The sequence below is a fragment of the Equus caballus genome, chromosome 22 (assembly GCF_041296265.1).
Source record: "Equus caballus isolate H_3958 breed thoroughbred chromosome 22, TB-T2T, whole genome shotgun sequence".
Lineage (NCBI taxonomy): Eukaryota > Metazoa > Chordata > Mammalia > Perissodactyla > Equidae > Equus > Equus caballus.
In genome coordinates this window covers 24,687,979-24,757,963 of record NC_091705.1, presented here as the reverse complement: position 1 = coordinate 24,757,963, position 69,985 = coordinate 24,687,979, and the positions used below count along the sequence as shown (strand labels likewise).

The window sequence follows — 69,985 nt, the reverse complement described above, 5'->3', positions numbered from 1 at the left end:
GAGTCTCACATGCCCCCTAGGCACTGGTCTTAGCGGTGCCCCCCTTATGGACGGGAGGGCGACTTGCAAGCCGTAATGGGGGGTGCCTATTAAAGGGACTTTGTGGCCACCAGGATGGGTCTTTCTGTCCCTATTCACTCAACCTCAGTGTGACTCTCCCAGGGCCTCTCCTGGGCTGAGAGGAATGTCAGAGGAGAGGAGGCCATGACCCAGAGAGGCAAAGGGGCTCAGCAAGGTCACACAGCAAGTCAGTGCTGAATGAGAAGGAACCTGGGTCCCCTGTCCCCCAGGGGCCTCCCTCATCCCTGCCAGGCACCCAGGTTGTACCCAGTGCCCTCAGAGTGCCACTGGAGTGGGAACTGGAGTCAGTCACAAGGTGGCTGGACCAAGGGACGCGTGGGCTGGGCGAGCTGCCTGGGGAGGGCTGGCTGGTCTCCTGCCCGACCTGCAGGCTCTTTACGGATTTCACGCCTTGCTCAGGGGAAGGAAAACAAACAGCCCCACCAGGATGGGGTGATGTCAGGCCTGAGGGACAGGACAGCGTGATCAGGCCAAGTCAGGGGTGACAGTGCTCAGAGCCAAAGAGTGACCCCTGGGTAAGTCCCTTCCACTCTCAAGCCTCACTTTGTGCCATCTGCAAAAAAGGCACATCAGGGCCTGGAGACCTCCACCTGGGAGGGCTGGCGCGGGTTCCTCTGCTGGGCGCGGGGCGAACCGGCCTGGCCAGCTCTCAGCGCCCACGGCAGCCAGCTCTTCCCCAGAATCTGGACTTGGAAACTACTGGGCCTCCCTTCCCCTGACTGTTCATGGCCTTGGGGAGTCATGTGGGGCATCCGAGCAACCTCTCCTCAGTGGACTCTGTTTGTACAGAGTTATAGAATTTCTCTAAAAACCAGGTACCTCTCACCCTTCTTTGTTGAAGCAGAACATGCATACATAAAGTGCAAAAGCCATAAGCATAGAGCTGGAGGAATCATGTGTTACGGGCTGAATTGTGTCCATCCCCCGAGTTGGCATATTGAAGTCCTAACACCCAGTGCCTCAGAACGTGACTGTCTTTGGACATAGGGTCTTTAGAGAGTTGATTAAGTTATAATGAGGTCACGACAGTCGGCCCTAATCCAATATGACTGGTGCCCTTGTAGGAAGTGGAGATTAGTGCTAAGGGGGAAAAACAGCAGGCAGAGAGTGTGAAGGGCTGACAGCAAGAGGGAGAAATTTTAGGGACAGAGGTCAGAGAAGACCTCACTGAGAAGCTGACAGAGAGGCAGCCATGATATATCTAGAGTATGAGCAATCCAGGCAGACAGGACAGCATGTGCAAAGGCCCTGGGGTGGGAAAGGTGCTGGTGTGCTAGAGGAATAGGTAGGAGGCCAGCAAAGCTGTCATGAAGCTAACAAGTGGGAAGAGAACGGGATGAGGTTGAACAGGCAAGAAGAGAGATGCACTTCTCTGCATCAAAAATATGGACCTTGATTAAAATTTTTTAAAATTTCTCTTGACTGTCAGGCGCTAAGTATTTAAAATAATCTTTTAGATTATTATCATTTTAATTAACAGTCATGTACAGCCTATTAAAATTTTTAATAATAATCAAACACAAAGTAACATTGATTTGGAAATGGATGTTTTAAGGAAATGGACAGGGCTTTCTTTCCAATTAGTTCTTTTATTTGTGAATTAATTTACTCTGGTACTTAGTTATTTAATCTGTGAATTAATTGCTAGAAGGGGGCAGAGACCTAATTTTCATTTTTAGAGACCTAAGTGCTATAAAAAAAATTTCTGCTTATTTGCTCAGCAAAGAGGCAGATGGGCACGGGAAGAGTTTTGTTAAAAGAGGGTTGCTCAATTCTTCAAACTGATTTTGCTATAGATGCCAAAAAGCACAAGGCGATATGTTATCAAAAACTGTTTCTCAATAACTCCAGGTGAATTAATACCAGCCGCAGTAGTAACAGTCCTCTTTTGTTAAAAACGAATTGAAAATCACCTGGCCTGCTTCCTGGGTGCGGGAGGACCGCTCACAGCCCCTTTGTTCTGAGCCCTGGGGGCGATGCCCTGGAGTAGGGACTGGAGACGAAGAGAAATGCCTTTCCTTCAGAAAGAGGGAGAAGGGACATTTGTAGAAGGGAAGGTGGGAAGGTTTCTGCAAGAAGCCTCTTGACAGGAGGCTTCTTGGGAAAGAGAACAAGAAATGCTGAGAATCAGGGAATGGATTCCCATAAACAATCATACGTATATATATGTATGAACCCAGGAAAGCTTTCTTGTGTCCCTGCTCCCACCCACTGGCTCACAACATGGTGAGAAGATGCATCTGTGGGCTCTGGGTTTAAAGCCTGAATCTTCTTTTTATCATCAGTGTGTGCTCAGCCTGCTTAACTAACTCGACTAAGCCTCGATTTCCTCATCTGTCAAATGGGGACAAGAGTAAGAAAATAAGGGGCTTGGCCCTGTGGCAGCCAGCACAAGGCAAGTGCTCAGAGAGTCTTAGCGGCCCTTGTGATGATACTGTACCTCTTGCTTTAACAGAGCTTTATCACCATTACTGCCACTATTTTCCTCACTAAGGAGGCTATCTCGGGTGGCAGAGGGCCTGAGGGGTAGGGCTTCTGAACCCCAACCTCCTGCAAGGCCAGCAGCTCCCTCTCATCGGTTTTTCTATCAGGCGGCCCAGAAACCCCCATTGATCTTTCTGTCTTGACCGCTAGATGTAATACGGCTCATCTCACCCCAGCAGAAAGCAGCCGATGAGAGGGTTCAGTGTGAACACCCCTGGTGCGACGTGAACACCCCCACCTCCTCTGGTCCCTTTGCAGGATCCTGTGTCTGGCTGGGTTTAAATGTCACCCTGTGATCTCCATGGCTTAGGTTAGAAGCACGTGCTCTGAAGTCAGGATGACCTGCGTTCGAATCTCAGCTCTGCTCGTCACGCACTGTGACCTCACGCTGCTTCTCTGAGTCTCAGGTTCCTCAACCAGCATGAGCTGATGGTGGGACCTGCTGCAAGGACTGTCGTGACGGCTGAAGCAATCGCACACCAAGAGCCGATCACCACGCCAGGCACCAAGTAACCTCGACCCACCGTTGCTGCTGTGGAGAGCCCCACAGGCGAGATCGGGAGGTCTGGGTTGACATCCCAGTGCTGCCCTGTCCTCACCAGGTAGCCTTGGCAAGTCATACCCTTCCCATGCCTCAGTTCCCCCATCTGTGAAATGGGGACCCCAATCCCTTCGCCTCCCAGTTCCCAGAGGAGAGTCAGATGAGACCACAGCTACAGCATGCTTTGTAACCCTCCAGCGGGGGAGGGGTTGCCCAAGTCCAGGAAGGAGCACTGGACAGTACCCACTCTCTGGCCGTGCCCTGGAGAGATGATAGGACCCCGGAGGTTAGAGGCTGTGTGGGGGCCAAGGTCCCGGGACTCACAGCCTTGGCAAAGATTTGCACCCCCAAACAGCAGAGCTGCCTATATGCAAAGGATAGTAGGGAGAGGAGGCTGTCTAACTCATCTTGTGTCCGGGAACATAGCAGTTGCTCAATAAATGATCTTTGGATGAAGGATCAGAAGTATGGCCTGTGAAAGGGTAGATCTGGGCAGGGCCAGAAGCTGGGAGATGTTCTGGTCCAGGAAACAGGGAATGAGCTCCTGAACCAGGACAGGGACAACAGAAGGGTTTGAATGGTCCCAGCAGTTTGGAGGGGGTGGCTGGGGCAAGTCTGACATGAGGGGTGGAGGCAGGGGAAGGGAGGACAGAGAGCTGTGAGGGTGCAGCCTGAGTGACGGCGAGGGAGATGCAGAATTCCCCAGGGGAAGGTAAATGCCGTGGGCCAACAGGTGAGATGTCAGCGTTCAGGTGGGGCAGCGGGGGAGGCCCGACCCGGGAGGGTCAGCTCGGGGCTCAGAACAAGGGCTCCTTAGAGCTGGCCCCCACAGCTCCCCCAGGGCAACTGCCTGGCTGGTCTTTGTCAAGCCCAGGCCATGCCAGGTTCTGCATTTCCCCTTTCCCCAGTCACCTCTTGCCTGGAAAGTGACCGGGCTGGGAGTTGACGGCTGAGCTGGCTCTCTGTCACAGTTGGCTCAGACGTCAATCCAGGGGAGAGGGACAAGGGAGAGGGCTTGTGGAGGGGGAGGGGTCCCTTGAAACACTCTACAATAAGTCAGGCCCACCTGGGTTCAGGGCGGAGCATCAAATACCTGGGTTCTAAAACCAACCCTGTCACCTGCTTGCTCTGTGCCCCTCACTCTCTCCCAGCCTCAGTTTCCCTGGCTGCACTATGGGGAGGGTAGACTAAAGCAGTGTTCCTCGGAGTCTTTCCCCCAACCCACCTGTGCAGCTTATTAAACTCAGATTCCCGTTTCCCGAGTCACCGAGAGCTGCGGAGCTCCCCAGAGCTGCCGAGTCAGAAGCTCTGAGGAACAGGGCCCTGGGAAGCTGCATTTTTACACACCACCCTGGGGATTCTGTTTACCAGGCTTGAGACACGGAGATGAAGTGAGGGAGCGCTCATGTGGGCTCAGGAGACTCAGTCCCGACCATGCCATATTACACCAGCATGTAGCCCTGGGCTAGTCCCCTTGCCTCAGTTTCCCCATCTCCAAAGTGAAAAAAGCTATCCTTGAGTTCTGCAGGGGGTGGGGATTGGCATTTCCGGAGCATCTGCCACGTGTTCAGCACCCCGCACTGGGCTTTTAGGTCGACTGTGTCCTTGAATCACAGGCAGTGACTCTACTCCAGAATCGTGTGCAAAATGGGAAGTTTAATCACTTGCAAACGAGCATGGGCCACACTGGTGGCGTGCCTGTGCCCATCAGAGAGCCCCGGGGTGTGGCAGAAAGAAGGTGGCAGCTGGGGGCATGGGATGGCTCTCCGTGCCTGAGCTCAGACCTCAGGGCTTGACGGTAGGGAACTTCGGGGTCCGGGCCTCAGACTGGGTGGGCATCCTCTTCACACAGGGAGGTCCTGGGAAGACAAACTGCCAATGTCCAGTTGACCAGGCCTGTCCCAGTGCTCTCCTCTCTTCCTCCAAGGCCCTGCCTGAGGCGCCAGCCTTTCCCACTGCAGTCTATCTTGTCCACCTCAGCATATCCAACTCCAATATCAGGCTCCTCTCCTCCTCAAGAACCTTCCATAGCTCCCCACTGCCTACAGGAGAAAATCCAACTCTTCAGCCAGCCCTCCAGGCCCCCAGCGCCTGCTGCTCACCAAGTTCCAGTTCCTCCATTTACTTGCCGTGTGAACTTGGGCAAGTCACTTAACCTCTCTGAGCCTCACATCCTCAACTGTGAAGTGAGGACAATGCCCTTTCTCCCCCAGAATGGCTGAGAGGACTTCACAGGATAATGAATGGGGAATGCCTGTCACTACGCCTGGCACTTCCTAGACATTTAGTAAATGGTGATGCTGCCCCTGCAACTTATTCCCTTACCAAACCTGACCTGCATTCGTGGGTTTAAACTCAGAAGGTCACTTCACCCCCTCACACTTTCCCCAACCCAAAGACCAACCCAATAATGACAGAAGGCACAAGGTTCTTTTCCCCCAAGGAGCCCTGCGGTGGGGCTGTGGGTGCTGCCTTCTCCAAGGATCCCAAATGGCTCTGAGAAGATCATGGACAGAAGCGCGGAGATGAACGGTGCGGAAGAGGTCTTGGGAAGTTTGTACTGAAAGAAGAGGCTCTCTCGGGCTAGGATGGCACTGGCACAGGGAGGGCCACGGCGAGAGCAGAAACGCTCCTGCAGCTGGAGCAGCGTGGAGTGTGGGAGCCACGGGCCGGGAGTGCGGCTCATTGTGTGGTTCATTGTCTTCCATGTGACATCATCATCATCTTGTGAGCAGCCCTCCCAGGAAACCCCACAATGGGTGTCCTACCAAACGGACCACTGGACAACAGAGGTGACCACCCCCTCCAGGCCAAGCCCAAACACAGGAAAACACGTGCAGGGACACACACACACATTTTCCTCAGCCTTCCTCTCGCTCTGCCGAATGCTTGTTACGCCCCATAAGACCACCACCCAAGCCATCACCGCCACCCCCACAACTACCCTCCACGCAGGTTTAGGTCCAGACATTCTCCAGAAGACACAGAAAGACACTAGCTGTGGTGCGGTCACTGCCCCATCCAGCCATGAAACTCCCTCCTGCACCCACATCGGTGCCCCCAACAAAGCAAAGCTGCCGGGGGGGGTTCCACCTTCAGAATCCCTGCCAACCTGCCGCCAAACCTGCCTAACTGGCCTTCGCTGCTGTCGCTGCCCCCGCCAGCATCCCACGTCCTGCTGTTCCCCCACAGCGCCTGACACTGTTGCCGCCATGGTAATGCCTGCCCAGCACACCATCCGATATCCTGCCACCCAGGCCACTGAACCCATCTTCACTGCCTTCACGGGTATCTGCCTCCAGCATGCCAGCACACCTGCCATTCAGCTGCCTGCAGCGGCCACAGATGCCCTTGATGCTGATGCTCAGCACGCTCCTCCGATGCCCAACATGCCCGACAGTCCTCTGCCGCCATTGCGGGTGTCCTGGAGCAGTGCACCGCTCAGCACATCGGCCCTATTCCTCAGCGGGGTTCTGTTGTCACTCACGCTCAGCACACCTGCCCCGTCACACCACCCACACCACTCGACCACTCAGCTGTCCAGTGCCGCGCCGTCGCTTGACCAGCCAGCATCCTAGGCCAACACTCCCACAGCACTCCCGCATCATAGGAGGCATCATCTCCAGCAACTTCTCTCTGCACCCTCTGAAGTCCATCCTTCAACAACCCAAAATAGCAAAACATCTCCAAACATCAGTTTCTTGCAAGTGTGTACTCCTTCTCCCTTCCTTCCGGTCCGCCCTAGTTACCCGGTTCAGTAAAAAGACTCAGATTTCTCCACCCTCTTCCCCAGAACAAGGTCTGGTTCACACCCCAACTCAGCTGTGAGTTTTCTTGACCCTGTTTACCATGTGAATGTGTGCAGCACACAGTGCACCCTCAATACAGTTTTGCTAAAGGAATGAATAACTGGATGCCTTTACCTTTCCACCCGCAAGCCCCTTACAAGGAAGGTAGTTTCCTCCTGGTCCTTGACTGCTTATTAGGTTATTTTATGCTCCCAAGTCTTACCTGTCCATCTGCCACTGAGCCCTGAGGACACAAGGGCAGGGAGCCCAGTGGATTCATCTCTGGCCCCAGCGAAGGCCAGTTCAGAGCCTGATCTGGAGCTGATGCTAATCAATGTTAGCAACCAGTTGAAAGAAGGAGTGTGGACTGACCTCTCCTTCCACGATCAGCTGGGTTTCTCTGCACCAGACATCGGAGAGGAGAACAGGCCTGCACAGGACCAGCAGGTAAATTTTCCAGAACATTTCCCTTTAATTCCCTGCAAAGGAGATTCCCCACCAGTCCCACACGCCACAAGGGAGAAGACCACAGGTGGTGAGAAATAAGATCCTGGCAAGAGGAGGATGAGGATTAAAGATGAGGTGCGATGGTCAGAGACTGGGGCCATGGAGCCACTGGTAGGAAATAAAAGCAATTCACGGTCTTTCGGTAGCAGAGGGTAAATCCTTGCCCCTGCATCAACCTCACAGAGCCTCAGGTGGAACTAGCCGTAACTTTGCATCACACCGCTGTGTTTTACTGGCATCTTCCCCCATCTTCTGGGACATATATGTACTGAGACCTATATGTTGTCTATTCAACCAGACTGTTTCTCTGTTGGTATGGAAGACCCTGGGGTTCCCCCAGTGAACCCAAGACCCTCAGCCACCATCATGTCGAGCTTGTTCCTCCTCCTGGGGAGCAGACGGGACCAGCAGATTATCTATTGCCTACTGCCATCACCCATGAAGCCTTTTCCTGGATAATAAATTAGCAAAACGTATGTGGCACTTAGCACCATTCTAAGCACCTTACACATATCCACTCATTTGACCCTTACAGTACCCAAGGAGGGTAGGGTGCCTGCCCTTGGTCACACATCAGTGGGTGGCTGGATTAGATCAGACGGCCTAGCTCGAGCCCGTGCTCCAGCCATGTGTTAAACGCCTCTCTGTGTGGCAGAGACGAGGAATGAGAGCACAGGACATGCACGTGTCCCCACAGCACGTCTTCATCTGTCCAGGAGCTTTGCTTGTCTGAGTTTAATGTTTCTAATGCAGACCAGGAACCCCACACTGCCTCTCAATGTCCTAAAGGGATAAGAGAGGTGGGAAGAGCTATCACACTGGCCACAGGTCTGCTCTGAGGAAATGAATTGAAGGAATGGGAGCACCTCCTCCTTCAGTCCAGCTGGCTGGGGCCACGCGCGGTGGCCGGTACCTGCTCCCATCTCCCCCGAAATCAGAGTGAACCAAGTCGGTTCTGGGGCCTAAATGCCTGAAAATTTGAGGATGCCCAGCTTTAGACAAAAGGCAGGGGCCTTTTAAACAACACCTGAGTTTTCTCAGCACCATATTTAATGGGGAATAAAAGCCCATGAGTCTCCTTGGCTGGCTTCTGTCTCCTAGGGTCCTGCAAATCCACCTGGTTGTGATGAAAAAGCATCCAAGGATCATCTCACCAAGGGATACACAACATCCCTGATTTGGGAAGATTCTAAAACAATCACGTTCAATTAACCAAAGATCCTTGTAATTGCTCATCAGAGTAATCTTTCCCATCAGACAGACGATCAATGACATAGAACCCACGTGGACATCATTCTCTCCCCAAATAAAGACTCACAGTGGGTTGGCAGGAGGTAGCTGACTGATGTGGGATTTTTGCCATGTTTGGGAACGACAAGCTACGGGGTAAATGAACGTCCCCCTGTACCTGGGTCAGAGCTGGGCATCTACTTGGTGGATGTTTACCTGGGTGACCATCCATCCCCATTGCAAAGGACAGTCCCAGCTTATGCCTTTTGTCCAATGTAATTATGGATGGTTCCCCTTTCACTCTCAAAACTGTCCCAGTTTGGATGAAAGTTAAAGGGTTATCCTATATTTAAACTTCATGACAAACCCACATGGCAGTTTTTTTGGTCTTCATTTAACAGTAGAGCACCAGGCTCAGAGTATCACAGGCCTAGGAAAGAATTCCAGCTCTGCCACCTACCTACTGTATGACATGGGGCACCTTAGCCTCTCAGAGCCTCAGTTGCCTCCTCTGTACAATGGGAAGGATAAATAATCATACCTCCATGATGGAGGTTGTGAGTGCTCAGGCCAGCACCCCGCACATAGTAAGTGCTCAATAAATGGCTCTTATTATGGTGATGACCTTGATGATGATGACAATGATTCCCTCTTGTTGATTCAAAGGATTTGCTTTCTCAACTAGTCAGGGAAAGGCCAAGTATCCATGGTACAGACCAGATGGGATCAGCCTGGGGGTCGAGGTTGGTCTGGTTCCCACAGGGACTATGGTCCACTCCACAGTGCTTCTAGGTCAGAACCATCTGCTTACTTAGGGGGTGCCCAGCGCTGGGGTTAGTGACAGGGTCTGGGCACCCCACCCTGAGAAGGGACATGGGCACAAGCAGGGACTGGCAGGACTCGCAGGGGCATCAGCCAAATGCCAATGCAAATGGCCCACCTGGGGCCTGGGACAAACAGGCTGTGCAGGAGGACACTGGCAGGGCCCCACTTCTCTTTGGATGCTTGACAGATGCAAAACCGGGTGGGCTGAAAGGAAGGCCTCAGGCCCAATGCTGGGCCTTCCAGCCATCCCAGTGCCCCAGCCAAAACCCCACGTGACAGAAGGACTGCCCAGTTAACCCACAGAAGCAGGATAAATAATAAATTGTTGGGTTTTTTAAGCTGTTAAGTTTTGGGGTGGTTTGTGATGCAACAATAAATAAGTGAAACAGAGTATTTCCTAGGAATCACCAGCCTCAAAGGCAATTTTATCAAACACACCAGCGTCCCGTATTGTGACTGCTACTACAGTCTGGGGCATACCCTTCCCCTTTCAGAACCTTGCTCGACTCATCTGAAAAATGGGAGGCCTGGGCTAGAAGAGGTCTCCTTCTCGCAGGGAAGCTCGTACTGAGATTTTAGGCGTGAGATTGACGGTCAGGTGGTGAAGGTAGGAAGGACTGAAGCCAACTTCAGAGGCGGTGGGGTGGCTCGCAGATCTCCAGGACATTGTGACAAGACTCTGCTGAAGTGTGGACCTGGAACGGCCTTTGAGATGGCCTTGACTAAATGACACTACAAGAAGTGACACCACAAGACTCCCAAAACTAGATCACAAAAATGCCATGCAGCTTCTATTTTGTGCCCTCCGGATGCTCACTTTCGAACCTGGCACATGGTCAAGCCACGTGTTGCGTTCTTGCTGACAACCACCATCCACAACAAGGCAGGTGAGCGAAGAGGCCTCCAAATGACACCAGACCCCACCATTGTCACCCCCAGCTGTTCCTCCAGCTGAAGCCCAGACATCTTGGAGCAGAGCTAAGCTGCCCTGACCCACACAGTCTGTGAGGAAACTGAAATTGCGTTTTATGCCACTAAGTTTTGAGATGGTTTGTTACTCAAGATTAGTAGCAGAAATATCCCCTAAGCGAGTGCTTTGGGGGCTTCTAGAGTTTGTGATCTGTCGACTCCAGCTGAAGTAGGACATTAGTGGAGTGACATGAGAAGTCTCATTGCATATCTTGCCATGAAATCTGCCACCACCCAGTGCTTCAAGGAGCTCCCCTCGCTCACCGGCAGGGCTGCAACCCCTGCAACCTTGAGGAGCGCTGGCGCTTTATCAGTGAAACCTCAGAATCTCCCAAATCGGGTGGAGCTGCTCAGTAGCTAATCATTTGGTTTTGTCATTGGCAACTCAGGATGCAGTGACAGTTTGATTAATTTCATTGTGAGCAGGAGGAGGGGCCGGTGCAGTCCAGCGCCTGGACTATCAAGCCAGGTGTTGAAGACTCTCTCACGAGTCAGCTGCACCACTCCCATCGGTTGGCACCTGTCACTTCCCCAGAAGTCCACGTGTTCTGGACCAATTATCATTTGGACCCTCGAGCCAAAGCTACTCTGCCAAATTGTAACCTGATTCAACCTCGTCTCTTCCTCCTTCTCTATTCTTCCAAATCCTTCCGCTTTCTCACTTTGAAAGAATACCTGAGCGTGTCCTTTGACGTTTGAGAAATCATAGCCAGTGGAAAATGAAATGAGTTATTTATAACCTAAAAATTTCCACCAAAAAACATTTCAAAAATCCTTTAAAAATGGAATAGCAGAAAAAATTAAACTTGTTGAAGGACGTGGGTGCATTTTTAACGTCTGAGGAAGGGGTGTGAGGGACCTACGGAGGGCTGCACCGCCCCCCTCCGGCAGAAGACCCGGCGATGGACGGGTCTAGAGAAAAGGGCGGGCAGACCCTGCAGGGCCCTGTGGGCAGTGGTGAGGGGTCTGGATTTTGCTTAGGGCGCCATGAAAACCCAGGGAGGGGCTTGAGGCAGGGAAGGGAGGTACGTGGATGTGCAGTTTAAAACACCCAACCCTCTGGCCACTGAGTGGAGAAAGAGGGGGCAGTAGGGGCAAGAGTAGAAGTGAGGAGACCCGTGAGGCTGGGGCCGTGGTCCAGGGGAGTGATGATGCGAGCAGCACCAAGGCGGGGGTAGAGACAGGAACAAATGGACGAATTCATGAGGATTTCTAGAAAGCGCTTCTTTCTACACAAGAGGCTCTTCTCACTTGGAAGGAGGGACACTCCACCTGGGAATCAAGTTCCGGGATCCCTCCCCAGGCATCATCCTCTAAGGCGGGACTTCCTCTCTTCCAGCCCATCCCAGGGCAGGCTGGACAGGAAGTGTACCATCCTACTTCCCTCTGAACCTCTTCCGCCTCCCAGGAGCTAGGATTTGGGCATTACCGAGGAGACCAGGAGAGGCGGACACCTGGATTCTGGGAGGGGAGGGGTGATGGACGGTGAGGGCCCACACAGGGGTCTCTAATGATGTGTTACCTCCTCAGAGAGGCCTTCTTTGACCATCTTATGGTGCCTCCCCCCTCCTCCATCCCTCCTTGATGTGTGTCCCTGTTTATTCCCTTTACAGCCCTCAAGACAATGTCAGAATAGCCTCTGTGTTTACTTCTTTTCTTAGACCTTATCATTTAAGGTCTGTCTTATGGACTAGACTCTAAGCTTCAAGAGGGCAGAATCGGTAGGCACTCAAGGAATGAATAAATAAATGGATGATGCAGCCAGGAATCCAATATTGAACCAGACAACCTAACAGTTCAGCTTCCTGATATTTAAGTGAAATTAAAAACAAGACTCGGAAAAGGAAATATTTTTAAAAATCACTGGGAGGAGGAAAAATCCTAATTGGGTAAAAGGGACTTCAATGTTTCTGCACCCCTCAGGGCTAGAAGTTGGGATCAAATAATTCTGCTAAAACAGCCCCAAATGTGCCCTGTGGCGCTAAATGCACAGGTGGAGCTATTTATGGAGTAGCCCCTACCTCGTTCTGGGAGGGGCCCCTTGGATAACCTCTTGCCAACATGCCAAGTGCCCCTCGTCATCTTCAATTAGCTTTGATCAGAGATAAGAGGTCCCAAAGGCTCACATTTTAGAAATGAGCTGACTCTGCTACTGACCACGGCAAGCACGTATTGAGCACTTACTGTGTGCCAGCCCCAGTGCTAAGCACCTCAGAAAAAAATGGTCCCATTTAAATATCCTCACACTCAGAGAGTAATTACTGTTATTTTGTTATCCATTTTACAGGTGGGGAGATCGAGGTTCAGAAGGCTAAGGGCCTCCTCACCAAGTTCACCAAGTGACAGAGATGGAATCTGGGATCCATCTTCCTGACTCCAAGATTCTTGCCCTTCAATGACCTCCTGATGGCAGGGTTGAGATTGGTGATGTCCAAAGCTGTCCTGTTGGCGGGAGCCTCTCTGTAGAATGCTCCTTGACTGTTTTTCATATGAAGAGATTGGCTGTCTCCCTCACCGTCGGGCAGAGCCTTGGGGTGGGGATTAGGGGAGCAGTTGCTTTGAACAGACAGTATGCGGCCTGGGTCGAGGCTTCGCTGAATGTACAGTGGTTGGGCTTTATTTCTAGAAACTAAGGCCATGCTCACAGAGAATTGATTTGGGAGGCTCCTTGCTCATTCTCTGGGCTACGGTTGCATCTGTGCCTCCCCAGGTTGGACCCGAAGGCATGAGATGTCTTGTATTTCTACAGAATCTCTATGGCAACAGGAGCCTTGCTCCCACTCAGCCACTTCTGCAGCCTCACCTACCCAAAGGACAAGGGAGAGCGTGGAAGACGTTACTTGTGCTCACCAATATACCTGGTTTTCCTCTCCCTCTCGGGCATAGGAAAGGACCACACTTCCCACCCCCAGGCAGGGGCATGTGACTGCTTTGGCCAATGATGGGTGAGCGGAAGGGGTGTGCCTCTCTTCCAGGCAGAAGCATTGAAGTGCTGGGGCGGGACTCTGTGCTTTCTTTGCTCTGGGGCCCGCACAGCTTCGGGGCCAAATTCAGCCTAGGGCTTCCCCCTGCAACTTATGAGCAGAGGCAGTGTGGTGAGTGGTTAGGACATGGGCCCCGGAGCTAAACCATCACGCTCAGACCCCAGCTCTGCCACTTTGCAGCTTTGTGACCTTGGTCTAGACACTGCATCTCTCGGTGCCTCGATTTCCCCATCTGCGAAATAGGGACCATCCTGGGAACAACCTCATGGAGCTCTCACGAGGGTAAATGAGATCGAGTCCCAAAGCCTCAGCACTGGGCTCAGCAGGTCGTGAGTGCTCAACAAATAGGAGTTCTCAGGAGGGTGGGGCCGAAAGGTACCTTTTTTGCCCCTTTCACCTCTCCCCTGGGACTGGGACTCACCCATCCACCCTCTGGACCTGGGCAAGTCACACTCGGGGAAAACAGAAGAGAGGAAAGGAGAGGGCAACTGAAAGCTGAGAAAGGAGAGGAGACCCTTGTCATCATGGCACAGGAGTGAGGCTACAAGGCAATCCCTCTGGCCGTGTTTCTGATGATTTTGATAACGCTGAACTTGATGATTTTGAGTCCTGGCCCTCTCCATGTGCTGAGGAGTGGTGGGGGAAACTGAGGCATGAGGGATCAACCAAGGGGAGTGCTGAAGGAAGGCAGTGAGAACTAAATTAAAGCCCCCTCCGCCCCATCCGTGGGGTCCTGGAAGGTGTCTGACATTGTTCAGTCGTGAACTGAACCATCTTAGTCCTGTTGCAGCTACAAAGGCCAGGTGCCCCCGGGGCAGCCGCGGGGGAGGAGACACCCAGACCCTGAGGGAGGGTCCTTCACAGAGACTCGCCACAACTGCAGGGAAAGTGGAATCTTTTATTGAAAGTGTGAAGCACGCAGCATGGAGTATGGCACGGAGTCGGAGAGGCCTCGGTCCTGGAGGGACCTCCCTCCCTCTGCGGGGGCTGACCATGGGACTGACTGTGGAGGGGACTGTTTGCCAATGGGGACAACGGCCGGATCCTTTCTTGGTGTGGGGACAGGTGAGATGAGGGTTGGGGAGCTGGGGAGGGGCGTGTTTGAGGGTCTGGAGGGACTCGGGGCTGCGGGCGGCGTCAGGCCGAGCCTTCCCAGGGCTGGTTCAGGCCTCTTCCAGGACTGCGTCTCTGCCTGTGTCGCTCAGGCGCTCAGCACCAGGAGGTCCTTGGAGGGCGGAACAGAGAACCTGGTTAGTGCATGGGGTGGCTTCTGGCTACACCCTCAGCCAGACAGTCACTTGCCTTCGATGGGGCAGGTCACATTTCTGAGAAGCCGTAACTGAACAGCAGTGATGATTGGGGTCAAAGGGCCTGAGGATCACCCTAGCTGTGTCATTAGCTTGCCCTGGACAGGGGACCTTGGACAAGACACTTTCCTCTCTGCCCCTCATCTCCTTCTTCCCCGAAATAAGAGAAGTGGACCTGAGTCCCTCTCTACACACTTCCAAAATCCAGTTTTCATGATTAAAAATACCTACAACAAAATAAATAATAAAAGTAATAGATTTAACCCATAGAACAAAATAAATACCCATCAGTCCATACTGATAGAAATAATAGAGTAAATAAATAAATGGGGGAGAGGGGACGGCTCTTCCTGACAGCAGAATTCCAACTAATAAATGTAAAAGGAAGTACAGAAATAGAAAATCACCATGCAGCAAACACCACAGGCATAACCGTTGCAGGCAAGAGCCATTAATGAATGCCAAAACTAGTGGGAGAAAGCACGATGAGAAACAGGATATTTGCATAGTCTCCAAGTATCTCCCCACGAGGTATTTATTTATTAGTCACAAAAGGAAAATAGTAACAGTGGAGAAACCCAACAGGAACCATCTTAACCACATGGTCAAAGTCAACATTTCCGGGAACAAGACATTGACATCATGCATCCTGATATGGTGCCCTGAGAAGGACACAGGGTCACTTTGGTGGCATTCGTGCCAAAAATACATAACCTCAATCTAATCATGAGAAAACATCAGTCCAATTCAAATTGAGGGACATCCCACAAAATGGGCCAGACCGATTGGAAATGTCAAGGTCAAAACCACAAGGAAAATTGAGGAACAGGCACAGATTGACAGCCAAATGTGAAGTCAGATCCCGCGTCCCGAACCAGACAAAGGCCATTAGTGGGAAAACTCGTGAATAAGGTGTGCAGATGAGCTAATAGGTTTGTGTTATTGTTAATGTCCTGGTTTTGATCATTGCACTCTGGTTGTATAAGATGCTGACTGAGTGAAGAGTATTCTGGAACTCCCTGTACTATTTTTGCAACTTTTCTGTAGGTCTAAAATTATTTCAGAGTAAAAAGTCAAAGTAAATGGCTAGATGCAAAAATAAATGAGAAGAAGAAAGAGAATAGCTCCATTTACAGAGGGCCTTCAAGACCCTCTGAGTCTTCTGTAAACCAATGGGTCTCCGCCTTTCAGACCTGATACCCCATTTTACACTTTATTACAGTGTTAGAGTTACCTCCTTTATTGTTCCAAAGTAACAATCATAGATTAAATAATCTACTTACACATATATTTTTAAAACCAGTATAACTCCCTTATTGGAATATAAAGGAGAAATAAAAGGTAAGTAATTTATAATAAAATAATATGTATTTTGATATGAAATACTCAATCATGATTATTCAGGACAGAAAAATTCATCTCCACTAATTTCATAAGGCCCTCCGGCTGGGGAGGGGACTCCAGTACAGCCCCGGGTAAGAACCACTGGTTGCAGCTGCCTCTATTATTTCAGTACAATCTCTACCTCTCACTAGCTGAGTGACTTTGGGCAAGTGGCCTACCCTCTCTGATACTCAGGTCCTTCACCTATGATGTGAGGACAGACATCAACCAGGGCTGTGGGAAGGCCCAAATGCACATAAAATAGGACATGGGGGCACGGCACACACTTGGTAAATGGTAGAGATGATGATGATGATGATGATGATGATGAATTTGTGCCAATCCAATTCATACTCCCAACCTCTTTTTAACAGTGAATAACAGTCAACATTAAAATGCTGTATCTCATTTAATTTCTCACCACAAACTCCATGAGCTGAGTATTATTGCTCCCCATTTTTAGACAAAGAAACTGGTGCTCAGAGCGGTGCTGAGCTCCTATCAGGGACAAGGGGGACTAGGACAGGCATCCCTGGGGACTGTCCCAGAGCCTGCATCTGTCCTCTGCCCACACTGCCCATCCAAGGCCACTGCCCACCTCCCTCTACTGCGGAGGCCCAAGGCTGCAGGCGTGTGAGGAGCTGGGCTCTTTGCACCCTGATGGAGGCGGTGTGAATAGCGCGACCTTTGGAAAGGAAGTTATCCATCTGGGGCAAGGGCCCAGAACGAACTTTTGGGAGTTTGTTCTAAGGAACACCCTGAATCCTGAATCCAGAAAGTGCCCCGAGATGTCCACGGCAGCATTCTTTGTCATCATGCAGACACTGATAATGGCGGACACTCCAGAGTGCTCACTGTGTGCCAGGGGCTGGACACGGCACTTTACGTGCAAAATCTCACTTTATCCTAAAAGCATCCCAACAGGTAGGTACTATGATTAGCCCCTTTTTACAGAGGATAAACCTGAGGCTCAGAGAAGTTAAGTAGCTTGCCCAGAGTCACCCAGCTGGAAACTGGCAGAGTCAGGCTTTGAACCCAGGCTGTTGGGCTCCAGTGCCTTCCTTCATTAGCTCCAGTGTTCCGCTGACTCCCCAGTCAAAGTGATGTTTAAAAATAAAACCCCAGAAAGACCGGAACGACAAACAGCAAAATGTCCTAAGCGGTAATTTCTGGGTTGCAAATATATCTGGGAGGATAAACATATGTTTGTTTAATCTCTTCTGTATTTTCCAGATTTCAGATACTGAGCGCATGAGGTTTTTATAATGGAAACAAGACACCCTGCATTTGAATTTCAAGGCACCTGCCTTGGTTATAATTAGCAATTATTTCAGAAACATTGGCCCTAAGGCCCGTCTCCCCACTGGCTGGGAGAGCTTTGCAAGGGCCAGGATTGTACGTGTTTTGTTCACTGCTGTATCCCCAGCCACTTGCACTTTGGCACACAGTAGGTGCTCAACAAAAGCTTTTCCAATGAACTACGTCACAGTTCCACTTTGGGCAAGCCCCTTCCTGCTCTGAGCCTCAGCATTGCCATCTGTAAGATGGGGGCAACGACATCTCTCATGAGGACAAATTGAGATGGCGGATGTGACACGCTTCATTTAAGGTTTCCTAATGGCTTTGACATTTTGTCCCCTCGGCCCCATCCTTTAGGAAGAGGCCCCTGTTGCCCCAACCTTTCCTTCCCTTCCCTTCCCTTCCTCCTCCCAATTCCTGGGCGTGGAGGGGAAAGCAGAACAGAGCCCTACGTCTCCTTACCTCCAAGACGTCGATGTCCGCATTGCTAAAGTCGATGTTGAGGATTTTGGGGAGAGGAACGCCAGAGCCCAGCACGGCTGTGAACAAACAACGTCAGGCAAGAGGCGTCAGCCTTACCGAAGCCACCAATATCTGCAAGACGAGCCATTTCCTTTATCATCTAGGCCTTTGCCCTTGCAGCGCCTCCTGCCCACCTGCTGAGCTGCGAGCCTCCCCTGAGAGGCTGTTTGGATGTCACCTGCTCGGTGAGGCTTCCTCCACCCCAGGCCAAGCCATTCTGGGCTCTGGCCGCTCCTCCTGAACTCCCCCGCCACAGAAATCCAAAAATATTAATTCTCTGTCTCCACGTCTTGCCTCGCCTCGCCTCTACCAGTAGTTTCTTGCAGGCGAGGACTGTGGCCCCAGCATCACCCAGCCCGGGGCTGGCCCAGGAGGGGACAGATGTTTGCTGCATGTGGCACAGAAGGGTGCATGCGGGGCCGTGGGAAGGGACCGCCATGGGAGGTACTGCTTGTTTTTAGACTGTCAGAGCCCAAGTAGACCTGCTGATTAATGTTCTAGAAAGAAAGTCAGAAGGAACCAAGGAAACAAGGCAGGGAGGACAAGGCAGGTGGAGAAAACTGGATTAAGTGAAGTTACACAGACTTGCTGACTCCAGAGAGCTAAGGACCTCGAGAATCCACCCCAGTGGCCTATATTCAGTGTTTCCCAACCTGCTTGGCCATGGAACCCCTTTCTCAGAGTATCTTGTGGGACTAATTTTCTGTGGAACCCACTTTGGGAATCATGGGTCTAATCTACTCTCTCATTTTTAAGAAGTAAATTGCATTATAGTGAGACTGAAGGACTTGCTGCCAAGGTCACACCACCTCTTAGAGACCAAGCAAGGACGAGGGTCTCCAGCTCTTGCCCCCCAGCTCAGCCCAGCCCAGTCCAGCTCCTGACACCGTCCTCTCCTGCTGGGGAATGTGTCCGGGCTTGGTGACCAGCGCCTTCCTGTGACTGACATTCAGCCTCCTCTGGCATCAGTTCCCAGAGTGAGGGTCTGTTTGACATCTAGAGTTCCCCGAATGAGCCTCGGCTGGTAGGGCTGATGGCGACCCCGCTTCATCCTCTCCTCCATGAAGTGGAAGCAGGGAGAGGGAGGTTGGGGCCGACCAGCATGAGGGCTCGGGGACTGAGGTTTCCAGTTGCAACGGGGTTATGATGGAGCCTCCAGTAGCCCCACAGGTCAACGAGCAGCTTCCTGATAACGTCCCTGAGGCGCCACCAAGAGGAGGAACCACGCTCGGTCTATTCTTTTTATGAAGTTGGGCAAGAAAACCCTCTACACCATAACGTGGCTGCCTAGGGGCAGACACCGGGTTAGGAGGCTGGGGATATCGGCAAGAGCAACATTAGCTTTATCTGCACTGGCTGAACTTTTTATAACACTAACACATTCACATAGTCCCTGCAAAACTAAATACACGCTTAAAAATAAGTCAGGAACATAACAACGTGAATATAGTTAACAATACGGAACTGCGTACCTAAAAATGATTGAGAAGGTACATTTTGTATTATGCACATTTTACCACAATTAAAAATAAACACATACGAAATAAGTCAGGAAATATCTGGGACTGCGTTGAAAAAAAAAATGGAGAAAGAAGAGTTCAGAAGGAACCATACCCAGATACCAAGATTAATTGCCTCCAGGCGGTGAAATTTTCTTTTTAAATTATTCTGAACTTTCTAAAATATACATACATATAAATTTCATGTGTAATCAGAATTTTACATAGATAATCAGAAAAACAAAACAATCGGCCAAATAAGAAAAAAAAAAAGGATACAGCAGAAGCAGTAAATAAGGAAGTTGATGGACCCTTGGGGCAACATTTGCATTCAGAGGCTTAAATAAATAAGCTTAGAAAGAAGTTCTCAGAAGTGTTACTGAGGTAGAATTGCTGTGTGTTAAACAGGCCCAACAAACCAGTAGCCACTGTGTCCCCAAGCCACGTGCCCCCAGGGAGGCACAGGCACCCTCTCACCGTTCATTGCGGGCATAAACGCCAGGTCGAAAATCTTCCCGACCAGCACCTCCATGAGGCCCACCTGCAGGGGAAGAAGCAGAGCTCAGCCCAGGCGGCAGGCTCACTCCTTGAGGCCCTGCCCTGAGGCCCAAGAGGAAGCCCCAGAGCCGCTCTGGGAGGCTCGAGGAGCCTCAGTCAGGGCCCCAAGTGATCAGAACCACTCAGCTGGACAGCTCTGAGGCACGTGGTCTGCCTGCTCTCTGCACAGATGGGGAGGCGGGGCCCAGAGCCGGGCAGGCTGGTCCAAGGCTCACGGTGAGGCAAGGACTGAGGGAGGCCCAGTTCCTCCCCGGAAGGCACAAAGCACGAGGTCTAGGGTGGCTCTCTCTCAAGCCACCACAGCGTCACAGAAGGCCCATGGGCCCCGCAGCCAACACTCCAGGTTCCCATCCCAGCTCAGCCTCCAAGGGCCTCTGGGCAGGTTCCCTTACCTCTCTGACCTCAGTTTCCTCAGCTTTAAAATGGGCCAGTAAGCCCAACTTGCAAGGATTCAGTGAGGATTACAGGTGGACGGTGTAAAAGGTGTGGCTTTGAGCCTTTTCATACACTGTCTTTCTCGACTTCTCTAAGCCTTGGTTTCCACATCTGAAAATGGGGGTGAATAATCCTTACCTGATAGGGTGGATGTGAAAACCTAATGTAGGCTCTTGTATGTAAATCACCTGCCGTGATGGAGGACCACGTGGCCCTAGAGAGACAGGAGCGTGAGACTCAGTGCTGCCTCTTACTTGCTCTGTGACCTTGGGCTTGTCACTTAACTTCTCTGTGTTTGACTCTCTTATTTGGAAAATGGGCTAATAATTGTATCCAAATTGTAAGTTTTTTTGTTAGAATTAAAAGAGAAATCTTGTTTAAAAAAAAACCCTTAATTGAGTGCCCAGTGCACAATCTCTGTTGCTCCATAAATATTCATTAATTTCACGTTAAGCGTTAGCTCCTTCTTCCACTTGGATCCAGAGATTTGAGTTCTGGTCCCAGCTCCGCCCCAACCAGCCGTGAGGCTGCCCTTCTGTGGGCACCAGTTTCTCCATCTAAAAAATGAAGCTGGCAATACAAACTCCATGGATTGTTTTGGTTAGAAAAGCTCAGAAATGAGCAAAACAATGGGTTTGACTTTCTCTGCACATGTGGAAACCTTACCCAAGCTTTTCCCAGAAAGCAAGCATCTATTTCGTTGTCAATTAATAAAAGAAAACGAGCATTTCTGAGGCCTTAGGTGGGGTGAAGGACACAAGAATGAACAAAGAGATGAAACAGGACCAAATCCTAGACTAGGAGCGTCTCAGACTCAGGAACTCTTAGAAAAGCAGAATTCCAGAACACGGGGGTAAGGGGAGGTTAGAAATAAATCCACACCTGTTTGTTTTATGGACGAGGAAACTGAGGCTCAGAGTGGGATGGTATTGCCCAAGGTCACATAAGGGTCAGCGGCAAAGCTGAGACTCCTGAAGCCTGGGAGGAAGGGGTCCCGAGGACGCGGCTGCCCCCACTGCCTCCACACCCTGGAGCGGAGGGATTTGGGCCAAGTTGCCTCCCTGGGAGCAGTCAGTTAAAATGAGACAGCACCACAAGCAGAGTAGAGGTTGCTGTGAGGCTGTACTCTGCCCTTTGCTGGCTTCGTGGGCCTCAGTTTCCCCATCTGTGACACAAGCCCTGACAGCCCTGACGCCAACGCTTTGGAATTCACAAACTGCCCGGGGGGAAGCCAGCCTCATGGGGCTCCATCCCCAGATCTCGCCCTAGACCCCAGCTTGGCACTTACATCAAAGTTGCCCACATTTGAGGTTCTGAGGTTGAGGCTGGTCCTGCAGATGAAGAAAACAGGCTCTTAGAAGAAGTCAGTGGCTGAGAATCACAGGGGCCCCATTGCAATAAACGACGAGAAGCCCGTCCACCAAAGTCCTCACGAAGACCCCCCTCGATCTGGGGGGAGTTAATAAGAACCATGCTGGTCTCCATGTATTGAGCACTAACTATGCACCAGACACGATGCCGAGGCCTCATATACCATAACATAAGGCTCAAATCGTAACTGTGCCTCCTACTGGCTGTGTGCCCTTGGCCAAAGTACTTAGCCTATCTGTGCCTCAGTTTCCTCCTCTGCAAAATGAGTGGCTGCAAAGACTAAATGTGGTAATTTAAGCAAAGCCCTTAGAACCATGCCTGGTCCGTGGGGAGCGCCACGCATGCGTGAGCCGTCGTCAGTGCCTCACTCAACCCTCCCAGCAACCCCGTGGAGGAGGGACCTGAGGCACAGAGCTGGGGAGGGACAGCCCGGACTCACACCCTGAGCCTGGCTCTTGGCTCCTGCGCTGTTCTGAGCAGGGAGGCCCGAGGCCTGGGTTTGAGGTTTCGCTCTGCACTGTGAGGGCCTCAGTTAACTAATAATGTTTGTCATACGAAGAAAAACCCACAATGAACTAGGCACATGCTGAGAATTTTACATTCAGTCTCGTTTATCTTGAAATGGTAAGAATAATAGTACTTCCTGCCAAAGGCTGATGTCACAAATTAAATGAATAAAGATGCATTTAGGGCTTAGTTCAACGCCTGGCACACAGAAAGCATCTGATAAACAATAGCTATTATTATTATTATGAGTCCTGTGAGGTAGAGACTATGGTCCCCATTTTCAGATGAGGACACAGAATGTGAGAGAGGCAGGATCACTTGGCCCGTGTCACACAGCAGTGGTCACATTAGGGTTTGAACCCACACTGCCTAGCTCCAAAGCCTCTGCTTGTCCCATTCACGGCAGCTCCAGGTGGGACAGACCTGGGTTGGCTCACAGCCCCTCTCTGTTCTCACTGTGTGGCCCTGAGTAAGTAAATCCACCTCTCTGAGCCTGGTTTTCTCCTCTTTAAAATGAGAGAAAAATAGCCGTGACTCTGCAGGACCATTGCAAGGATAAACAAGATAATACCTACAAGTACCTAGTGCAGAGCCTGGCACCTCATCATCACCAGCATCGTTATTATTATTGACGTCGTTGTTGGCAGTCAGTTCCTTCTATTAAGCTCACGGCCTCACCCGCCCTGCCCAGCTCGTGCCAGTGGTCTCGGCAGTCATGGCCCATTTTCTCCTCTGCAGCCTCTTGGATTTACACGTCCCCAATAGGCATGCCCGGAGACCTCGAAGCCCTCCGTGGTGGCCCCCAGTGACCTGACCCAGGACACGGCAGCACCAAAGAGACCCCTCCGAGGAGCAGGAGACCGAGGCGGCAAACCCCCTTACTTGTCCAGCTTGGCGTCGATCATGAGCTTATCGCCCTCCACCGAAAACGTGGCCAAGAGTTCTGTGTCCTGGAGGAAAGGGAAGGGGGACGAAAGGTCACTGCCCTCATCGTCGGCCGTCGCCGGCTGAGGCTCGCTGTGTGCAAGGCGCCAGCCAGGTGCTTCATTAGCACCGAGCATAGTGACGGGTTGTTCCCTGAGGTCTTGGTCCAACTCCTCTCTTAAGCCGAGACCCCCATCAACGCTCACCATATAATGGGCTCCCCCCATCCCCAGAGGGAAGGATTTGGGGATAATAAATTGCCCACATTAACTGTTGCTCACGAGTAAGTCGCAGCAGGGGCTGCGTGAACGTTCCCAGGAAGCCAGCGGGTGGTCGGCTGGTGGGGGTGTCTCAGCAAGTTTCTCTGAGCTGCTCAGAGGGTCTGGGGCGGCCCGCAGCCTATGAACCTCCTCCAGATGAGGCACTGCAGATGGGATTGGGCATCACTGCTGCCAATCATAACTGCCCCGCCCACCAGGAGAGGGCAGGAGAGGTCCAGACGTGACTCCCTCTCCAGCAGAAGCCTTGTTGTAGGAAAATCCCTTATTGCTTCCTGCCTCCCCCAAAATAAAATAAAATAAGTTGGTCTTATGAAAAAAAAATGAAAGCTCCCAACACATTCAGGTGATGTTATTAGTAATAATAATGCTAACAATAATTGGAATGACAGAGAAGGACTGGGGGCTCTGATGTACACGGCAGGGACCTACATGGGCGTGGCAATCAGTCCATCCCTTCACGAGAAAATGCGACCGCAATGAGGCCTGAAGGATGCGCAGGATTGGGCCAGGTGAAAAAGTGTATGTGAGGGCGCTCCAGGCAGAGGGAAGGGCATGTGCAAAAGCCCTGGGGCAGGAAAGAGGTTGGCAGAGGGACAGAGAGAGCGAGCAGGTGAGGGGACTCCAGGAGGCTGGAGTGGGCTGGGACCGCACCAGGGAGGGCTAGCGGGTGGGAGAAGGGTCAGAGCTGCATGCTGGGGCACTGGGGAGTCATGGCAGGGTTCTGAGCTGGATCTAACAAACGTTTGGGCTGTTGATAGAAACCTCTCCACAGAGCAGGGGCCAATCAACAAGGGAGTGGATGAGGGCAGCCGTCTCCACTCCCTGGGCGAGAATCAGCCCTTTTAATCTGTCCTCTGACGCTGCCCAGAAAGGACTCCACGCATGCTCCAGCCGAGAACGGCCACTTCCAGACTGGAGGCGGCTTGTTCGGCCTTGAGCCCCAGGGGGAGAGATGGAAGCCACGGCAGACGGGACAGAGCCCTGAGTGTCTGAGTCCGAAGCTTTAACCAGGGAGAAGGAAAGGGCGCTTACAACCTAACACGTTCCTTCAACAGATACATCCCAAGCACCTGCTGTATGCCGGGCCGTGCGAGGCTCTGGGGCTCGGGCGGTAACGCGACAGCGCGCATCTCTGCCCAGCAACAGACCAACAGACACAGGCATTGTACAATGTCAGGTTGAGGCTATGAGCCAAGTAAAGCAAGGGAGGCAGGGAGAGAGACGGGAAGGGTGCGGACATTTCAGACAGGTGGTCTGGGAAGACCTCTCTGAGGAGGTGACATTTGAGCAGAGACCTAAGGACATGAGGGAGAGAGCCATGCAGATATCTGGGGGCAGCACATTCTAGGCAGAGGGAACAGCATGTGCAAAGGCCCTGGGCGGGACTGTGTCTGGCGTGTTGGAGGAACAGCAGGGACCTGAAAGATGACCAGGGGAGGATCTGGAAGGACTCGGTGGGCCATTGTTAGGAGATTAGCTTTTGCAAAGGGGAGTAACGTGATTTTAAGAGGATTCCTCTCTACGAAATAACGTGGAAATTGTATTTGTATCTGTCCCCTGCTAGGTACCAGGGATGAGAAAGCTGGGACCATCTGTCTTGTCTCCTCTTTCTCCAGCGTCTAGCAGAAAGCCCTACACACAGGAGGTCCTCAGTAATATTGCAGAGTGCGTGACCAGGGCTTACTGTGCCACACGCTGTGGTATACAACCTGTAAGAATAATAATCGTCAACACTTGGAGCCCTTACGGTATGTCAGGCACTGCTCTGAGCAACTTGTTTATGCCCCGCTGCCATCCCCATGTGGTAAAGGAGAAAATCAAGCCCAGAGAGGGAGAGTGACTCATCCAAGGCCACACAGCTAGAAGTGCTAAAGACTGGATTTGACTCAGATCACCTGGCCCCAGAGCTCATAGCCACTATGGGGGGACTATGGGGATTTGAAGGCGTCTGTGGATTCCAGGAGACCCCATAGCCGCCCACATCCCCACTCACCACATCAATGAGGCAGATGGTGGTCTCGACGTCATTGGGCTGCGAGACCATGATCTCAGAGGTGGCGAACACCTTCACCAGAGCCTTGTCCTTCTGCAGGGTCACTGAAGGTGGGTTTGGCACCTGGATCCGGATGGTGAGTGGGCGGGACTCGGGGTACTGCTGGAAGACCTGTAGGTGGACACCAGGCCAGGTGAGCGGGGCCCTGGACAGTGGGGGTGCCCGGGGGGCTGTCAGCCAACCTCTAAACTCATAGCACGGGGTCCCACACTGCAAACCTTCGGATTCAACACCATCGCTTGGGTCCTACAAACCACACGCAGAGGCTCCAACCTGCTGCCGGATTTGGGCAAGAAGGAACTGCCCGCTCCGAGCCTCTCGCACAGGGTCATCGTGAGAGCTAAATGTGATGAAGCCAGCAAAGCTTCGAGCTCAGTGCCTGGAAATGGTCCAGACCTGGCACTGAGCAACGTGGGGTCGCCTGGACACACATGACTTCACTGAACCGTCCCAACCACTCCATGAGGTATTTTCTCTCCATGTTACAGATAAGAAAACTGCGGCTGAGGGGGGAACGTCAGGCAAGCTGCCCGAGGCCAGCAGGATTGCTGAGATTCCAGCCCAGGTCTCAAAAGGGCTGCGACTCGGAAACCCAGGCCCTGTCTCCCCTCCCGCCACCTCTGGACGCCCTTCCTGGAACGAGAAAGCCCACAACACAGGGCGTCCCAGTGAAGTCCCAGAGCAGGGCACAGCCCGCCCTCGCCTGGATTTCCTGGGATCACCAGAGACCCCCAATGGGAGAGTGCTGAGTCCGTTTGCTGTAAATTGATTCCCGAAAAGCTCATTTGCCAAAGGGACGATTGATCAAATCACCAGTTTCCCATCTTTGCTAAGTAACTGATTTACCAAAAAATTAATTTTAAGGAACATTTTTTTAAAACATATTAAATGAGCATAAATAAATGGGGGAAACCACAAAATTACTTTAAAAATAAATCCATTTAAATGGAAACTTTTCCATACGCAACGCAGCAGAGGGAGTCCTGGTCCTAAGAAGACTCTGTCCATCGTCTTGAACACGTTCAGGGTGAAACGCTTTTGAAGAAGCTCTCGGTCAACTGACAAATCTAGTAAATTCAGCCAACTGACCCCTCAGTGGACTCACCCCGTGGCAAATTGGCTTTCAACTAATCGAGGATGGGGACTCAGCTTTCACAAGGGGCTTCTCAGGATGCTTCCCCCGAGGGGCCTGGTGCCCCAACCACCCCCCACCCCAACATGCAGAGTCTCCAGGGACGAGCAGCACGTCGTCATGGGGACCTGAGAGGCGGCCTCGGCCTCACTGCCCGCAGCAGCAGGAGCCCCGCGGTGCCCACCCCAGCCTGGGTCTCCAGGACACCTTCCTCTGCGTCCAGACTGGACCCTCCCTGCTGCGGACTCAGCCCCACCGAAAGGCCTGGCCTCCACTCTTGCCCACCTGTGCCGCTGCCACATGGTGCGACCTCTCTGAGCCTCTGTTACCCTGATCTGTAAAATGGGTTGCTCATCCCTTCTGGCCCCATGGATGAGGGCATGATTGGAACCAAATGAAAGAATGGATTCTTTAAAATGGTCATAAACTGTAAAGTGTAGTGCACACAAGAAGTGGCCCAATAAATAACAGGTCCAAGAGGGTGAGGAGTCTCCAGCCTCCCAGAGCGGCCGCTGTTTATGGCGTTGGATTACGGTGCCCTGCAATGCACCTCTCAACCACACGAGGGCGATAGTGACCATCTGTTGAGTTTGGTCCCCCTTCCCGCCTCCTCGGATCCACCCAGAAAGAGAAAGGACGGGGAGAAAAGAGACGAAAAATGTCTAAAATGGCTGCAGATGACAGCAATCCTTCACGCCTGTATAACGCTTACTACTTAAGAAGCTCTTTGCTGCCAGGTGCAGGGGGACAGGCCTGGGACCAGAGTGGGGACAAGAACTGGGATCAGAAAGAACTTTTCTCCATCTGTCTTCTGCCACTAATCCGACAAGAGCATATTTGCTCTTTTTTAAAAAAAAAAAAAAATGTTATTATTAACAAGAACAATAATAGTTAACATTTATCAAACCCCTGCTCTGTGCCTAGGTCCACAGCCACTCTGTGAGGTGGGCATTGGTGCCCCATTTTCCAGATGAGAAAACTGAGGCTCAGAGAGAGGAAGTCATTGGCCTCAGGTAGTACGGTTCGGTCGTGCTGAGCGGGAACTCAAATTCATATCTGCTCCAAAGATCTGGCTCTTTCCTTCTAAGCCACCGTGCACCGTATGTGCCGGGTCCTGGGTCAGCATCTTTACACGCGTTGTCTCCTCCACCTCCTCTACCCTCCTAGATGAACCTGTGGAGCAGGACTTAGCATCCTTTTTTGACAGATGAGGACGCTTAAGGCTCAGAGATGTTAAGACTCTCGCCGGTAGACACACAGCGAGGAAGCAGCCAGGCCAGGATTAGACCTGTGCAGGCCAGTCCACTGCTAGAGCTCAGGATCTTTGCACCTCAACCCCCCCATGCCCCCGCTTCTAAGAGTCTGGCCTCCATCCCTTTGTCACTGCCTTCCCCTGTGGGGGTCAGAGCAGCCCACCCTAGCACTGAGGGGCTTCCCTTCCCACTCGGCTCCTGGGAGGAGGGTGAGGCTGAAGACAAGGGGACGCAGCGGCCTTACGTACCTTGGGAATCAGGGCTCCCAGCGTGGACGTGGTGAGCGGGGGGAGCTCCTGGAACTGCAGGACGAGAGGAAGGGTCGGGTGAGCCCCTGAGGCTGCGGGCACAGACAGGAGTGGTGACTGCAGTGATGAAACCCCCACGCGCTCCAGGCAGCCAGTCGGGGCCTCTTCTCCCTCGAAAGACCCCTCAGGAGGCCCTACCGTCCAACAGCGGCCGCCACGCAGACCACGGTAGCCATGTGGTGGCTGAGTGCACAGGGCCAGCCACTCAAGCTCACCACAGGCAAGACTTAGAGGGCAGCGGCAAGACTGACTCTTTCTCCTCTGAAACCGCGACTCCTCATTAAAACAAGGTGAGCATCAGCGGTCCATGCGCACAACCCAGGGCCCGCCAAATGCACGGCTCGGCCACATCCCAGAACCACCCGTACGATTCTCACTTAACATCTTCCCTAAATCAACTTACTCTGAGGTTAACACCTCAAATGCTGAAACGTGGGAAGCCAGGACCACGTGACAGAAAGAGATGACAACGTGGATGTCACTGTCGGTGGAGGGCTGTGGGCATGAGTCCTGCTCTCTCTTGGTTAAAAAGAGGACACTTAAAATGCAAGAGAGGGTGACTATATACTGGCCCCAGATGGAGACTTTCCTCCTGATGGAATCAAAGACTGACATAATTCCTAAGATGGTTTTTGGGAGAATATCTTCTTCTTTTTTCTTTTTGTTTTTTTTTTTTGAGGAGGACTGTCCCTGAGCTAACATCTGTGCCAGTCTTCCTCTATTTTGTATGTGGATTGCCACCACAGCATGGCTTGATCAGCAGTGTGCAGGTCCATGCCTGGGATCCAAACCCAGGAACCCTGGGCTGCCAAAGCAGAGTGCATAAACTTAACCACTACACCACCAGGCTGGCCCCTGAGAATATCTTGTTCTTTTAGGATACATGTTGAAGTTTATGGAGTGAAATGTCATGACGCCTCCAAAACCTCAAATTGTTCAACAACAAATAGGTAGATAGATAGATAGACAAGTAGATGATAGACAGATAGACAGATAGATGACAGATAGATAGATAGACAGATAGACAGATAGATGATAGATGATAGATAGACAGATAGACAGATAGATGATAGATAGATAGATAGATAGATGATAGATGGGTAGGTGGGTGGGTAGGCAGATGGATGGATAGATAATATGAAGCAAATATAGCAAAATATGAACTGGTAAATCTAGGTGAAGGATATTTGGGTACTAATTGTACTATTTTGCAACTTTTCTGAAGGCTTGAAAATTTTCAAAAGAAAAGATTTGAAGAGAAAATGACTCTGGAAAATACAAAGGGTATTCGATTCTTACGTATCTTTTAGTTACTTAGTATGAATATTTACCAAGTAAAAGGGTTGTAAACATCTACACTGAGATCCATATAGATGAATATATGTTATACTTTTAAAGAAGGATTGGATAAAATTAAATAGCATGACTAGGGAGAAGCTTTCTCGCCTATGGCTGGAGGTTGTTTGAGGCCGTGTCGGTGCCGCGCCCAGGATCCATGCTCTGGTGACCCTGACGTAGTTGGTGCCCATCCGTGAACTGGAGATGCGTCAAGTTCCTGCTTTAAAGCAGTTTCCCGGAGGCCATGGGGACAAGAGAGGATCAACGGGGAGCTGCTTGCTGCCCAGCCCGCCCCACCCCTGGATGGGGCCGTGACTCACCATGCCATCGGTGATGTCAATGTCCAGCGCCCCTTGCTTCTGCAGGAGAGTCAGCACTGAGCCCAGGAAGTTGGCAGAAATGGCCAGCTGGGAGTTGGTGTTGTCGCCCATGGGGGGCAATTCCGGCATCTTTTGCCTGGGAGCCATGGCCGGCCGCCCCAGGGGGTAGTCGATGAGGTCCCCTCCAGCCTCCCCAACCAGAGTCTGGGGAAGCAGAGAGGAAACAGGTCACAGGGAGAGGTGCCGGGAGAAGAGTGGAGGAGGGAGCACAATGGCTGGGGTGAGGCCCTGAAGCTGCCTCCAGGCAGCCTTCCTGGATTAAACCCGCTGGATCTGAGTGACTCTTTCATTTAAGGCCCCCATAAATTCAGTTCAGGATGGAATGGAATCTCTTGCAGTGCCTGCTTTATGATCGCTTATAATTATAGCCGTGGTAGATCACCGTGTGTTTAAATACACGTATGACTTAGCTTCTCCCACTGCAGCCCTGCCGTACAAGTTAGCAGGTTTACGCACCCGCACAATACACATTAGCATATCTGCTCTCTGTGGACCAGACCGTCTCCATGGCCTACATGGCACTGTGTGCTCTACCCCAGGGACCTCTCCACCTCATTTTGAGGCACGGTGCCCCATCCCCCCTTCTGCAGTGCAGTCACCACCTCAGGACGCCCACCGTGCCACTTCCCACGTGCTGTTCCCTCCCCCACACTCTTCTCTTGTTACGTCCCACTCAAATGGCAGGTCTCAGCTCAAGAGTCACCTTCTCCAGGAAGCCCTCCATGACCTCCCTGGGCACATCACATCCCCCAGCTCTAAGCTCTGATAACCTGGGACCCTCTTTCACAGCACTCACAATCTCTGCTTGTATATTCATTTGAGTGACTCGTGGACAGCCCGTCCTCTCCAGCAGATAGCAAGCTCCACTAGGGCGGAGATCTTGCCTTGCTGGCCACTGTCCGTTCAGCCCCGGCCTGGAGACCGGCACACAGCAGGCAGTCCACGAACATCTCCTGAGTGGCCAGTGTTTACGAATACAGCAGGTGTGTGTGTACACGTATGCACAGGTGTGCTGTGCGCGTGACAGCCCGGGTGTGCACCTGCAGCTCTGAATCTGACAGAGCGCGTGGGGAGGCCCCCGGGTCATGCAGCCCAGGGGAGGGACATATGTGTGGGCACCTGTGCACAGTTAGGGGCCAGATTCCGTGGTGTGCTGGAGCCAGCTCACACCAGCTCACCAGAGCCGACTCCACGCATTTCCTCCCAACTCCAAGTTCAGTGATGTCATGACGGTAGCTTGAAATTGGCCATGGTGGGAGTATTTGTACCATGGAAATCAGCGAATGCTACAAATCAGGACTTTTTCTTAAAAATCACAGATAGCCAGTTGTTGATGCTTACCAGCACACTAGCTCACTACTGGCCAGACTCATTCTCCAGCAAACCCAAGCCCATAGCAGCAGCTCTAGTAGCTAGAAGCCAGATTACCTGGGTTCACATCCCAGGTTCGCATTTATTAGCTGTGTGACCTTGGACAAGTGGCTTAACATCTCTGGGCCTCAGTTTCCTCAATTAAAGTGCCTACCTTAAATGGTTGCTGTGAAGATAGACTGAGTCACTCTGCATAAAGCACTAGGAATGTGCCTGACACAGAGTGAGCAGGGTTGGCTGTGGTCGTGTTTTCTAACACAGCCCCTAGAAGATTCCCATCTGATCAGAAAAGGGCTCTGTTCAAATGCTGCTTCCCAGGCATCCAGCAGAAGCCCCGGGGGCCTCTCGCTCACACGCAGCCTGGGGGGAGCAGGCCGCCCGCCCTTGCCCCGAAGCCCACGCACTCACGTTGAGGTCCAGCTCCAGGAATTCCCCAGTCACAAGCGGGAGGCTGGAGAAGGTGTACTGGACGCTTCCCAATATCCCCAGAGGAACCAGAGCTGCAGGCAAAGGTGGGGGTCACAGGGAGGTCCCCCTCACCCACCTGGATGCCTTCCCTCCTTGCACCCTGACGGGGTGGGGTGACAAGGCTCCAGCTCCAGACACCATGGAAAGAGCAAGAGTTCTGGGTTCAAATCTCAGCTCTGCCTCTTTCTTGCTGTGTGACCTCAGGCAAGACAGTGCACCTCTCTGAACCTCAGTTTCTTCCTCTGTAAAATGGGCTTAAGACAACTCCTTGGACTATACTGGGGGTGAGCAATGAGATCCTGGATATTGATAAGCTCTGTAAACTGTGAAGCGTAAACTAGGGAAGAGGTTTTAGGGTTCCACAAGGTGGTGCTTCATTGGATCTGGCATTTCCCTGACTGCTTGTGAAGAACAGCCCCTCCTTCTGGGCTCTTCTTCCCTTGTGACTGTCCACAAAAAGAGAGGATTTTACTGTCTGGGAAAGCCATCCTCAAACTGCCTGGAGTCGCAGAGAAATGGGAGCACATCAGAGAGGGCCGCCCTGTATGGCTGTAGAGATTGTGCACTGCACAACTCAGGTGCCGCCATCATGTTATGGTCTATATGAAAGGAGGCCCTTGGAATCAGGAAGTGCATGAATGGCACAACTCTATGGGGCAGGCTTGCCTTCGGGAATGTTCACCCAGAAATCCTGGCTCAGGGGTGGTGGTGGAGCCTGGTTCTGAGGACCTGGACAGTCTCAGCGGTGTTTCCTGTATTCACTGCCTGTCCCTCCAGGGGTTGAAGCTAAGCCCTCATTTTAGAGATGAGGGAACGGGGCAGGGTCTCTTCTAGTCCACTCGGCTGCCAGGGCAGAACCAGGGCTCAAGGCCAGCCGCCCAGATGGGCCCTGTGAGGAAAGCAGGAAGGACTTACAGTCCACGAGCCCCAGCTGGTCGTTGACGAGCCCCAGCACCACGTCCACGATGGGGCAGAGCTGCAGGGAGAGGCAGGATGCTCAGCGGCGGTGCAGGGGGTTGGGGGGGAGGCCCGAGGGACAACAACGACAACTACTGTCTCCTGGCTGCCCACTCTGTGCTGGGCCCTGTCCTCCCCCACCCTGTGGAGAAGGTCCCTCATCATCCCCACTCTGCAGGTGGGGAAACTGAGGCACGGAGAGGCGATGTGATGTCCCACACCTTGAAGGGCGGGAGCTGGGATTCGAACCCAGGACTGTGCGGTTCTCAAGCCCCACCTCCTAGTCCCTTCACTAACGTGTCCCTCTGTGTGCCTCAGGGCCGTCCAGAGCCCCAGGAATGTGCCCCAGCTGCCCAGCTCCCTCCACCCTCTGGTCACCTGAGCGCCCACAGGGATGGAGGTTGCACTGTGCCCCTCAGCCTGGGGAGAGTCTGTGCTCCGTGCTCCCCATCCCGGGACAGGTTCTTACCAAGTCAGGGAGGACATTGACCAGGACTCGGTTCACCAAGTTGTCCACGAGGTTGGGGAGAAGCCTGGGGAGAGAGGGGCGGACGAGGAGCGGCTCAGGCTTGTCCACACTCGGGGCCCTCGCCCAGGCTCTGAACAGTGTACAATCACCCACATCTGGCTGGACAGGCTGCCCAAGGCAAATTGCTTGGCTTTTTACTCATTCATTCGCTCATCCATCCATCCATTCATTCATTCATTCATTCAACAAACAAATGCTCCTTGAGCTCTACTATGGGCCAGGCCCAGGCTGGGATGCTCCTCATTTCTGACTGCACAGGTCGTCCCCTCCTACTCGTCTGCCCTTCCGATGGGCTGTTCGCGGCAGCTTTGCGTCATCTTCCCAAAGGGAAATGAACGCACCCCTTTATCCAAGCTCCTGACGCGGAACCTCAATAAACACAGGCGCTCAATAAATGTCTGTGGACGGACGGGAGGGAAGGAGAAAAACGGGCCCATGGAACGCGCTCGCGTGGTCCACGAGAACACGAGTGGTGGGTACTGAAAGATTGGGAGACTCGATCCACCCTACAGACAGGGAAACTGAGGTCCAAGACGCGACCCCGAGGAGTTCTAGCGCATCACCCAGCTCCAAACCAGCTCTCCTAACCTGCCGGCTATTCACGGAGGCGTTGACGAGACACACAGATAGACAGACAGACTTGTAACAGACAGGTATTTGTTTCTCGAGGCCCTGCAGTGACGAGGAGTTGAGGGGAACGTGGCCATCCAGCACAAAAGTCACTGACAGCTTGACCCCTGACGAATCGGGCCCCTCTACCCGCCCCACGCCCACACTGCCCCGCCTGTGCGCCCCCGCCCAGGTTGTAGCTGACCACCCAGGGCTGTGCCTGTTTGACAAAGCAAAGCGTTTCTTGAGATCAAATCCTAATTAGGTCATTTCCCCCAAGCTTACTATGCGTTTTGGCCTCCTTTTTAAGGGGCCTTATCCTGGTTCCAATTCTTTTTGGATGATAAGACCTGTGAAAATGCACATGCATGTTTATCCGTGTGCATGTGTGTGTTTGAGTGTGTGAGTGCATGTGTTTTGGGGGACAGTTTGAAGTTAATCTGTGTCTGTTCAGGCCGCAGACTATTTTCTCCTTCTGGGAAATTATCCAACAGACACACTGGCCCACGTGTGAAAGGGCATAGGTAAAAGGTTATTCCTTGTACCTCATCTGTCGGGGAAGATGAGACAAATTGCAGTGTCCAACACTAGGGGACTGGGCAAATAAACGATGGTTCGTCCAGACGATGGACTATTACACAGCCGTAAAAAGGAAACAACAAGGAAGCTCTCCAGGTTTGGACACAGAAAAACCTCCAAAGAGAGTAAACGGAAAGAGAGAAGAGAAGCAAAACACTGTCGATAGCGTGTGTGCCCATCCGTGTTAAAATGAGGGTGGGGATGACAATCACACGCATGTTTCCTTCACCCACAAAGAAACTGGAAGGAGAATCGAGAAACAGCCACGGTGAGCTTGACGAGAAGGGGGCAGAAGGGAGACGGCGCGGGAGGGGCTCTTCCCGACGCTGCCTTTTTACCATTTTATGTTTTTGACTGCGTATTACCAAATGTATTTCCTAGTGAATTAAAAAACCCGTGAGGTTTCTGTGTGTTTCCCACCGCCTCCCCGTCCTCACCAGAACACCAGGGGCCGGTGAGCTCTGCCTTCACCCGCCCTGGAGCGGAAACAAAGACGCAGGGGGGCCCACACCAAGTAGAAATTTCGGGGCTCCAGTTACACAATGAGTTTCTCTGCTCCCAAAGTCTAGCTGAGGCGAGGGCTGGGGGGACAGGGCTGGGAGAGCGATAAGACAGGAGCAGAAGGAGCAGGGGCCAGAGGCCTCAGAGAGAAGCCGAAGATGGATCCTGCACCACGAGGGCCGGGGAGTGAGGACAAAGGGACTCGGCTCTGAGCGGCCCTCATCCCAGACCACCGCCGAGGCACCAGCCAACACCTGGACACGCGAAACGTTTCCGGACAGAGGATGGAGACCTGGCCACTTTGTGGGGCGTCTGTAATAGGAAAAACTCATCCCCTGACCAAGGTCACATTGGACAGAATCAATTGTGAAATTTCCCTGTGAGTTGGGGCACCAATGGATACAAGAGCCCTGTTAGATATACATGCATAAACTCATAAAATGTGCCAGGTTAGTCACTAAGTGTTTTACATCCATTACCTCAATTTTGAAGGGAAAAAGAATTACCCCCATTTCACAGATGAAGAAACTGGAGCTCAGAGAGGGCAACAGAGTTGCCCAAAGTCACACAGCAAGGAATAGCAGAGCTGAGGTTTGAACCCCCGGTTGCTTCCAGAGCCTCCTCTCTTAACCATATGGTTTGCCAAAGACAGACCACTCCCTCCCCACAAGGCACCCCACTGCCCGCTGGTGCCCACTCACCCACGTAGCAGCTTGACTTTGATGCCCCCCAGGAGGGTGTCACAGCGCTCGATGACCAGCCGTGGGTAACCCGTGCGGTCCATTGTCAGCCGGACCTTGGCCGTGATGTTCACCTCCACGGCGATGTCCAGGAAGCCAATGAGACTGGAGGAGACCATGGGACCAGGGAGGCAGAGTCAACCCCCACCCACCAGGCAGCGCGGCCTCACCTGGCCTGCCCGGCACTCCCACCTCGGGCTTAGTCCTTGCTGTCCCTGCCCCTCGCTGTTATGCGTCTATTTTTCTCCTTGCTCGTCTCTAGGGATCCCACACCGGAAGCCTCCCCTGGTCCCCCAAGTCATCTGTGAACCATTCTATCTCACCCTCAGCCTAAGAGAGCTTCCAAGGCTGGGGCCAGGGGTCAACGAATGAACTCTGTGTATGAACTCCGGTTTCCAAGGTGACCACCCGGTGCCCTGCCTTTATAGCCATGACCTCGTCCCAGGGGGAGAGAAATCAATGCAAAAGGCCACGGCTACTGCCTTGTCTCCTCTCATTTGTGGCCACAGCCACCTGGAAAAGGAGATATCACTATACCAGTTACAGGTGAAGACACCAAGGCTCAGTGACATTAAGGGACAGGCCCAAGGCCACACAGCTTGAAAGAGTCAGGACTCAAACCCAGGCCGTCACCTGACTCCAGCCTCCCAGATCCTAACCACCGCGCAGCCTGCCTTCACCACGGACAGGGACCACAGACGCCCTGAGCCCAAAGGTATGAGACATGCCCACTTAGATGACCCGCCCGAGATTTCCCAGCCAGAACATAGGGTGGGCAAGGACCCCTCCAGGACCCGGGCCACTACCTCTTCCCGTTGATGGCCACACGGGTGTACAGGCTCAGGTAGACGCCCACGCCGGGCAGGAGCCGCACGGACACCCGCGGGAGGGTCAGCTCCACGATGCGCAGCCTGCACAGGACGGAGGGCAGTCACCCCGCTGCCCGCCACCCCGCTCACCCGGGAGCACCCTCCCTCGCTTCCCCTTTCTCTGCGCCCCATTCATTCCTCCTGACTCTAAAGAGACCTGAGGTTCATGGATAGGACTTGGAAAACACAGGGAAGTCAGAGGGAAAAAATGCCACGAGCCATCCTCCCACGGCCCGGGGACCCGCTGCTTGCATCTCCATGTACTCCTTTGAATTTTTCTTCCTGTAAAGATGCCATTCCCTCTGCTTGTCCCTGCCCCTCTTTGCCTGTTCCCTCCTACATAACCTTCAGATTTCAGCTCACGGTCCTCTTTTGCCGGGAAACCTCCCCTGACCTCCCGCACGACACTCACCCCCATTTCTCCATGAACTTCTTAGCACTGTTCTGACTGTATGAGCATTTCCAGGGTTCTTTATCAACGCCCATATACCCCACCAGCAAGTTCCCGGAGGACAAGAGATGTGTCTTTTCTTGGCTAACCAACGGGCCGTGTCCCCAGTGCCAACACAGTGCCCCCAACACAGTAAGAGCTCTTAAGTATTTGTTGGATTAAATAGTGAATATGAGGAGGAGGCTGGGCATACTTGAAAGTTTAGTATATATGTATAATCTTAAATGCCTGGGCTTTTCCCCTTAAACTATATTCCTATGACCATTCTACAGATGAGGAAACCGAGACTCAGAGAGATGAAAAGCACGGCCCAGAGTCACACACAGATATGAAAGGTTGAGCTCAAGACCCCAAGTCACACAACCTGAGACTCAAGATGTCCAGGCCTGAGGCCAAGCCCTGAAGTGTACGGGCTCCGAAGCCCATCCCTCCTCCACCCCTCCTCCAACTCCAGGCCTCTGCAGGCGACCACCCATGGTTTGAGCTTCATCAGGGGGCCTGATAGGGAGCAAGCAGCCCCTCCTTACCCCGTGATGCCCTGCACGGTGCTGAGGATGCCGCCCTCGCCGAGCACGCCCAGGACGCCCCCTCCTCCAAGAAGTCCTCCATCACCAAGGAGACCGCCTCCACCAAGCAGGCCACCTTGGCCCGACAGGATGCCATCGGCTGCCAGCATGCCCCCAGTGCCCAGCAAACCACCGGGGCCCAGTGCCCCAGTGGCAACTCCAGGTGGGATCTCTCCGGGCCGCAGCTCTCGCCGGTGAAGCCTGCCCACCGTTGCCGCGCCTTCAGCTGACCTATACCGCCCACGGCCCCTGTGGCCGCCATATGCATTCTCGGCACTGCGGTAGTCGCCATTTCGAAGGTCCCTGATGCTTCCATCCGACTCAGGGATCTCACCATATCGGTATTTGCCCCCCAGCTGAGCGGCATTGTCGTTGGTCTCGATGTGACCGTACTTGTAATTACCACCAAGCTGCTTGCCATTGGTGTATTTTGGAGGGGGTTCTCGGACATGGAAGTCATTGTAGGGAACACCACCAACACCTCGGGGGAATTCAACGTGTCTGTAGTCATCGTAATGGTGTCGGCCACCACCCAAAAGACCACCACCACTGCCACCCAACAGCCCCCCGCCATGGCTACCGCCACCACCCAACAGCCCCCCACCATGGCTACCACCACCCAGCAACCCACCACCACTGCCACCCAACAGCCCCCCACCATGGCTACCACCACCCAGCAACCCACCACCACTGCCACCCAACAGCCCTCCACCATGGCTACCACCACCCAACAGTCCCTCACCACTGTCACTTCCGCCACCCAAGAGCCCCCCACCACTACCACCCAGGAGCCCTCCACCACTGCTGCCACTGCCACCCAGTAAGCCTCCGCCAACTCCACCCAAGAGGTCACCACCGCTCCCTCCACCCCCACCACCAAGCAGGCCTCCCAGAAGACCACCTCCCCCGCCACCTCCACTTCCACCAAGCAGACCCCCCAGGAGCGGCCCACCACCATCACCACCAGCTTTACCCATGGGCACCTCTCTCAGGGCCGAGTGGAGAGCATCGCTTTTCTGCAGGGCACCTGAAATGGCTGCAGAGAAGCAAAGATTTCAGTCAGGGTTCCTCCCTTCCTTCCACCTCCAGCCCCAGGCACCACCTCGGAGCATCGCTCGGCTCTCCGTGCCCCACTTTTCCCATCAGTGAAATGCCAAGGTGGAACAGAAAGACTCCTCCGGACCAATGCAGCCCTGACGTCCTGGGGAGCTCATTAGCTACTGGCTCTGACCTGCTCATACTTTAACTGGATTTCACCAGCATTCAGCCAAACCTGCATAGATTTTCTTCAGGACCCTCCTTTTCAAAGGCTCCACACTTTACAGCTTCAAAAACTTACTTCTTCATGCATCAGCCCAATGGATTCCTGGGAAATAGTCAAGGCTGGAATTATTGTCCCCATTTGGTGGGTAAAGAAATTGAGGCCTGTGACACCCAGCTAGGAAATGACCTCATTTTTCATTCTCATGACAGCCTTGGACAGGAATCGGGGCAGGGCGTGTGTGCTCGTTTGCCAGATAACAAGAGTGAGGTCCTAGGAATTGGAGGCAGGAATAATTATAGCCCCCGCTCTTGAGGGCCTTCTATGTAGCAGGAACTGAGCTAAGTTTTCAAAAAGTCATCTCATGTCATTCTCATATCAGTCCTCTGAGATGAGGATTGTAATTACACCCATCTTGCAGATGAGGAAACTGAGGCTCAGAGAACTCAAGTCATGGACTTCAGGTCACGCAGTCAGTATTTGAAGTATTGAAGGCCGACTCCAGGCCCCTAGCTCTTAATCACTGCTCTCTACTCCCTCAAACAAAGTCTCCAACGTGGTGTCTGGCACATAGTAGATGCTCAGGGAATGGTAGCCAAAAGAAAAAGGGGGAAACTAAGGCCCAGAGAAGAGAAGTCACCCGTGCACCTGCTGTAGAATCTGCTGGTGAGGAGGAGAGTCCTCGAGAACTTCAGAGTGCGCTCGGCTGCCCTCCCCGCCCCGTGCCACCCCCCGTCACCTGCAGGGCTGGACTCACCATTGCTCAGCACATCTTTGGTAACCCTAAGGACGGTGTTTGTGTCTTGGCGGACGCCACACACAGCAGCCACGGACAGAGCAGCCACACACCAAGCCGTCCACATGCCAGCACTGCTTCTCTGCTGAGGGGACAGCGCATCAGATGGCAGTGGCTGGGTGTCACCACCCTGGCCAGCAGGTGGAGCTAGGCACCCCCTGCCAAGAATGATATCAGGACCCGGAGGCCCAGAGACAGGGGAGATCGACCCAAGCTCACACAATGGGGCAGGGCCCAGAATTCCTGATACCACCTTCTGGATTTTTCAAACTGAAATGAATCTGGAGACATAAAGCAGACCCATTAACCAACCTGTCCCAGAGCAGGGATGTTTGATTGTCTCTCAAGGGGAAATTTCCAAATGGAGCATCAGGGAGAGAGGGGCAATAGGGATTCCAACCAAAATAGCAGACTAGTAGCAGGCAGGCTCTGGAGAAATCTCCAGCATCTACCCATCCATCCACCCAACCACCCATCCACCCACCCATCCACCCATCCATCCATCCAACCATCCATCCATCCATCCAACCATCCATCCATCCATCCAACCATCCACTTATCCAACCATCCACTCTCCCTCTTATTCAGCCATTCATTCATCTATCCTTTCATCCATCCATCCTTCCTTCCATCCTTCCTCCCAACTGTCCATCAACCATCCAAGATCCAATGAACCAGCAAGCCAGTCATATATGCATTGATCTATTCATCCATCCATCCATCTTTCCTTCCTACCATCCATCCTTCCATCAGTCCACCCGCCCATCAACACATTCATCTAGCCACACTCCCATGAACCCAGCCAGCCAGCAAATGCCCTTTCCCACCTCTTCGGAGGAGGCAGTTGTCCAGCACGGGGGTAAGATTAACGGCTCTGGGTCAGAGCCGTGTGGGTTCTCTTCCTTAGGCAAGAGAGTTTACCTTTTTGACCCTCTGCTTCCTAGTCGCTAACACATCATATCTGTACATAGTAGACACTCATTACATGGCAGCTATTGTTACTGTTTGGGGACTATTATTTCCGACCCCTAAGAAGTGGGTGTGGAATATTACAAGGTCGGAGGGGCGAAGCATGCATTCTGGGATGAGCAGCTCAGGCTCCAGGAAACTTTATTTTTCTGCCTCCATGCCTTCACCCACTTCTCTCACTCCATCAGCACAGTCTACCCATTCACCAGCCTCAGAGAAGCAGAGCAGGACACGGCCTCCCATCTGGGCCAAACTGTGAAATTGTTGGCCTCATCTCCCTCCACTTATGCACCCTCTTCCCTTTTCCCGGGCCCCACTTCTCTGGAAGTTCACAAAGCCCTCAAGTTCTTTCCCCACACTTATCAGCTCCCAGGAGAGAATCAGAGGCACTAATTTATACTAGAATATTAAGGACAACTATGTGCAAGAATTTTTTTTTTCTGGCTTCCTCCCCTCAGCCTAACCCTACTGCCCAGAGAGTTCTGTATTCAAAGAGGGATCACCACCTTCAGCTAAAAAGATGGGCACCGGTGGAGGGATTTCTGGCATCCACAAGCAGCCGAGGAGTCTCGGGGAGGTAGCAAAGGTCCCAGGTACCCAGCAACCCTGGGAGAGATGAGTGTGGCTCTGTTCGCCCAGGTCATTGCATGTCGATCCCTGAGGGTCTCCTGACTATGCCGTGCTATAGGCAAGACAGCTGAGGCTCGGGGAGGGGTCACCCGGGTAGGTCTCTAGTCTGGAACATTCCTCATTGCCTCCCCGGGCCTCGGCCTCCCTCTGCCCAGACACTGACTAAGGAAAGGGCTCCTCCTTACCCCCGGGAGGTCCCTGTAGCTCAGTCTGGAGAGGTCCCATGCACCAGGCCCTCTGCTTCTGGCTGAATCTGGTCACAGGCTGGCCTTATATAGCAGCTGGAGTCTGAGCCCGGACCCAGAGAGGGAAACACTGTGTAATTACGGGAGACCGGAATCCAGATTTGTTCTGCAAACTGGGCATTGAGCCTCAAAACCACAAGGGTTTGCGGTTTGTGGCTAATTCTGGGAGCTGTGTTCAGCCCCGGATGGTGTCACATGAGCTGGGGTTTATCCGCCCCTCGTCTGGGCACACTCCTGGAGACCCCCCCTAGGCTCCTAGATGGGAGAACTCACACCCCCCGAAAGCATCTGATTTCCAAAGCAGGCACTGCCCACTGCAGACAGCCTGGGCAGAGAGGACGTGCCCAGACGGAACTCAGCATCAGGCTGGCCCAGGTTCAGACCCTGCTCAACCCCCGACTCCCTGCGTGACCTTGGGCCCGCCACTCCCCTTCTCTATGCCTCTCATTATTTCCATCTGTTAGATGGCTAGAACACCTGCCCCGCAGGACTGATGGGAGAAGAACAAGTAGATGGGCTTCTTTCGACCTGCAGAAGGTTTTCTCCCAATATTGCACTATGAGATGTTCACGCATACAGCAAAGGCGGAAGAACTGAAGGGCAAACGCCCATATACCCCCACCTGCCACATCTGCCATTGACACTGTTAGACTTACTGTACCGCAAATCTATCCATCCATCCATTCATCTATTTTTTTTAAATGTATTTCAAAGTAAGTTGCAGGCAACAGTACCTTTCCCTCCAGACACTTCAACACACATGCCACACGATTCTTTTCATGTACATTTACACACAGTGAAATGCATGAATCTTAAGTGTTTATTTGTTGAATTTTGACACTTTTATACAGCCACGTAGCCCAGACTTAATAAAGAGCACTTGTGTCACTCCAGAATGTTCCCTCCTGCCCCTTCCCAGTCCGTGCCTGTTCCCACCCTCAGAGGCAGCCACTGCTGCTCCCAGACGTGTGGGACACAGCCCAGACCTCTTCCTTGGCATTCAGGGCGGATCTGCCTTCCACTCTCAGTCCTGCTCCTCCACTCACAGTGTGCTGCTCATGCCTTGCACCTCCCACCCCATTCTAGCCCCCCTGCCTCCGGGCCTTTGCACGTGCAGTCCCTGCTATCTAGAATACCCTTCTCCAGACCCCCTTGCTCAAACTCGTGCAGAAACATCAGCTACTCTGGAAAGCTTTCTGTGGCAACCCCCAACTCCAACCTTTCCTCTGGACCACCTAGGGCCTCTGCAGCACATACTGAGATGATGTTGCTGTGGGCAAGCCAAGCCTGCGCCCCACCCCCAGCCCAGCCCAGGCACAGATGCCAGTGTCGTGAATGAATGAATGAACGCCCTTACTCTCCGTGGGACAGGGAGCTGAGTCGTCCCTGCTTCCCAGCCCCCAGCCCCAGCCTGGGTCCTACCTCCTTGTCCAATGGATGCCACCTCCTCCCTGCCCCACCAGGTCCTCCCGAGAAGTCCTCTGGAGTGAGGGGCCTCCTCCTCCCTCCCATCGAGGCTGCTGTCAAGTTTGGCTGAGAATAAATGTGTGGTTCCCTGAACTCAGCAAGGAGATGATCCACCCGCTCCTGGAGGCAGTGGGGGCTCTGAAGGCAGGCATGGTTGACGTCAAGACATGCCAAGCTCGCTGACGTCACCCCTGGCCCCTCGGGGACTCGGTTTCCCCGTCTGCAGTGGGTGCATTAAGGCAACAGGCTTGGAGCTGGATGTTGGGTGCGAGTCCAGCCCCAGTTCTCTCCAAGCCTCTGTGTCTGTGGTGCCGAGACGGTGACTGGGAGGGCCCAGCGGGAGAGGATGTGGTGAGGGTCAGTGACTCAACCACGAAGGTGCTGAGGACAGGGCCCGCACACGACAGGTGCTCAGTAGGTGGCATTTTTCTTCCCATCCTCCCCAGTGCCTGCTGGCTCCGCTCGGCAGCAAGTCAGCAAAGGCCGTGAGGGGCGCGAGGCGGCGCGTCAGCCCCAGCCCTGGACCGTCTTCTCCTCCGTGGGGGCTGGAAGGGCTCCGGGACGGGGACCCCAGGGGACACACGCACCTGTGTTCCCACACCCCTCTGCCCTCTCAGCCTTGGACAATCGCTTCTGCTCCAGGGCCTCGGTCTGCCATCTGAGAGATGGCATAATCGCACTTCCCCAGCAGGGTTTGGTGGATTATGTAAGAAACGTCTGGAACATGCCTGGAACCTCCCTTTGGCTCCCCATTGCCTGGCACTCAGTGTGATATAAAGGCTCGTTAAACAAGTATATTACCTTTTTAAATTGAAATGCAACGCAAAAAGGACAACTGTGCCTTTCTCGACCCCTCCCCCAACCAGAGAGCAGGGATCGACGCGCACTGTAGACTGTAGAGGGCGGTGCAAACACGGAGGTGGTTACTGTCAGTCACCAAGGCTCCATGCCCGTCCTCAGTCCTGAGACCAGCCAGGCCCTGGCGGTCACGAGGCCGGCCTGCCCCTCTCGGAGGATTAGAGCAGCTTTGGCGCCAGGAGATCACCTGGGCTTAGTGTCCAAATGGCACCTTTGTCTGGAGCCGGAGGGACGTGGCCCTGGGAGGTGACTCACCCCCAAAGGTGACTCAACCACGCAGGGGGCCACGTGCAGGGCTCATGCAGGGGCTGTAGGGACCAGGAAACAGAACCAGCCCTACTACCAACCGCTCCACACAGCCTCCTCAGGAACCATAAGCTCACCAGGGCTGCAAGGGGGCTGCCCAGCAGACGGTGTCACTGCCCATCTTGTGTCATCCTTCAACCCCAAGTGTGGAGGGTCAGAGCCCGGGCTCTGGAGTCAGGGGGCCTGGGTTTGAATTCTAACTTCATCACTTCCTAGCTGTGTGGCCTTGGGCAAGTCACTTAACCTCTCTGTGCCTCAGTTCCCTCCACATAGAATGAGGATAAAAAGAGTTAGAGAGAGCTGGAAAGTAGAGCTGATTCAAGGGGTCAATGACATAATGTATAGAAAGCACTTAACAGTGTCTGGCACTGTGTAAGCAGACAATAAATGCAGAAAGTATTACTTCTATAGCACAGCAGTGACAAGCCCACGGTTAAGAGTTAGAGTCAGAAGGATCTGGTTTGAATCCTGGCTCTGCCACTTTGGAGCTGTTTTGGGGCCCATTTCTCTGAGCCTCAGTTTCCCCATGTGTAAAACAGGGTGATAACACCCACTGACTATGGGCGATATGAAAATTAGACAAGCGAAGGGATGTCCAGCATCTAACACAGTGTCCAGTACACAGTAAGCGCTCAGTGGGGGTTAGCTGCTCCCATTGCTACTCTGTGCAGCCACAGGACCCACCACAATGAAGCAGATCCGACCCCTGACCTTGAGGAGCTCTTGATCAAGTGGAAGAATGGGACCGAGGCAGTGACAGTCCAATGGCGAATGCCACACGGGGCCCTGCCTCGGGCTCAGTGAGGCTGATGCTGCCGTGCCCTCCGGATTGAGGGATGGTGGGAGTTTGCCAGGTACCCTTGGGGGTGGGGGGCACCCCAGGAAGAGGGAAGAACCGTGCAAAGGCCTGGCCATACACGACTGCCCATGTACCACGTGCCGGGTGCTCTTCTCAGTGCCTTACAAGGACCGTCTCGTTCCATCCTCAAACGACCTACGAGTGAGTCCTGTAGTATTCCCATTTCACAGAGGGCGAGCCTCAGGCCCAGGGACAACTCTGCTCCCTCTCCACGCTCCAGGAGGAATGGGCTGAGGCAGGTCACAGGTGGCTTGGACGCCAAGCCTGGGGGTTTGGATGAGCTCCTGCTGGCAGTGCCACTGAGCCCTGCATGAAGAGGTGGAACAATGCAGCAGTGACAAGGCACTAGGGCTTCTAACGGGTGAGCCACCATCCCGAGTGCTGGTCTACCCTCAAAACCCACTGCAATCATCCTCAAGTTACTGATGAAGAAATCGAGGCTCAGAGAGACAGAATGATGGCCTAGTCGGCAGCTGGACAGGATCTGAACACGAGCAGCCAACTCCAGCCACTGGTTTCACTACCACACTGTCCTAGATGGGAGTCAGGACACCGTCTCACACTGGAAGTGAGAAAGAAGTCAAAGATAAACCCCAACATGTCACTCAGCACTGGGCCTGGCATGGAGTAGGTACCAATTAATGTAGGGTGGGTGGACAGGAGGAAGAGAGGGAGGGAAGAAGAAAGGAAGGAAGAAAAGAAGGGGAGATGGATGGAAGTGTGGCTGGGTAGAGGGATGGATGGATGGATGGGTGGATGAATGGATGGGTGGATGAATGGATGGGTGGGTGAAAGGAAGGATGGTCACGGGTCATTCTTATTGGTGGACAAACCTCCAGATGGGCTCCAACTCTCCTCTGTGTCCCCCCAGGTGCTCTGAGCCAGTTCTCAAGACTTTGTCGGACCTCTTCACTCGGGTCCACCCATAAGTGCCAACTTGGGGCTGTTCCCCAGAACCAAGGAGGCCCATCCTGGGCAACAGAGAGGAGCCCAGGACCAAGAGGCAGGACCCCCAGCTTCCCATCCCAGCTCTGCCACCATGTGGCCTTGGGCCAGCCAGACCCCCTGGCTGCGGTTTCCCCACTGGCACTGCGAGCTTTGGCATGGCTTTGTTCTGAGGTCTGCCCAAAGGTGTGCCCGCGGCTGACGTGCAGCTAGCAGAGATCCCTCCATGGCAGGGCCAGGTCTCACCCATCCTTGCTTCCTGGATGCTGGCTCTTTCTCTCCCTGGAAAACTCCTATTCACCCGTCAAAATCCAGCTTGGACATCACTTCTGAGAAGTCCCAAAGTCAGAGAGACGGAGACAAACAGTCACAGACTCGGACTCAGAGAGACAAAATAGAAGATAGAAGTATTTAGAAAAATAGAGAGAAGAGAGGAGAGGGGAGAGAAGGGGGACACAGGGAGCTGGAGGTGGAGCAGAGGAAGGCAGGACAGGCTAACCAGGAAAGTTCGAGATACAGAGCTACAACGACCAGGCCCCAAGTCCCCTCGCCTCCCAGGAACCCCTGCCTGGAGCTGGGGAGGGCACAGGGGGCAGAGGCCGAGGCAGCCCATGTGTGACCAGGGAGCAAACCAGCCGGGAGGTGCTGAGATAAAGGGTGGTTTATTGAAAGCTCAGGACTGGCCTCTGAGGCCCCAGAGATCTCTCAGAGGCAGAGACCTGTGGCTGACCTTGAGGTCCCCACCCCAGACGGGGGCGAGAGGCAGGGCCAGAGCACCTGAGTGGGCCTGGGTGCATAAGGGACCCTTCTACTGTCACTGATAGAGGCTAGAGACTGGGAGGGAAACTGAGGCAGCGTGGGTAGGGGACAGGACTCTGACAGTCCACAGACAGGGATGGCGGCCGTCTCTCAGCCTCAGGATGCCACAGTCAGCACGACGGCATTCTGCAAGGAGCAACAGTTCTTTGTTAGGCCCTCTGAGTCCTCACGCCCAATGCACCTGCCACACCCCCATCCCCACAGCCATCTCTGTGTCCCCCTGTGCCCTGTAGCCAGCACTGTACCTGGGATGCAGCTGGCACTCATTGACTGAATGAATGAACAAATAAATGATGATAAATAAATGACATCCAGTGTGGGACAGGTCACCGACTTTGGAGGACTTAAGAGACCCGAGTTCAAGTGCCATTTCTGCTGCTAATTTACTGAGTGAACTTGGGCCAGAAATCTGACCTCCTTCAGGCTTGGTCCTCATCTGAGAAATGGGTCCAGAACTCCCTGGTCTGCCCAACTCCCAGAGCTATTGCAAGACTCAAAGTTGTGCTGAATTGAAAAGGATTCAGAAGTCATGTTGATATTCAGCAAGAAAAAGTATCATGATCTATTAGCCATGCCTGCCACGGGCACAGGATAAGGAGAGACGGCACATGTATTCACCTCCCCTGGACCAGGGGAACTGTGGTTCTGGGAGTGAATCCGAGATTCCATCCTATAGGCCAGACATGTGTCTGGATCTAACAGGAAAGAACTCTGTGATTGATTGGCAATGCCTGCTATGGGTGACTAAGGAAGGAGCGGTAGCACATATGTCATATGTTTGCCATTCTTGAGTTAAGTAATTTTCCATTCTCTGAGCAATTTAGAAAATGGTGCAGGGACAGACCAGACGATGAGGCAGAGTACTCCTCTCATCAGTTTTAAGTAGGGCTCTCCAGAGATAAGCTTAAGATCCATCTAGGCCATATCCACATGAGAAACTCACCTCTATGATCTCCAGGGCCGCATTGGCAAAATTGACGTTGAGAACCTTCGGCAAGGGAATTCCAACATCCAGGTCCACTGTGAAGAGGAAATGGTTGAAAGCAAAGATATATGGGGAGCCAGTGTGGGACCTGCTGACCCTGTTCCACCACTTTCCTTAGGTCAGTCATTTCTCTTCTTGGGGACTCGGTTTCCCTTATTGGCAGACTCCTACTTATCCTACTAAACTCAACCAAAAATGCCTCTTTTCTGTGTTGTCATCAGTGGCTCCCCTCAGGTTCTGTCATGAGAGGTTGTGTCAGTCCCTTGCACATCCTGGGTCATCTATGTCCTAATCATTTGTTTATATGACTATTTCCCTCTGGATTGTGAGTTTGAGGACAAGATCCAGGTCAGATAGGTCTTGGGACCCAAAGTCTGGGCTGATGTAGGTGCTAATCAACGTTGCTTGAATGGAAACATTGGTGCCTCGGTTTCTGCATCTTAGAAATGGGGACCAACGCCTCTCCAGCCTCAGTGTCTCCATCAGAACAATGGAGAGAGGCAAGAGGCTGGATAGTCCCCAGTTCGGATGCTCCACGTGCCCAAGAAGACAGCCAAGCTGCCCGTACCGTTCAGCTTCGGCACGTACGCCACCCGGACCACACTGCTGAGCCACTCTTCTAAGCGGGATGCCTGCAACAGAGCACAGGAGGGCGGGGGGTGTGGCTGTGCAGGGAACAGCGCGCCCCTTCGCAGGGAGGAATACAGGGGTCCAGCTGCCCCAGCCTCCCCCAAGCCTGAAGACACAGGTGCCTCCACCCGCGACCCCAAACGGGACTCTGATGTAGGCCGGCTTCGCCCTGGGCCCTGTGAGCGTGGAAGAGCTGCCTGCCCAGAGGAAGGCCTGGAGGGGGCAATGCTGAGAAAGAGGGAGAAAAATGTGCCCAGCTCCAGGAGAACTCCATGTGCTCTGATCTTAGATTCCTATCGGTTTAGGAACCCTTAGAATGTTCTAGAACCTGAGACCATCAGGCGATCCCAGAACCTCAGAACTCTGAGAATCAGGAAACTAAGGGCTGTGTGGGGCTCTGAAATCTTATAACTTTCTGAGTTCAGGAACCTTATGACTTGTGCCAAGTTCCAGAATTCTGACCCCTTGTGAGATCCTAGATGTTTATGACTTTGTGAGGTTCCAGGACTGTGGAAGATCATGAGATTCACTTTCCTAAGGTGATGACTGTTTTACACACACACACACGCGTGTGCACACACGTGCACACACACTCCCCGGCCCTGAGGTCTGCCCACCCTGGCTTGTCGGGCCAGAGCCCAGTCACCGGGCCCACGACTCATCCTGCCCCTCCCCACCCCCAGCTGAAGGCCCTGCCCCCCGCCAAGCTGCCCACCCTCCCAGAACTCACGTCAAAGGTGTGGGCAAAGGACGAGGCCAACGTGACCCTGAGCCTGGTGGGGAGAAGACAGAGTTGAGGCCCAGCCCCCCATACCCCCCACTGAGGGGCTCTGCCCCCACCCCAGCTCTCCAGGGTCAGGAAACAGGGTTACAGGCCCAACTCTGCCTCTATCCTTGACGCAGAGACTCAGTTTCCCCACCTGTAAGATGGACCTGGAGGGATCTACCCTCCTTCTGAGATATGCCCACCACCTCTGACCCCATGGCCCTGGGCCTCGGTCTGACGCCTAGCTGTTTGACCCTGCACAAGTGGCTGAACCTCTCTGAGATGGCCCTCCAGAGACTGAGCACTGGACACTGGGTGCCCTGCCTCCAGCAGGCGCTCACTAGAGGGAGCAACCCACCAATGGATCTCAGCTGGCCCAGCATACGCGCAGTGCCAGAGCCAGGACACACATCTCTATCCCCTGAAGGGCTGAGGCGTGAACTGCCACCAGAAGTGGAACAGATGCAGGTGGCGGGCGAGGCCTTCCGTCGAGGATAGAAATGGGCAGAGCCTTGCGGGGGGCATGGTAGCCTGAGGGGCCTAGGGGAACACTAACGGGGTCAGGTGAGCACGGGGTACCTATGGCTCAGGACAGGCAGATCCCAGAGACTCAGGAAAGCCCCTGCATCCAGGGCAGCACAGACAGGCCCAGGTCATGGTGAGAGCACTGCGCCTGGAGAGTGGAGGCCCAGACAGTGGACCTGCTTCCAGGGACAACCCATGGTGGGAGTCTGGGCCTTGTAAACCGTGAAGTGCCATGTGCCATCCATGCGTAAGGAAAGATTGTCACCAACGTCTCCATCTTGCTTATTATGACTATCCTGAGGCCTTGCTACCATGGGGATGGAGAAACTAGAGAAGTAACTAGTCACATGACTAACAAGGCATTTTACGACACTCAAGGACAGTTGTCTCCAGGCGGATAACTCAGGAGTGTAGACTCCATCTCCAGCGTCTGGATTTATCTCCAGGGCTAGGTTCTGAGAGGAAGAAGCCCACTCTGGAGCCTGCTTCTCTGAGCCCCAGGTGCCTCATCTGTAAAATGGACCAACACCCTCCCCTCCCCAGCAGGATGGAGGCCAGGAAGATGCTGGTAAAGCACCTGCCACTCAGTGGATGCTCAGAAAATGGGAAGTGGTTCCAGCCAGACCCTGATTCTTGTTCCTAAAGACAAGACCCAGCTCCCATGTTACCGTTCCAGGGACAGGGCGAGGTGCAGCCTGGTCGCCGAGGGAGCCAGGTGGGCGTTTAACGTCATCACCTGCAGGGGAAACGCCAATGGAGGTTACGTGTGAACTCGGCAGAAGGAGCTGGGCCGGGTCTGCCTGGGCCCTCCATCCAGCCTGCGGTGGGGCGACGGAAGGTGTCCCCACGAGGTGACACTTGAATCTTGAAGGATGAGGAGTTGGCCAAGGGAAGGGGAGGGCGACATTCCCGGTGGGGGACTCTGCAGGAGCACAGGCAGGGAGGCGGCAGCCCCGGGAACTGAGGCTCAGGGCGCGAGGACGGGGGAGGCGGAGGACGGGGCAGGGGCACTGAATGGCGCTCGGCCCCGGGGAGCCAGGCAGAGAGTGGGCAGGGGAGGGACCTCTGCCCAGATGTGGGTGTGGGAAATCTAACAGAGGCCGGTGGAGGGGAGCCGACTGGAGGTGGGGCAGGAGGAAGCTGGAGGGTCAGCCAAGAGTATCCAAGCACAGAGAGGCTAGGGAGATGGAGGGCAAACCTGGGATGCTGAGGAGGCCCAGTGGACAGGCCTCGGGCCTAGCAGATGTGTGAGGAGGGTGCAGGCAGGAGTCTGAGTGGGCACTGGGCCTCAGCTCAGGTGATGGTAACGGGGACGGGGTTTCCTGTGCCGTGACACCAGGGAGCCTCCCACCCTGAAATCGGGGAGAAGGCAACCCCGCATCTGCCCCACTCAGAACCCCAACACCAGGCTCCCCCACCCTCGGCCACTCACCCCATTCAGCTTGAAGAGGGCTTCAGGGGTCCCTTTAGGGGGGTAGGACAGCACGTGGATGTCAGCTGCGATGGAGACCATGGCCTTCTTGTTCTGCAGTGTGACTGTGGGTGCTTGTGTCACCCGCAGTGACAGCAGGAGCAGCTTGCCTGGGGGCAACTTCCCCAGGGCCTGGAGAGAAGCAGGGGCAGACATGGGGGCATGAGGGCAGCTTAAATGCCCCACTAATAGGATCGGTCAGTCAGTCAACAAACACTCATCAAGCACCTAATGGGCACCAGGCACTGTGCTGGGCGCTGAGGTTACAGCCTGAACCAGGCAGGCCTGGTCTCAGCCCCTACAAGGCTTACATTCAGGTGGGGAGACATCAAGCCATGGAACAACCTAATCAGACTCTCCTCTCACTCAGAGGACACACTTTATTACGTGATATAACAAAACAAAACAAAAAATCCCCCGAGGCCCAGAGGCCCCGTGTGATCCATCCTCTGCCCTCATCTCCATCTCACCTCCACTGCTGGCCCCTCATTCTCTCCTCTCCAGACTCACTGGCCACTTTGCTGTTCCTCTCACCTGCCAGGCACACTCTTACCTCAGGGCCTTTGCACTTGCCGGTCCCTCTGCCTGGAAATGTCTTCCCCAGATGCCTGCATGGTTCCCTCCCTCATCTCCTTCAGCCTTCTGCTCAGACATCACCTCCTCAGGGAGGCCTCTGCAAAGCAGCCTGTTTAAAGCTTCATTGCTGCGCCCCTATCCGCCTTCGCCACTCTGTTCTCTTCCACCTCCTGACACTGTCCATATCCTACTTATCTATTTGTTCCGTGCCTGTCATCCCCACCAGGCGGCTCCTTGAACAGAGACGTTTATCTACTTTTCACTTCCTGCCCCTCCCGCACACCAGCACCCAGCACAGGGCCTGGCATGTAGCAGACACTTAGTGAGTATTAGTTGACTGACTGAATGAACCACACAATCAGAAAACTCTGAGTCTCACATTCATGACATCATGGAGTTACAGAGGTGCTGGAGACCAGCGCGTCACAAGAGCTCGAATGCTGGATTTGGGGACCAATTCCCCAGGCCCAGACTCCCAGGGTAACAGGATCTTAAAGACAGAGAATCATCAGATTCCACCCTCTTGTGTCCACAGATTCTGAAGCCACGAAACCAGACTCGGAGCTGCGGCCACGGGGCTCTGACTTTGTGAGCACAAAGGCTCCAGGTTCCAGAGATGGGCCAGCCTCCCCAGCTGGAGGGACACGGCCCGGCCTGCTGCATCCATGGCCCCTGCCCCCGCCCTCTGCCTCCCCCTGTCCCCCTCCACCATCTTACATCTCCTCAGAAGGAGGTTCTTCTGAGCATCCAGCCCTGATCTCCTCCCTTCCCTGAGACTCCACATCCTTTAGCCAAGGACTCCAAGAAGCAGAGGCCCCAGCCACACCCCCAAAGCTGCTTCGAGTCCTCACCCTCAAGGACTCCCAGAGTCTGTCTGCACCCCCAAACTCAGCTGCCCTGTCCATCCTCTGGTGAAAACCTAGACCTTCCAGGCTTCTTTCCAACTCCATCAGAATCTGCTCCATAAGGACCTTGCAGTAGTCATTTCAACTTCAGTATGAATTCAGATTCTCAAAGCTGGAAAGCAGCTGGTCCGGCCTTGGCTGAACGGATGGGAAAGCTGAGGCCAGGCCCTGCAGGCACATACTGATTGATGCCCACTAGTCAAACCCCTAGAATCTTCTCCCTTCTCTTCCCTCCCCAAGGCCACTGAGTCTTCTCTTTGGGGACAGGGAAGACCAAGACCAGGATGAAGTAAGGCAGTTGGGGGGTGGGGGGCGGTGCTCAGTACTCCTGGAAAGAATCTCCTGTCCTCTGCTTGAGAGAGAAACAACAGCCACAGGACAAATGCCCAGGTGACTTCTGGGGCAATTAAACCCTGGTTTTTTCCTTTCCAAACAAAATCTGCTACCAGGACAGGATAAGGTATTAGTCATTCACACTTTAGTGTGAATTTGGACTCGACATTCAATCGCAGCTGTCTGGAGAGCTGTATTGAGAAAGATTCTGGGATCTATTCAGGCTCATCGCAAAAGAGCTACAGTGATCAAAGCCCATGGGAGGGTCACTCACCTCAGGGACCAAAGCTGCCAGGTCTGTGGTTGTCAATGGGACGTTGCTGGGAACCTGGAGTCAAGACCAAATGGGATGGGGGGAAGGGTGAACAGAGAGACAGGACAGGGATCCCTCAGCACACACAAAATGGTTTCGTCCACACTCACCCACCCCTGCCAACTGCACACACACATCTCTACAGACACTCATGGTCCTTCTCTTGGCCAGTGATCACCGAGCGCTTACGACCTGCCAGGCTCATGCTAAGGGCTCTGCCTGCCTTCGCTCCTTTCGCCCTTACAGCCGCTCAAAGAGGTGGGTGTTGTGATTACCCCATTTCACAGATGGAGAGTCCGAGGCCCCCGCCCGGGGTCATCAGCTGGTAAGTGGGGCGCCAGGATTTGACAGGGGCCAGCTAATCCCAGAGCTTTCAAACACTCTGCCCGAGCTTGCGGTCTGAAGGCCCAGGGATCTGACCCCCAACACTTCTGACTTTTACCCAAACAGTTTTTCCAAAAAGTATAAATTGGTTTCCAGTACTTACAAATCAGGAAATTTCACATAAATTTGCCAGTTTGGGGCTAAAAAAACTGGAAAGTCTGGTCACACTGGGCCTGTACCCCTTGCCCTTGGGGAAGCCGTGTGGCTGCTGCCTCAGAAACGGGGCACAGGCTCCCCAGTCTGCTCCAGTCCCAGCAGGCCTGCATCCCTCATTCTGCCCGGCGATGCCCATCACCAGCGCCCTGGCGGGGCCCCCAGCACTGGGAGAAGAAAGGCCTCAGCCTCCCCGAGCTAACGTGTGAGACCTCGAACTGCACACGTCCACCTCTGGGAACAGACCTGTGCACACAGCAGAAACACCCAGACACTCTCTGCCCGTCAGAAGGATCCCCACATCGCCCAGCACACAGCCATCCCGTGAGGGGACAGCACCACGACATGGCTGCTGAGGTCTATCTCACCACCATACTCGCACACACGCACGTCCACGAGCTGCGCAGACATGCACAGTCTCACGCTCAGAGTCTCTGCCTGACTAGGACTGCCCCTCCCCCCAGCTAGCAGACACCTGCCTCCCAGCTCAGGGCCCTGTGCCAACCTCCCAGAGGCCTTCAGTGCTCTCTGGGCCACCTACAGGAAGGGAGTGATCCAGCCCTGCTCCCTTGGGCCTGAACTGCAGGTGGGGAGCCCGGGTGGCTCAGAGCTCAGTGTCTTTGGAGAGGGCTAAGACCAAGAAAATGCCTCTGGGTGAGGCTGGTCGGGGCTGGGGCTTCCAGACATCTGTGAGGATGCGAGAGGGGCCAGAATAGAAACAGAGAGGTCTCAGAAGCTTCAGAACAAATGTCCAAGTGACCTTTGGTAGTCCAACCCTAGTTTTCTTCTCTTCAATGCAAATCTGCTCTTGAGAAAGCAGGAGAAATGTTAGCTATTCACACTTTAGTGTAAAATTGGGCTTTGACCCTAGAAGGGCTCATGTGGTGTGAGGATGGAAAGTTGCCTACATGTCATATGTCATTTCTGACCAATTGAAAGTAACTTCCTGGAGTGCCATGTTGAGAAGGATTCAGAAGTCCCATTCAGGTTTAGCCAAGTAGAGGGCCATTACTGACTAGCAATGTCTTCCATAGGACAAGAGAGGGCATGTGCACACTACAAACTTGTCCAACTCTCTCCGATTATAGTGAAGAGGGCTTGTCAAGGCTGACGGGTGACAATGTGACTTTGTCATCACCAGCATTGCCAGGGCACAGCGGGGCAGGTGCCACACTCACCAGCTCAGAGGTGATGTCTATGTTGAGGGCACCGTTAGCCTGCAGGAGCCCAAACACGGTGCTGAAGAGATACAGAGGCACGAGCACCTGGGACGTGTGGTCGTCCTTGGGAGGCACTTTGATGGGGCTGCGGGGCTTGGGGAAGTCGATGACATCGCCAGCTACGCTCTTCACGATGGGCTGCGGGGCAGGACACAGGGTATGGCAGGGTCTCGGGGCTGCTCCCCCCGCACCCCAGCTCTGACTCAGCATCTCCCACCCAGCCTCCGCTGGTACCCACGCCACCCCCGCCGTGGGCAGGGCCTCGGTGGGCACTCACGTTGATGTCCAGCTCTATGTACTGGTTAGAGATGAGAGGCAGTGTGGCCAGAGAGAATTCCACAGACCCAAGAGCCCCAAGGGGCACCAGGCCTGCATGGGGAGGGGGAATGAGGGAGGAGACGCCATGAGTCCAGGCCCCTAACAATAGCCCCTAGTTCCACTGCTGGAGTGCTGCCGAACGCCTAGCACTGTACTACTGCCATCCCCATTTTACAGATAAGAACACTGAGGCTCAGGCAGAGGAAGTCCCCAGCCCAAGGCCACACAACCACAGAGTGGCAGAGCCAGGATTCCTGTTTCCCAGAGCTGGTGCCCTACCCACACTGTGGTCCTGCCTCTCTCACGTAACGCCACACACAGAGACACTTCTGCCCCCAGGTTGCTATCCTTGTCCTGCTTATGCTGCCTTTTCATGCTTTTCAAAGCCCTTTTGTGGACACAAAAGGCATCCATGTCTCCGTAAGGCTCAGAGAGACAGGGCCGCCATGGCTGTGGGGTCTTGGGTTCCGTCTTTAAGCTCTGTGCCTCCATCATCTTGTCTGTCCAGATAATAATAGCATCTGCCTCAGGTTTCTGACAGTGCCAGGCACGCCGCAGATGTTCAATAAACGGCCTGAAGCCCCCAGCGGATGGAGACCGGGACGCTCCAAGTCTGCACATCCAGCCGAACCGGCCTCAGCCCAGAACTCCACCATCAGGCCTCCTCAAAGTGGCAGCCCCGTCAGTGTGAGGAGGAAGTGAAAGGTCCCAGAATTCTGCCCCTTCCCCTCCCCTGGCACCCCACCAGTTGGGGTAATGGGGGGGAGGGGTAGACGAAGGGGCACAGAGGAGGGGGTTGGGCCCCGACTTACCCAGCACAGCCCCCAGGAGCTCATTCACCACGCCCAGCACACTGTCCACCACGGGGCACAGCTGTGTCCGGAGGAGACAGGTGTTACAGGAAGATAAGAGCCGACCCCAGCCCGGGGAAGGGAACAGCTGCATTTCCTTTAAATGATTTGCCACGTGGTCCCAGGGACCAAAGCAAGGCAGAATGTGGAGACGGATGGGGGACACACAGGTAGGGGGCAGGAGCTTGACGTGCAGAGGGCAGAGTGGGCGGTGCAGAGGGCCAGTTCTATGGGCCCCTCAGAAAACCCTGAAGGATGCTGGGGGACCAGGGAGACACATTTCAGAGGCCAGTCTGGGCGTGGGGACAAGGCCCTCCCCCGAGAAGACAAAGGTAGCTGTTCCCTCCGAGTGTCAGGCCCTTCCTGCCCTCCAGATGGGCACTGGGAGACCCAGAGTCCAGATCTCAAACAGGGGCGCCTCCCCGCTCCACCCAGAGTCAGGCCTGGGCCTGGGGCGTCCACTATGCACACCGCTGGGTGTTTACTGAGAGCCCCGTGCTGAGAGAACAGGGAGCAGGGGTTCAGCTTCCAGAACGCCAAGTCCGAGGATCACAGAATCTGAGGGCACTGGAGCAGGGACCTCAGAGATGGCCCGATGCAGCCCCTTCATCCTACAGCTGGAACTGGAGAAGACAGGCCACCTGCCCAGGGCCACCACTGTCCTCAGAGACAGGAGACGGCTGCCCTTTCATTTAAACTCGGGGCCCCAAGCTCCAGGGCTTCTGGGGTCAGGCCTGTCACTGAAATGAGAGGACAGCAGAGGGGCTGCGATGGGCGGGGGAGCAGCCCCTCGGCGCCAGCCACGTGCGACCTTCAGGAAGGAGGTAGTGTGTGCCCAGGATGGCTGATTGCACGAACAAAGCCAGAAATCGGACTGTTAAGAGAAATCTCTAATCTCGAAATGCCAGTATTTAACTCTTATTTTTAAACTTCTTTGAGTTACATCTCCTGTCTTGCAGCCAACTGTCCCGGAGACCCCAGTTAGGGGCCACACCTGCACGCTGAAATGCCCCGAGGTGGGCTGGGTGGGGTCCTTGCTGCTGGGGGCTCCCTCCGCCCTCTGAGCTTCTCCTCTGATCGGCTTCTTCAAGCCCAGGGCCGTGTGCCAACCCCGGGCTCCACGCCCTCGCAGCCTCCAGAGGTGTTCCTCACAAGGACCCACAGGGGCGGGCCTGCCAGGACTGGGGGTCAGACGGCCTGAGGGCCCTTTGCTGGCTGTGTGACCCCAGTGAGCCCCTCCCCTCTCTGGCCTCGATGAAATGCGGCTTTGGCCAGACCAGCTTTCTCAAGTGTGGTTCCTGTCCCCTGGTGGAAGCCAGGATGGTGCGGGGGGGGTGGTGCACAGAGCGGCCCCTGGAGCTGTTTAACCAGGTGTCTAACTTATGTTGGACTAACGTACAAGGATGTCATTCTCTGGACGTGTTCGCCGGACACAGGCTCAGTTTAAAATCACCCAGTGACCCGACTTCCATCACAAGCTAGTTTAAAGGAAAGCATGAAGTCAACAGTGACACAGCTGGCAAAGACAGAGCAGGGGGTAAGCAGGGGAGCGGGTTTGGGAGCAGGCCCTCAGGTCATCTGAAGCCGTAGATTTAGGAGTCAGAGGTCTGGGGACGGATTGTGCCACCTACAGACTGGCAGGCGACACCTGGGCAAGCCGGGATGGGATTACCGGGTGGGCATGGACGGAAGCACAGCCTAATCCTGCCTGGCGCCCTGACTGACTCGCAGCTGGGGGAGGAGAGGCCCTGCGGGGCAGGGGGTGGGGGGTGCCTGCCCGCGGCCCCCACACTCACCAGGCCCGGCAGCACCTTGAAGAGTGTCTGCTCCACAACCCCAAAGAGCGGTGCGGGCAGCAGCCTGGGCAGATGAGAAGCAGAGGGTGTGGCCACAGCACGGGGACAGCGCCAAGCCAGATGACGGGGCAGGGAGGCATGGGGGCTCTGGACAGCGCCTGTCTCCTCTCCCCATACGTGGGGCTGGCTGCAGCTTTGGAGACCTGGGTTCAAGCCTTGGCTCTGCCTCACCAGGGGACCCAGGGGGTTATCAGTTCCCTCTCGGCACAGTGCCCGCCTTATGCAGTGGCTGGTGCAGAGACTAAATGGGAGTGTATGGGAGTCTGGTATACAGTCTGTGTTCAATAAATGTCTGTTCCCTTCATCTCCACCAACATTTGTGGACAAGTGACATTTGGGCCTAGAACAGCACCTGGCGTAGAGTGAGGGTTCAATAAATATTTGTTGAATGAATGAATGTTTGTTCAATGAATGAATGAATGAGAGGGTGGCCTGAGGATGAGAAGTGCATGTGGATGGGTTCAGGTCGTTTGGAGACTATGGGGGTACAGAAGGAAGGGTGACAACGACAGAACCACATCCACAGGGCACCGACAGCATCCTCCACTCCCTCCATGGCCGCCTGCAGCCCAGGGGAGAGAGTGAGCCACAGGGATTTAAGGAGCGGGAAGATGCCAGGTGCCGCTGTGGGGGGTGCAGAACGCTGGGAAAAGGCTTTGGACCTGCCCATCTCCGTCCCTGCTCAACGTATGTGTGTGGCCTTGGGCAAGTCCCTTGCCCTCTCTGGGCCTCAGCTGTCCCACAGGAGTGAGGATTCAACACGAGTGCAGGCAGGGCCACTGTGTCCTGAACAGCTGGGGGACGAGACGGATATAGAAGTGCTACACCCTTCCACATCATCAACTTTAGGTCCTCATTACACAGACGGGGACACCAAGGCCTAGACGGGAGGGGGTTCCCCTGGGTCTCCCAGCAAGTCAGGGGCTGAGCTGGGTCTCTGATGTGCTGAGAGCAGGAACTGAGAGGCCCGCACATCCGGGACCACATAGAGAAGCTACGGTCAGAAGTGGGTGGTGCAAGGTGCAGGCTGGGTCAGAGGCCCTGTGCGTGGTGGGCTTCAGTCTGCAGGTCTGTGGCTGGGGTTGACCCGGCGGGACAGGCGGGAAGCGGGGTGAGTTCAGGCCCCGCCCAGACGGCAGCTCCCCGGAGACCCAGGGGATGCCCTGTACTCGCGGACCGGACGAGATGGAGCCCGAGCAGGTCCGGGGGCGGGGTGGGGCAGCCCAGCGCGGGCTCAGGCCGGCGGACTCACCCCGAGAACACGCTGATGTGGCCCAGGAGCGTGCTGCAGCGCTTGAGGATGAGGATGGGCGTGCCTCGCGCGCTCACACCCAGTGCCACCCGCGACGACACGTTCACCTCGGCCGCCAGCTGCAGGAGGCCCCCCAGGGGGCTGCGAGACCCGGCGCTGGGGGCGTGGCCGGGCTGCCAGGCCCCACCCACCAGGGCCCGCCTTGGCCACGCCCACCGCGGGGCTGCGTGGGGCTCCGAGGAGGGGCGAGTTGGGTGGCTAGTCCCCGTGCTTTCCTCTCAGCGCTCGTCTCCCTGCACGTCCCCCATTTTGCACGTCCCCGCTCCCTCTCCCCTCACCCGCTCCAGGGAGCTCCAGGCAGTGGGGTAGGGTCTCCAGGGAGAGTGAGATAGAAGTCCCTGGGGATCGATGGGTGGAGATCCCTGGGGCGGTGGTGGGGTGGCATCCAGGGAGAGAATAGCAGGTGGGAGTCCCTTGGGGAGGAAGTAGGGTGGGAGGAAATCGGGGGCAGTGGGGTGGGGGTGGAGCGACAATAGGGTAGGGGTCCCAGTAGGGCAGTGGGGTGAGGTGCAGAACAGGAGGGGAGAGCTTCCCAGGGGCACACTCACCCAGAGGAGTGCAGGCCCACCTTGGTGTGCAGGCTCACCTGCACCCCAAACCCTGGCAGCAGCTTCAGCGACACCTGCGGCAGCGTGAGTTCCTCAATCTTCAGCCTGCGACCGGCATCCAGGAGAGGGCCACCCACTACTCAATGCCTGGATCATCCCAGACCAGGCGGCACGCCATCCCAGCTTTAACCCATAAAACCAACTGGAGGCCCTTGGGCCAGTTACTTCACCTCTCTGGACCTGTTTCTTCATCTGTAAAGTGGGCAAGAGAAGCACCCACTTTATATGGTCATTGCAAAGACAGGTGAGAGAGTGTAAGTGCGGAAGCTGATACAGCAGATGCTCAATAGAAGTCACAGCATCATCCTCATTGGAGGCTCAGTGAACTAAGTGTCCTCCTCACCCCCACCCCATGGCCTCAGCCCTGGGTCAGTCTCTGGCCTGGATCATTGTGCCCCGATTCCCATCCCCTAGGCTCACACACGTTCAACCCAGGTAGATTCTCAAATGCAGCTCCCCACCATTCATTATTTTCTCTGTCCTCTGGGCCTTTGCCCAGGCTGTTCCTTCTCTCTAGACTTTGCTTCCAGTCTGCATCCACCTTCAGCTAGCTGGCTTCACCCAGCTCTCCTGATTTCAGCTAGGGCGTCCCCTCCTTCAGGAAGCCCTCCTTCCTACTTCTCTGATCCAGGCAAATGCCCCACTCTGAGCAGCTCCCACACCCTGCCTGGGCTGCCTCCATCGCTATCCTGAGCTCACAGGATCCACACTGTGGGGCTCTGCCTCCTTTTGGGGGCTTTTTGAAGCAAGGATAATGTCTGGTTCACATCTGAGACCCCAGCCTCACCCAGCAGGGGCATTCTACGGTGGGAGGGGTGCTGGATCTATTAATAATAATGATAGTTCATATTTATTGAGCGTTTACTGCATGCCAGGCTGTATTTTAGCTGCTTGACACAGATTCACTGTCCTGGCAACAAATATCTGCTCGTAGTACAGCCAGTAAAGCCAGACAGTTCAAATCCAGCTCTACCACCGACTGACTGTGTGACCTTGGGCGAATCACGCTCCTGCTCTGGGCCTCAGTTTCCCCATCTGTAAAATAGGGATGTTGACATATCGACCACAGAGCAACATGATACAGCGATCCTTGAGCGCCATCACCCCTGACCAGCTCCCTGTCCAGACATCCATTTGCAATTTGGGGAGACGGACGTCCATTCTCCCTTCTGCCCCCAGCACCTCCTTTCCCCTCCTGTCCAGTGACCCTTCCCCACACCCTGGCCCCTGGTCTTCAGCCTTCCCTGGGGCCTGTAGTTTGATCTTCCCTGGACCACCGCCAGCCCTGGAGTGGGTCCCGCCCACCTGGGGGGGCCGTGTGGCCTGTGATGACACACCCACACTCGTCACCACTCCGACGCCCCCCAGCTGGGTGAGCGCCGGCAGGTCCCTTCACTCCCTTTCCTCGCCTGTTAAGCGCTGTTGCCAGCAGTCCCACCTCTGGACCACGCAGGATATTCTTTACAGTGCCTAACGCAGTGCCAGGTACGCGGGAAACCCTAGCGAGGTGGCCATTGCGCTACAAATATTAGCTATTATGTGACTTCATTCATTCATTCACACATATTTTTTGAGCATCTGTTAAATGTCAAGCACTGTTTACGATACTGGGGACACAGCAGTGAACAAGCCAGACAGAGTCCTCGCCCGTCTGGGTTTATCACCTAGAAACAAACCAGTGAAATATGCAGAGTGAGGGGAGGGACCCGTCCCCTGGGGAGCTTGAAGGCAGGGGAGGGGACAAGGAGCGGTGGGTCAGGGAAGGTCTCGTTGGAGCAGACACATGAGGAAGAGGAGGGAGGGAGCCATGCAGGTGCCTGGATTGGTCCAGAGAGACTAAGCAACTTGCCCCAGGTCACACAGTGAGTAAGTGGAACCAAGCTAGAGTGGAGCCCTCGACCCCAGGGGCGTGCTGCCATTCCTGTCTTGCCTGGCATGCAGTGGACTCCTTATTTTCTGACTCGGGTCCTGGGACTCGCTATCCAGGGCTCCCCACACTGCTCACCCTGTCTGCCAACAAATTAATAAGAGTCATTCTCTCTTCTATTCCCTGAGCAAAGAAAGACCGAGCTTCCTGTAGGGCACGCAGCAGGTGGGCAGTCATGAGGCAACACCATGGGGACTCACCCGGAGAGCCCCTCAACGACGCTGAAAACTCCTCCGTGGCTCAGCAGGCCGCCTCCTCCAAGCAGCCCCCCAGAGCCCAGGAGGCCCTGGTTCGTGGCTGTGACCGTCCCCAGCACGTTCTGCAGAATGGGCCCCCCCACCAGCGAGTTCTGGATGGCTGCAGAAAGGGTAGAGGGAGGAAGGATCATTTTACAGATGGGGAAACTAGGGCCCAGAGAGAGGCAGAGACTTCCCCAAAATCACACAGCAAATTGGGTTTGGGGCCAATACTGTGACTAGATCTGCTGACCCTGGGCCACCCTGTAGCACTGAAAAGGAAGGCAGAAGCAAAGCAGGGGGCAGGCAGCCACCAGGGCTTGATCAAGGAGGAGGAGGTGACCTCCGCTCCTCCTGGGCACCCCGGGCCTGACTCTGCGAACTGTGAGAAGGGCGAAATGAAAGGGACTACCTCGTGGAGGTTGGGGCAGACCGGGGTGGCGTCCCTGAAGCACTTGCTATTCACGGCTGTCCCACCCTATCCTTGAGACTGTCACCCTGTGTTGTTGGGCCCTGGAGGACCAAATGCCTAGAAAGTTTCCCCCACCCCAGAAATGTCCGGCCCAGCCAGCACCCTCCCCTCGTCCTCGTCAGCAACACCTGTCCCCATGCCTGAGGCAGACACGGCCCGGCCGCCTCTCAGAAGGAAGTGAACTGACCAGTGAACTGAGCCTGAGAGCAAAGCTTCAACCCCCTGAACTCTCTGAGCAGGTGACAATCGCATCCTGTTCTCGTCTGTCCCCGAAAGCAGACGCTCTAAGGCATCGACAGGGTCGTTCACCCTGCAGCTGGACCCCTCACGGACCACCCACCCCGGCTCACCTTTGCTGAGCTCGTCCTTGTCAATCCGAGCAAGCGTGCCCACCGTCTCCAGCAGCCCCCAGCACGGAGCTGCCAGACCCCAGAGGAGAAGCAGGGACCACAGGCCCGGCATCGTTGCAGGCACACCTGTCGAGGCAGAAGCAGGATCTCTGAGGGGTCTCTCGTGCCCAAGCCTTTCCCACCCTGTGCCCACCACCCACCTGGGGCCCTCCCGCCCGCCTGGCCCAGCCCGAGCCCAGCCCCACGCCCAGGAAAGCCCTCACTATCCTAACGCAAGCAGTGGCTAACACGTCTGACTTCAAAGTCTCAGTCCTCTGTGGCCCCTGTGAACCTGGACCTGCTCTGAGGGGGAGGGACAGAGGGGCCTTCCTTTCCATGGCAGCAGGAGGGCAGTTCTGCTTCCTGGACCTGCTTTCCGCTGGCTCGTGAGGCCATAAGATTGGAGACATCCAACATTTAGACTCAACATGTCCCATTTCTCTCCTCCCCTGCCTCCATCCTGAATGACATTGAAAGGGATGGAATGGGAGCGGGGAGCATGGCTAACTCATTAGTTCTGTCGAATGGGACTTTTCTTTATGGAGTTCCATATATGCCAACCCAATCAGATACCCGTCTATGCCCTCATGTCACCCCTGCTTAAACCCTTCAGTGGCTCCCCACTGCCCTTGGGAATGGAACCCAGGCTCCTTACCATTACTCACCACCTCCCTGCCTGCCTCTTTGACCTCCTCATTCTTAAACATAAGTATCTTCCCACCTCAGGGCCTTTGCGCATGCTGTTCCTTCTGCTAGGAAGGCTCTTCCCCCGGTTCTCTGCATGACTGTCTCCTCATCCTTCAGCTTCTGAATAAATGTCACCTCCTTTACCTCTAAAAAACCCCGTCTGTCACTAAACATCACCCAGAATGCTTATTGGAAGGTGCTTGTCACAATCTGCAATTGTGCATTGTTTGTGTCCTTGTGTGCCATCTCTGTAAACGAGGCAGGGACGGTGTCTAGGAACTCTCTGCATGGTTGGGTGATGGAGGAGGGGGTCTGCTGGGGGTGTGAGGGGGGATGCAAATTCAGCCCCACTTCCCTCGCCAGCCTTTCACCCCAGCACAGGCTGTGTCTGCCTGGAGAAGGCACCTCTTCCTTGTTTGCATGAAGGTGCATCTGGGCGCCAGATGCACCAGCAGCAGCCTCCGTAGGTCTGTCTTCTCTCCCCAAGACTTGTCCCAGAGGGGCTCCCTATAACCTCTGCGTCTCTCACAGCAGGAAATATTCGGCGATGGGAAACCAGTCAGTTTCTGTGGCTCAGAGGAGCATGGGCGCCCCTCAGGTGCTGTCCACAGGATGATTCTGTCCTCCACCCGCCCATCACTGCCCTTGCCCCTCTCTGGGCCCCAGCTGTCCCATCTGTAAAGTGGGTTTTTTTCTCACATCATCCTCTGGGTACCCCAGCACCCTCCTAGTGTGCCTTCTCTCTGTGCCCATTATTCAGAAGGGACAGCAGGACGGTCACAGGGTCAGTGGCCGGGGATCTGGCCAGGCTGCCTCAGGCCCCCTTACCTGCTCCTGCAGCTCCACGAGGGCTGGGTGGGGGCTCCTGGCCTGCTGTTGGCTCCTCCACCCACTCGGGCCTGGGGGCAGCCCTTATATGCCCATAACGCCTCTGGGGACACAAAGGGGGCACAGCCGCCAGAAATCCGTCAACATGTCATGTCAGGAGCAAATTGCGGTTTTCCCCGTGGGCCTGGGCTAAGCCTTCCTTCTCGGGGGGAGTAAAGGGGGAGTGCGTGTGCTGGGCAGGAATGAAGGATGGGGGCTGCAGAGGCAGCCACCTCCCCCAGAGCTGGGGGCAGAGGTAGGAGTCAGGCCACCTTTGGGGTCACCCCATCCAGGGTTCCCCAAGGGCCACTCCAATGGCACGGAATCCACCCTGCCTCCCCGCTACCCCCAACTAAGGCCCAGGGAGGGGAGGAAGGAGCTGAAGGCTGCTGGATCCTCTGACCCTCCGCCCCCTCCCACGCCAGGCCTGGCACGGAGTCCGCCATGGGGCCTGCAGCGAGGAACCCCGGGCGGACTCCGGGGAGGGGCACCAACCCCACCCCCACCTCCCAGGGTCCAGTGTCCCCTGGGCTCCAGAGAGGCTGCTTTGTCCCGTTCCTGAGGCCCGTGCAGATGACGGGGGAGAGAAATGCGTTCATCCATCCTTCATCACTCACTCTTCAGCAGGCATTTGTGGAGCGCCCGCTGTCTGCCAGGTGCTGGGGAGATGGTGTCAACCGGAGACGGACCCGCCGACCTCAGGGAGGTGACCAGTGGAAAGGCAACGCAATTTAAAACGTTTTAAAAAGGTAAAAGGAAACAAGTGAAACTAAGTTTGATAATGTAGTTTAACCCAATATTTCCAAAATATTCACGTTTAATCAATATCAAATTATTTGTGGGATACTCTACGTTCTCTTTCATGCCAAGTCCTGGAACCCCGCCAACAGGACGCCAGGTTTGGACTCGCTACGTTTCAAGTACTCAGCTGTCTCGAGTGGCTATTGGCCGTCGTACTGGACAGGCCGGCCCTGGAGGGGACAGAGGAGCATGTGACACAGTCAGTGAGAGGGTGACGGCAAAGATCAAGCAGGGAGGGGCGCAGGAGCGGGGGGGTGCAGTTCTCAGTATGGTAGTCAGGGGAGGCCTCGCCTTGGAGCGGGGTGACTTGACCTGCAGGAGGAGAGGGGTGGCCAGGCGGCCATCTGGGGAAGAACCCGCCAGGCAGAGGGAAGGGCAGGTCCAAAGGCCCTGAGGAGATGTGCTCCAGGAGCACAGGAGGCCTGCGTGCAGGGTTGGAGGGGAGTGGGGGCACCGGCCGGGGCGGGGGTGCCGGGGCCCTGCGGGTTCCTATACGGACTCACAGACTTCGGTTTTTATTTGCAATTCTCCTGCAGGTCCTGGCTCAGACACACCCTCCGCCAGGAAGCCTTCCTGACCCCCCAACTGGGTGGGGTGCCTCCTCGGGGCTCCCACAGCCCCCTGGGATTTCCTCTCCCACAGTCTGCGCCGTGCCGGGCTGTAGCCGTGTTTCTGGGTGTTGTGGGTCCGTCTCCTGCATGCGGCCCTGAGCACCGGCCTGGGGAAATGGCGAGAAGGGATGGGGTTCGCCACTTTTTAAAAAATAAACTTTTTATTGAAATATAAAGCACACACAGAGAAGGGCCCAGATCATAAGTGTACAGCTGGATGAATTTTCACAAACTGAGCTCTCCAGAAGCCCCCCTCATGTCCCCTCCAAGTCCCCACCCCTCAAGGGTGACCACTGTCCTGACCTCTGATACGACGGATGTGCCCAGGATGCCGTTAGGCTCTTGGAAGCGGAAGGCACACGTGCACTCTTGTGTGTGTCTTCCCCCGACTCTGAGTCTATGAAAGTCCCTCACGTGGGAGGCGATGCTTTGTTCTCTGCTGTGTGCCTCTCCATCATGTGCACACACCAGTTTTTCCGTCCTCCTGTCCAGAGCTCCTGGGCTGTCCAGTCGTTGGCTATTGTGAATAAAGCTGCTATGGACACTCTCGTCAAGTCTTTTTGGGGACGTGTGTCTTCATTTTTCGTTTCTCCGGGGCGACAAGTGGGGAGTGGGGTTGCTGGATCGCGGTGGTATGAGCACATGTTCAGTTTTTCTAGATACAGCCGGGGCTCTCCAAACGGCCACTGGGCACTCCCACCCGCCGTCGGGAACGGTCACTGCATCCTCGCCAGCAGTGGGCGTCACTGTTTGTTTGCAGGAGGAGGAGGGAAAGCGAGCACCAGCACTTATTGAGCACTCACTGTTTGCAAGGCACCGATGCATCCATCATTGTCTCCCCTTCTTACGTTTGAGGACAAGGCGCCACAGGAGACGCTGCTGGCTCAGGGTCACACAGGAGTCCAGCGGGTCATCTGACTCTTAGCACTCATCACCTAACCACTGCCCAGCCAGCCCCACTGGAGGGAGGAAGATGCTACCTAGTTTCTGACCTGCCCTATCTTCCCCAGGGGCTTCCAGACCCCACCCCAGAGGAGAATCCGACCCCACCAGCTCCCCAGGAACCTGGAAGCCCCCTCATGCAGCCAAGCCGAGTCAGGGATACCCATGAGAAGGGATTAATTCAGATACGTATCTCAAGGCCCCACCTTGCAACCACGACTCAACGGGCCAGGGGTGGGGGGCCCAGGAACTGGCGAGTTTAACAAGCGTCCGGGGGCAAGCTGACCTGCAGCCCTTTTGAGAGTCCTGGTGAGGCTGATGGGGGCCAAGGGAGGGATTCGAGCCAGGGAAGGACTGGATGAGGAGAGAGACCCCTGGGCATTAGCCTCTAGAGTGAAAGCTCTGGAGCCCGAATTCCTGGGCTCAAATCCCAGCTCTCTTACTATCCACTGACTAACCTCGCAGAGCCACAGTTTCTCCATCTGCAAAATGGGTTGGCACTAAAGGTGCCCAGCCTCACCTGGCTGGTCTGGCTGTGAGGACAGGCATCCTGGAAGTGGAATTCAGGGCATCAAGGAAGGGGTGCCAGGGGTGCCAGAGAAATGCAGACGATGGCGAGATCCCCAGGAGGCCTTCCCGGAGGTGCTTGAGCTGAGAGTGGGCTGGGAAGGGAGGAGGCCGGGTGGGTGGTGACTGGAGTATGTTGAGGGGTCTTCACCTTCCCGGGGGTGGGCTGCCTGGCAGGTCCCTGGGCGTTGATGGCTGTGGGCCCAGGATCGAAGACCTGGCTCTGCTCTCTTCTTGCTCAGTGACCTTGAGCCAGTCACACGCCCCTCAGGACCTCAGTTTCTTTAAAGGAGGATGATGATCCTGCTCCTGAGTGCGGTGTGAAGGAGCAAGGAGGAGACGTGGACTCAGGTGGACAGGGTTTAAGTCCCATATCCACACGCGTGTGTCCTTGGGCCAGTGTCTTCATCTCTCAGAGCCCCCTCTTCCTCATCAAAGGCTGGGAGTCTTGGAAGGAAAGCAGTGCCCACAGGCACAGAACCTCCATCACTGCCTCCCCAGGGGTGGGGTCACAGCTCAGGGATCCCCTTGCCGGCCCAGACCCCAGGGTCAATCCAGGGGGATTGACCACCCAAAGAATGTTGAAATCAGATCAGAGGTCAGAGGATCCAACCCCTCTCCCATTGCCCAGATGGGAAAACTGAGGGCCAGAGAGGCGCTATGGTTTGTCCAAGGCCACACAGTGTGCCCCTGGTGGCACCAAGGCAAGAACCCAGGCCTCCTGACTCTCACAGCTTTGTGCCTTGGTTTCTCCCATCCATGCACTGAGCTGGGGGGGAAGGGGGGTGGCACTGAGGCTTCACGTGGCCAGGAGTGTACTGTGGGAACATCCCAGTGTGGGACTGGGGAGTGGAGGGGGCGTCTCTGGCATGCCTAGGTTGGGCATCAGCCACCCATGGATTACGCAGGAGTCTGTTATCTGCCAGGCCTGTCTCAAGGCTGCCATTGTCCCAGAGCCAGGAAAATGATGGGTGATGGGATTAGGGCCGACGATAAAGGTCAAGGAGACGGCCCTGGCATCCGGGCCAAGGCGAGCGAGGGCCCTTGCTCCCCCGCTCCCTCCTCTGCAGCCTGGACCTGGGCCAGGCTGGGACAGGGCCGACCTGCTGGCCCCACAGGCTCTGGGAGCACTGGCCTCCTGACCAGGCTCTGAACACACCGCACCATGCCAGACACCTGTGTGTGCCCAGACACGGACTACCACCCTCCCAGACCCGCCCAGACCTCCACGTGCAAAGACACACCCCCACAGAGACAAAGACATTCTGACAGACCATGCACAGCACACGGACACATGGACACATGGCCGCCACCCCAACAATTTCCAGGGCTGGAGCACCAGCTGATCACGGGAGGCCCCAATGCACGTGTTCTTTTTTCAAAGTTAGAGATGATTTTTTTTAACGTTCTAGCAAATGACATTGATTTTCAGGGTCCCCTTAGAATACATTTATTTTAAATGTATTTCCAACTTTACTATGTTTAACATACATTTGTTTTTATTTATTTATTTTTAACCGAAATCGATTTGTCGTATAATCTTGTGTAAATTTAAGGTGTACAACATTTACTTTTAAAAGGAGTTGATTTAAAGAATCGTAGCGGCGTCAATCCCAGGACAGGTGACGGGGCAGATACCACAAACATCAGGAGCCGGTCCTCACACGAATTCGTCTGGAGACGTGGGAACACCCTCGGCACGGACTGCACATGCTTGAACATGGGCACACGCAGACACACGCAGACATGGATGGACCACGGGTCTCCTCACACACAACCCTCCACAACTGGACACTCCCATCCACACAGACTCCCCAGGCTGCCCGGATCCACGGGCTGTGTACACACTGACGCGTGCTTGAAAACACACATGATCTTGCACCGCCTTCACCCCCGCCCCGACTCCAGCACAGACCCTCCTGCTCACCTCTCTCTCAGCCTCAGACACTCACCATGGCTTCCATTTACTGAGCACTTTCGGGGTGCGCAGCGCTGTGCCAAGCACTCTCCATGATTTGATTCCTTTAATCCTCACGACAACTCTGCTGAGTTGGTACTGTCGTCATTCCCATCTTACAGATGTGGAAACTGAGGCTCAGAGAGGTGAAATGACTTGCCCAGGGCACACAGCAGCAAGGAGGCAAAGCCAGGATTTGAACCCAGGCAGACTGGCTCCAGAGCCGGAATTCCAAGCCCAGCTCTGCCTCCTGACTTGTCGGGTGGCCTGGGGCCTATTGTTCCACTTCTCTGAGCCCCAGTCTCCTCACCTGTGAAATGGGGACAGTCCTCACCTCCCTCAACTATTGTGAGGATTGAAGGGAGTGACTCGGGCAGAACTCCTGGGAGGGCCCCGAGCTTCTAGAGGCTGCCTGTGAAAAGGGGCATCCCTGAGATACCAAGGTTAGGGGCAAGCAGTTAAGGTCGGGGTGGGGGTGCCTGCCATCTGCTAAACTGTGTGACCTTGGGCAAGGGAGTTGACCTCCCTGGGCCTCAATTTCCTCATCTGTAAAGCAGGGATGGCAAAGT

The 69,985-nt window shown here is 54.6% G+C and overlaps 2 protein-coding genes across 2 annotated transcripts; both read right to left on the bottom strand.

Annotated features, from left to right (window-relative positions):
- Positions 1–14,293: 14,293 nt before the first annotated feature.
- On the bottom strand, positions 14,294–41,494 carry BPIFB4 (BPI fold containing family B member 4). Its single transcript, XM_023626346.2, has 17 exons — positions 41,441–41,494; positions 39,618–39,738; positions 38,573–38,635; positions 37,561–38,080; positions 36,520–36,624; positions 35,675–35,818; positions 33,225–33,288; positions 32,714–32,774; positions 31,739–31,830; positions 29,900–30,103; positions 28,182–28,235; positions 25,489–25,659; positions 23,173–23,240; positions 21,701–21,743; positions 19,897–19,960; positions 17,861–17,937; positions 14,294–14,634 (listed from the first exon to the last, which is right to left on the bottom strand). Exons 2-17 carry the CDS (start codon positions 39,721–39,723, stop codon positions 14,611–14,613), a joined length of 1,860 nt encoding a protein of 619 aa, XP_023482114.2. The 5' UTR covers positions 39,724–39,738; positions 41,441–41,494; the 3' UTR covers positions 14,294–14,610.
- Positions 41,495–46,578: 5,084 nt separating this feature from the next.
- BPIFB3 (BPI fold containing family B member 3) lies at positions 46,579–63,057 on the bottom strand. Its single transcript, XM_001498614.7, has 15 exons — positions 62,946–63,057; positions 62,088–62,244; positions 59,901–60,005; positions 59,293–59,433; positions 57,981–58,044; positions 56,146–56,206; positions 55,293–55,384; positions 54,974–55,153; positions 53,220–53,273; positions 51,093–51,263; positions 50,329–50,396; positions 49,100–49,142; positions 48,308–48,371; positions 47,698–47,774; positions 46,579–46,880 (listed from the first exon to the last, which is right to left on the bottom strand). The coding sequence occupies exons 1-15, from the start codon at positions 63,055–63,057 to the stop codon at positions 46,851–46,853; spliced, it is 1,419 nt and encodes a 472-aa protein (XP_001498664.3). The 3' UTR covers positions 46,579–46,850.
- Between the last annotated feature and the right edge of the window lie 6,928 nt (positions 63,058–69,985).

Excerpts from the sequence above, each read along its gene's own strand:
- BPIFB4 (XM_023626346.2), bottom strand. The coding sequence starts at position 39,723 with ATGTGGACGGCTTGGTGTGTGGCTGCTCTGTCCGTGGCTGCTGTGTGT. Across the intron at positions 19,961-21,700 it reads CAAATGTGGGCAACTTTGAT|GTGGGCCTCATGGAGGTGCT; the intron begins GTAAGTGCCAAG and ends CTTCCCCTGCAG. Across the intron at positions 17,938-19,896 it reads GTTTATGCCCGCAATGAACG|CCGTGCTGGGCTCTGGCGTT; the intron begins GTGAGAGGGTGC and ends GTTTGTTCACAG.
- BPIFB3 (XM_001498614.7), bottom strand. The coding sequence starts at position 63,057 with ATGCCGGGCCTGTGGTCCCTGCTTCTCCTCTGGGGTCTGGCAGCTCCG. Across the intron at positions 59,434-59,900 it reads GTGGGCCTGCACTCCTCTGG|CCCCCTGGGGGGCCTCCTGC; the intron begins GTGAGTGTGCCC and ends CGGGTCTCGCAG. Across the intron at positions 55,154-55,292 it reads ACATAGAGCTGGACATCAAC|CCCATCGTGAAGAGCGTAGC; the intron begins GTGAGTGCCCAC and ends CCTGCCCCGCAG.